Source organism: Ostrea edulis, chromosome 9 (genome assembly GCF_947568905.1).
Source record: "Ostrea edulis chromosome 9, xbOstEdul1.1, whole genome shotgun sequence".
Lineage (NCBI taxonomy): Eukaryota > Metazoa > Mollusca > Bivalvia > Ostreida > Ostreidae > Ostrea > Ostrea edulis.
The window spans coordinates 25856599-25927278 of record NC_079172.1 but is presented as its reverse complement, the minus strand read 5'-3'; the positions used below and the strand labels follow the sequence as shown (position 1 = coordinate 25927278).

At 34.5% G+C, this 70680-nt stretch overlaps 4 protein-coding genes across 5 annotated transcripts; 2 read left to right on the top strand and 2 right to left on the bottom strand.

Annotated features, from left to right (window-relative positions):
* Positions 1 to 7024: 7024 nt before the first annotated feature.
* Positions 7025 to 8247, top strand: LOC125657837 (putative tRNA (cytidine(32)/guanosine(34)-2'-O)-methyltransferase). The gene has a single exon (XM_048888665.2). The coding sequence runs from the start codon at positions 7110 to 7112 to the stop codon at positions 8121 to 8123; it is 1014 nt and encodes a 337-aa protein (XP_048744622.2). The 5' UTR covers positions 7025 to 7109; the 3' UTR covers positions 8124 to 8247.
* A 2102-nt stretch (positions 8248 to 10349) lies between these two features.
* On the bottom strand, positions 10350 to 30829 carry LOC125657832 (elongation factor G, mitochondrial-like). Of its 2 annotated transcripts, none has more exons than XM_048888646.2 (18): positions 30785 to 30829; positions 25099 to 25152; positions 24479 to 24939; positions 23125 to 23241; positions 22611 to 22684; positions 19953 to 20029; positions 17995 to 18149; positions 17621 to 17711; positions 17272 to 17409; positions 16950 to 17051; positions 14481 to 14675; positions 13814 to 13896; positions 12777 to 12846; positions 12571 to 12663; positions 12293 to 12368; positions 11242 to 11310; positions 11003 to 11160; positions 10350 to 10696 (listed from the first exon to the last, which is right to left on the bottom strand). In XM_048888646.2, exons 1-18 carry the CDS (start codon positions 30812 to 30814, stop codon positions 10511 to 10513), a joined length of 2229 nt encoding a protein of 742 aa, XP_048744603.2. In that variant the 5' UTR covers positions 30815 to 30829; the 3' UTR covers positions 10350 to 10510. The 2 variants fall into 2 exon arrangements, with proteins under 2 accessions (XP_048744603.2, XP_048744602.2); XM_048888645.2 differs by lacking the exon at positions 30785 to 30829 and adding an exon at positions 25333 to 25528.
* Positions 25503 to 37253, top strand: LOC125657836 (putative ankyrin repeat protein RF_0381). The gene is made up of 2 exons (XM_048888664.2): positions 25503 to 25534; positions 35746 to 37253. Exon 2 carries the CDS (start codon positions 35746 to 35748, stop codon positions 36934 to 36936), a length of 1191 nt encoding a protein of 396 aa, XP_048744621.1. The 5' UTR covers positions 25503 to 25534; the 3' UTR covers positions 36937 to 37253.
* LOC125657838 (uncharacterized) lies at positions 31800 to 53786 on the bottom strand. The gene is made up of 6 exons (XM_048888666.2): positions 53287 to 53786; positions 51372 to 52972; positions 47316 to 47420; positions 44908 to 45103; positions 40942 to 41150; positions 31800 to 32090 (listed from the first exon to the last, which is right to left on the bottom strand). The coding sequence occupies exons 2-6, from the start codon at positions 51648 to 51650 to the stop codon at positions 31959 to 31961; spliced, it is 921 nt and encodes a 306-aa protein (XP_048744623.2). The 5' UTR covers positions 51651 to 52972; positions 53287 to 53786; the 3' UTR covers positions 31800 to 31958.
* Positions 53787 to 70680: the final 16894 nt, after the last annotated feature.

Sequence of the window (70680 nt, the reverse complement as noted above, 5' to 3'; positions counted from 1 at the left end):
TTTTTTTTTTTTTTTTTTTGGTTTTTTTCCCCTATTTTACACATCTTTTTCCCCCCAAAATCTCAAAGCAAACGAAAAATTATAGCAAAAATAGGTTACATAACCAGTGCGAGTTATAATCGGTTTTTCTCAAACTCGAGTATTTTTTATATATCCAAAAGGCAGAGTTTGTCTTGAAAATAAATAATAAAAAAATAAGTAAAAGGTAAGAGAATTTATAAAAAAAAAAATCAAAGGTTACTAACGAGTACATGTTATGGTTCCTTTTTCTTCCATTATACATTTCCAGGGTTAATTTTTTTTTTTTTTTTTTTTTTTTTTTTTTTTTGGTTTTTTTCAAAAAACGTTTTTCCTTCATCTGATGTCAACTATATCTATATGCAATGGATAGATCTGTCAAAATATACAAGGAAGAAGTTGGAAGATTAAAAACTTTTTAAAAAAAAAACCAAACAAACAAAAAAAACACCCCCCCCCCCCCCCAAAACAGCCAATCAGAATCGTACCAGGTATTTCATAAGAACTGTGCCGGAGTGATAAAACAGCTGATAATGGAAGAAAAAAGTGGGAAATTATAGACTGCAAATGAAAGATTATTATGTAATACAAATGAAAATTTAAACAATACAATACAAATAGAATTTTATACACATTTGGAAATAAAGAAAATATATACAATATAGATAAAACAAGTCACAACACTATTAAAAAAACCCATATGTAATACAAACGGCAAATTGCGCAATAGAAAGTATAAAATACATATGAAAAATTCAACAATAAAAATATGAAATATTGTCATGTTTGACAAAATGAAAAACATGTACTGCTTTAGTGAAATCTCAAATAATAGTTCTCACGGTTGAATTTTATACAAATTAATAAAAAGGAATATTTTATAGTAAATGTAATTTTCTGTTCGAGTCTTGTCTTCTCATATAATAGATCTTTGCAACATATCTTCCTTGTAATTATAAAATATTTAACCACTGTATTACAAAATCATTACTCGGTTATGATAATAACCACCGCATGTGGGCATTCTAAACGTTTCACAGCAATTTATCGTGCAAAGAATGGTGCACAATACACGTATATGTACACTGCATTCGAGAATGACATTACGTATTGAAATGCTTTCTTTAAAGCAACACAGATTTGTTAATAGAGTTTTAAATCAATATAACTTTGAAAATATGAGCAAATAGCAAGCCTGTTATGAGGTCAACTTTAATGTTGGTTTTTCCAAGTTTGATTTTGGAATTTCCCAGATTAGTCTTGCTTTTTCCAAATTTTAAGTTGGATTTTCAAATTCTAATCTTAGCTTTGTCTCTTTTACTTTTGCTTTCTAATCTTAGTGCCTGTCATTTTGGTTCTAGTTCAACATGGAGCAGTTCCTCCGTAAGAGAGGTTCATAATCAGATACATGTAAACATAAAGACCAAAAGGTAAGCGTATGCAGTTTCCCAAATCAATAACATCAAAGCCTACGACTTTTCAACACTTTACACGACCATTCCTCACGATAACTTAACGCGACTAGACTTTTTGACATCATAGACAGTTGCCTCTTCAACAAAAATGGAAAACGGAAATAGTCGTATCTAGTGATCAGTCATTCAAAAAATTGCTTAGTTAAACACCACTCTGATTCCACGCACAAGTACTCTGAAGTTGAAATTAAAAAAAATATGCTAGAGTTCCTCATTGACAATATCTTCGTGGTCTTTGGTGATCAGGTCATCCAACAGTCTGTTGAAATTCCCATGGACACGAATTGTGCTCTTTTGTTAGCTGACCTGTTTCTATATTCATATGAAGCAGAATTTATTCAAAAACTTCTACGTGAGAAGAAAAATTCTCTTGCTGTGGTCTTCAATTCAACATTTAGATATATCGACGACGTTTTGTCTATTAACAATAATAACTCTCATTCATATGTCGATTCGATATACATGTATTCATTTGAGCTCGAAATAAAAGACACCACAGAGTCGTCCACTTCTGCTTCATATTTATATATTTCATTGAAAGTAGACATTAACGGCAAACTGACAACTCAACTGTATGACAAACGGGATGATTTCAGCTTCTCCGTCGTCAACTTCCCATGCATATCTATGTACATGTAGCAATATTCCATTATTACCTGCATATAGTGTTTATATCTCAACTGATTCGATACGCAAGAGCTTGTGCTGCATATGGTCAGTTTTTAAATCGAGTCAAGCTACTGACAAACAAGTTGGTGGTACAGGGGTGTCAACCGTCTCGATTGAAGTCAGCATTTCGCAAATTCTATGGTCGTTATAACGATCTAGTTCGTCAATATAACCTATCATTGGGTCAAATGCTGTTTGACGTGTTTCATACCGATTGTTAGACCGTTCTCGGCACACTGATTTTGACTACGTACGGATAATTCCGTTTACCTGATCAGGATATAGGGCTCACGGCGGATGTGACTGGTCGACAGAGGATGCTTACTCCTCCTAGGCACCTGATCCCACCTCTGGTGTGTCCAGAGGTCCGTGTTTGCCAACCTATCTATTTTGTATTCCTTATAGACGTTATGAGATTGATCACTGTTCGTTATCTTCACCTTTCATGATATACCAGTATACCAAGTTACATGTCTGTCAAGCAAAGGGTTCTCAAGATATAGAGCGAACAACATCTTCCTATGTTCAGTTTGATCTTTGACCTCGTGATCACAAAATTAATAGGGGTCATCTACTCTTTAACGTGTGCCAGTATATCACGTTTGATGTCTGTCAAGCAACGGGTTCTCAAGATAGTGAGCGGACAGTATCTTCATACGTCTAGTCTGACCCTTGACCATGTGACCTCAAGATCATTAAGGACTTCTACTCCTTAGAATGTACCAGTGTACCAAGTTTGATGTCTGTCAAGCAGCGGGTTCTCAAGATATTGAGAGGGCAATATCTTCCTATGTCAAGAGTGGATTGACCCTTAGACCTGAAAATCAATAGGTGTCCTTTTCTACTCATAACCAGTATGGAGCGCCAAATTAACATAAACTAAAATAATTGAAAATATCCTCAATTCAATTGTTGCTCTCTTTAATTGAATTAATGCGCGCATTAAATCAATTATTGCTCTCATCAAATGAATTAATGCGCGCTTCAATTCAATTATTGCTCTCATCAATTGAATTAATGCGCGCATCAATTGAATTAATGAGAGCAATAATTGAATTAATGAGAGCAATAATTGAATTAATGCGCGCATTAATTCAATTATTGCTCTCTTCAATTCAATTGATGCGCGCATTAATTCAATTAATGAGAGCAATAATAGATTTGATGCGCGCATTAATTCAAGTATTGCTCTCTTCAATTCATTTGATGAGAGCATCAATTTAGTAGAAATATTGCTCGCAATAATTAATTTAGAGCTCGGTTAAAATGATATGATGATCTCTTTAATTCAAATGAAGATATATTTAAATCATTTACAATGCTTTTGTATAAGGAATTAATATGCGCATCAATTCTTTTAAAGAGAGTAACAATAATTAATTAAATTGTGGATATGTTGAATTGAAGATATCTTTAATTATATAGTTGCTCTCTCTAAAAGAATTATTGCTCTCTTCAAATGGATTAAAGATATCATTAATTCAATTGAAGAGAGCAATAATTGAATTAATGCGCGCATTAAATCAATCATTGCTCTCATCAAATGAATTAATGCGCGCATCAATTCAATTATTGCTCTCATCAATTGATTTAATGCGCGCATTATATCAATTATTGCTCTCTTCAATTGAATTGTAGCGCGCATCAATTCAATTGTTGATATCATTAATTCATTTGAAGAGATCATTAATTCAATTAAAGCGCGCATCAATTCAGCTGAAGAATTAATGCTATCATCAATTCAATTAATGCGCACAATAATTCAGAATTGAAGATATCATTAATTATTTAAAGAGATCTTTAATTCAATTGTTGCGCGCATCAAATGAATTGATGATATCTTCAAATAATTGAAGATATCTTCAATTATTTGAGTTTATGTTAATTTGGCGCTCCATAAACCAGCCCACATATGAAATATCATTATGATCAAGTGAATGATTCTCAAGATCATGTGGTCTACCAACGACAGGTGCAAAGCAATATACCCCTCTTCTTTGAAGGGGACATAAAAAGCAAGCCTCATGGATAGATTACGTGAGATACTGAAGAGCAAGTCGAAGAACTTCATACTAAGAGTAAACTAACTGAAACTAATGCAAACAAGATGGCGTGGGATGGTACCACTACAACAATACACGAAACATATATGTACAATTCAGACAAAAAGTAGGGGGAGGGACAAAAGAACAGTTTTACTCAACAAGGAAATGGACAAAAACTCCATTATTAAGGATTTTTTCCTGAAGGTGAAAGCCAGCATGGTTCTTTGACAGATTTGGTTGTAGATTTAACGGAGATTTGAATGAAACCCATGGAAGACGACGGAACAACTTTAGGTGACATGATTGATAAAGCAAAACTACAGAAAAATATGTTTTTAACAGCAAGATGAAGACGAAGATGAGAGGAATCATCAGGACGGACATCAGGCTCATCCCGACGTTTGTGTATACACCCAATATTTGTGGGGGAGTCGGCGTATACACAAACGTCGGGATGATCCAGACTATAAAACAGTCGGCACACCAGAAGGACATCCTAATGGTCCAGCGGAACAGGAAACTTTCTCTAACAAAAGGGATATCCCAAATATGCATGTTCAGACCATTAAACTACAAAAACCAACCGCAAGTAGATTAGATGTCAAAGTTCAAGCATGATTTTGAGGCCCCAGATTGGAAAGCAGTGGTGAGGATCCTTGCCATGGAATGGATTCTACAAAAAGTACTGCCCATACACTTGGCACCGAGTTTTTTAAATTCATATTTATTTGGAATGTCCAGCGATTATCCTAGGGAGTAATTCCGACAGTTCACTCCATAGTGAGAGTAAACTTATAATACCCGATGCTCCTGTAGTGTCGACCAGGAAGAACTCCTTGAGACACTATAGACTCATGAATCATGCACCAAACATAACTTGGGAACCGTTATTGATCGAATTGCACATATGAAAATGAAAATGGTTCAAGATCCTGTCTATGCCAAAGAATTTGTTTTGGGTTTTTTTCTCTCTCAAAAGTTTGATTTATTAGACATTTAAATGTAGAAGATGAGTTACAGATGATTACTCAAAAAATACATTCGTGAAATCGATACCGATATAAAGGTGCTGTGTGATCCCTTACAGCAAGCCACCTTCTGGTTTACTCGGAGGGCAACTATGACAATAGGTTACAGTCAAAATAGTTGAATTAAAGCGTGACATGGACGAATTTGGCTCCACTTTTTTGGCACGCTGTTTTTGGCTATATTTAGCTCTAAAATTTCATAGTTATTTCGGATTTCAAACATTTCAGTTGAGCATCACTGAAGAGACATTATTTGTCGAAATGCGCATCTGGTGCATCAAAATTGGTACCGTATAAGTTTTACATGGAGAACAGTAGCTGACAAAGCCAGAACCTTCATTAATTTGGCAATATGCAGGTGAAAGAAAACGATTATCAATTCATAATTATACCTAGAATTTAAGTGTCCTATTCTCTCTCTCTCAAAAAAAATAAAATAAAAAATACAGCATCGGCGGAGGGGAACTTCTCTTGCGGAAGAAGATAGAGGGATGAAATTTCTCAAGTTAAAACTTTACTTCTAATTTAGCAGATATATGTTTCCGTAGATAAAGGCATCATCAATATGCCAAAGCTGAAGAGATACGCAAAGCATAGAACTTATCACCATTCAAGGGAGGGGACAAACACATCAGGGGAAAACCCCAACTTTATACATGTATAATGACAACAAAACGTATAAGATATCTTAAATACTATATAAGATATCTCATAAACTTCATAAGATATCTTGGATATTCAGTAAACAAAATATCTCATAAAGTTTGAGATATCTGATTAAAAAATAGACGATATCTTATAAATTTGTTTTCATAATATATCTTTTAAAAATACAAGATATCTTGTAAGATTTATAAAATATCTCGATCATAATTAAACTTTATACGATGTCTTATATATTTCATAAACTTTATGAGATATCATATAATACATAAAGATATCTAATATATTTTATAAGATATCGTATAAAAATAAATTCATATGATACTTTATAAAGTCTAAATAAGATATCTTCAATTATGAATAAGATATCTTACAAAGTTTATGACATATTTTATAAAGTTTAAAATATATCTTATATACCATATAAGATATCTCATGTAATGAGATATCTGATAAAGAAAAAATATTAGATATCTCATATGCAAGGTGAAGATAACGAACAGTGATCAATCTCATAACTCCTATAAGCAATACAAAATAGATAGTTGGGCAAACACGGACCTCCTGGACACACCAGAGGTGGGATCAGGTGCCTAGGAGGAGTAAGCATCCCCTGTTGACCGGTCACACCCTGAAAAAATATCTTTAAAAGGATGTAAGATATCTCATAAACATAAAAAAGATCTTTTAAGAATAAATGTAAAAACGGTGTGCCATAAAAACGGGTCATTTTAAAGATATCATATAACTGAAATAATTCGGAAAGTAGAAGAGGGGGAGGGGGGGGGGGGTCGGCAACAGGGTTGTGGTCCACTTGAAAGTGGATGTGCACAGGTGACTGGCACTACTGTTCCCCCTTTCCTCCTCCTACGCCCTTGCACAAATAATAAACCACGAAAATGCAGTAACATTTTCTAGGCAAAATATCCTAAAATATTGTAAAATATATCTTGCATATCTACATACATGTTATTTATTGTATGACTATATGCAATTGTATTGTTGGGTCAATAAATTATCTAATTAAATTAATTGGTGCGATTTCGATCATTCTTCTTGTTTATGTCATTAGGTTTATCTCTTATAGGTCTTTCATGCGCTTTACTTAAACGTTGGTTTTGAATATATTCGAAGATCACCAGTGATAGTGATTGATTTCACATTTTTGGCGAGCATTTTATATTTTTAACTGCAAGGGGTAGAATACTACTATGGGAAAGTCAAGTAAAGATAAACGGGATGTTTATTACAGATTGGCTAAAGAGGAAGGATGGAGGGCAAGAAGTGCGTTCAAACTTTTGCAGATAAACGAAGATTTTAACTTGTTTGAAGGAGTGAAAAAAGTTGTAGATTTGTGTGCAGCTCCTGGGAGTTGGAGTCAAGTGCTAGCAAGAAAGTTAAGAGGAGGTGACAGCAAAAATGATGATACAAAGATAGTTGCTGTTGACTTACAAGCAATGGCTCCGATCCCAGGGGTGATCCAACTGCAAGGTGATATAACGAAGAAATCAACTGCACAGGAGATAATTTCTCACTTCGAAGGCGAGAAGGCGGATCTAGTGGTGTGTGATGGGGCACCTGATGTGACAGGTTTACACGACATTGATGAATACATTCAAGCTCAGTTACTGCTAGCTGCTTTGAACATAACCACACATGTGCTACGCACTGGTGGGACATTTGTCGCAAAAATATTCCGAGGAAAAGACGTCACTCTGTTGTATTCTCAGCTTAGAATATTTTTCCCACTTGTTTCCATATTCAAGCCCCGTAGTAGCAGGAACTCGAGCATTGAGGCATTTGTTGTGTGTCAAAATTTTTCTCCACCAGAAGGATATATTCCCAATATGTCAAATCCTTTACTTGATCACAAATATGATACTGATTACAACAACCTTGAAGGACCCAATCGAGTAATCGTTCCTTTTCTTGCATGTGGAGATTTGAGTGGATTTGATTCAGACCGAACTTATCCTCTGAATCTAGAGCCAGGAAAGGACTATGTGTACCATCCTCCTACTCAAACGCCAATCAGGCCCCCATATGAAGAGGCTTGTCAACTTCGGAAGACAGATCAACTGGCTAAAGTTTCAGAACAAAAAGAGGAATTGTGTACTACCACTAAATCTCCTGCAGACTTGCTACCAGATTGTTTCGATGAAGGTGTTGACACTGATCAATCTGAACAAGTTCTAGAAGATTTAACAGAACTCACAATTGGATAATTATTATTGTATAACATGCAGGTCACAGCATGTTCCAGACTCTATGAAGAAAAAATATACTGAAATACATCTGTAAAATATTTTTTGAGCCAAATTTTTCATATTTCATTAAAGGTCATCTTAGGCATGGTGTGTGTGTTGACATATATTCATATAATATCTAAACCCACATACACATGTAGAGTTATATAGATGCATATACAGTACCAATCTAATTAAAATTAGACTTGTAGACCCGCTCCTCTACGATACGCATCTGTATTGAATCATATCATAGAGGAGCGGATCTACAAGTCTAATTTCAATTAGATTGATGCAGTAGTATCCAAAAATAATTATTACTGGTATTAGATGGAAATACTGTACATATGGATATAATTGTTCATTTGAATGCTTTTCAAAGAGTACATATTAGCATCAGCAGAGAAATCACCCCTATGCCAAAATAGTAGTCCGGGTTTTGACAAATAGTGCACAACATGAAGGAGTAATGAACAGTGTTCTTGCTTAGCAAGCGAGCTGCCTTGGGTTCGAATCTGTAAATAATAACATTTTTCTGAATAACTGGAGTTATACGTGAAAAGTAAAGTTGTACAAAAGAGATAGCGATAGTGTACATATATTCGAGCTCTGGTGTGAAAGTAGGGTATCAAATATATAGAAACAAACTTTTAAGAAGCATAATTTGAAATGCCTTACAAAGCATAGTCCATAATACTGTTTTGATCCTTGTTTAGGAATTCATATTGCTGATTGTACCATCACACATTTAACCAAGCTGGAAAACTGGTTCATGAGTTCACATTTCTTCTTCAGTGTATATGATTGACACACATGATGTACATTGTATCCAAGCAAGGCAAGATACATGTACAATAGGCCAATTTTTACTTGTGGAAAAATTGTATTACGACTTTATATGATAAGGACGTTATTTTCCCATCAAACTCTGGTTATGCTCGTTTCAAAATACGGGCATTTTATTGGTGCAAGAACCATGATGTGGTAGTGTTAGATATATGCACGGGCTAAGCCTGTTTGGGCACAAACTCTGCGATACCATAGCCCCTGTGGATATATGGCCTTACTAGCTTTAGCTAATATGTCGATCTTTTAGCTCCATTTGTTGCAACAATGTCCCAGTTTCATTCCTCATCAGAGGCTTCTACACAACTCCAGTACGTCAGATTACCCATGTCCTAGCATGGGCGCCAAATGCAACAGAGACAACTATATGCCTCTGCTGAGGATGGGACCTGGCACGACAGTCCAGTGCTCTACCAATTGAGCCAAACGGTTAATCCTCTCGGATCAGCCCTTAGCAGAGGCATAAACGTCTCTCTGTTGCACTGCTCTGCAATTTATGACCATTGTAAAATTTTGGCAAAATTAAATCTCGTGATTCTTGGACCAAATTTCCAAAGAACATATACATTGTAACAAACAGTTGTTTTTCCAAACTTGCTTTCACTCAGCTGTCGCATGCTGCTACTCCTTTTGTTAACATTGGAATTTAGAGAATTAGCATACTCGATTCCGATAAAATCCAGCTGAATCAAACTGCACTGGGTATACCCGGCGATGCACCAAGAATCATACAACCCAGCTACAGTACAGTAATGAAAATGTCGACCTTCTATTGTATAAACATTATTCGGAATACAAATGACCAACATATTTACAAATCATGTTTATTTCATCAGTGTAAAAATTCAAAATATTATGTCTTTGAATAAGCCACTCTCGATACTTGCAGCCACCTTTGCCTATCAAAATTTTCCAGCTCAATCGCCTTGCCCAGCAGGATACATGCACAATTCCGGCTCACAATCAAGTGCATCGCTGGATAACCAGAGTACGCTGGATTGTTAGAATCAAGTATGCTAAATATGTCAAATGATTTCCTCAGTACTGTAGATACATTTCTAACTTTGAAAAGTATAAATTTCTTTTGCATAACCAGCAAAGCAGAAATTGCTCCATTCTTTATATTTTGCAATAAAAATTTTCACTATGTAAATGTAGGCTCTCTCTTAAAGTTGAATATTTTAGATATGCAGTAGGTTTCAGCATTATGTGGCAGAGTCAGAAAATCAAACGATGTTTTCTGCCTTACTGGTCACAAAACCGAGCACTGACAACTTAAAATCTTTTGAAGACAAATCAGAAGAATCGAAGATCAAGGTAATTAATCTCTAATCACCACTGAAATCCACAACAACTAAATGACTTTTCCATTTTATTGCAAGTATAACTCCCTCATGTTCTCAAACTCAACAACCTCATTTTCATTTGCTTTCATTCAGGCACACATTCGATATCGCAACTTTCACACAAAAAGTTCACATAAATAATTTATAAACATAAAAGGCCTATGAAAACAGTTATTAATTTTTCTTTCTCTTTTTCTCTTGTGTTCCTTTGTTGGCCTCCTGTTCCAGACTCTCCGTGAGCAGTCTGACGGTGTCCTCGGCCGCGGGGCAGTATTTGCTGTACTCCATGGTAAACTCTCCCTGTCCCTGGGTCATCGTTCGCAATTCCGTGGAATAGCCAAACATCATGTTGAGTGGTACCTATACAAACATATGCAGTCAATATATCAGTCAATATATCATTTAAAAAGTCAACAACATAGCAGTTTTTAAATGAGTAGCAGTATTTACTGACCAGCAAATCCAGACACAATGGCAAAAAATATAGGTACACGGCAAAGGTGTACAGTGTTGTACAAATGATAAAACAAAAAAATGTGTAGCACTAATATATTCATGTTCCATCATCATCAATGAAGAACGTTTCATTATTCCTTGCATCATTGCTCTAAATGTATATAAAACATGGCTGTATATTAATGACTGATGGTACTATGGACTCCCTACCTCACAATAGGAGGTGAAGTATCCTTCATTAGAATCAGTCCCCAGAAATATAGCATTCCTTTTGGTAAGTCCTGCTAAGACAGAACCTTGGTACTCCTGAGGGGCGTTAACTTCTACCGTCATGATTGGCTCCAACATGGCCCAGTCGTAAGTGTAGGCTGGAAAAAGGGAAACAACTCTTACAACTGTATTGGGCAAGAAAATGTAGAATGGACACAGAACAGAAATCTATAGCTTACTGTCCAGGCCTGCTTGAACCGCAGCTTGTTCAAATGCCCAGTCACTACTGTCAACAGCATGGGCATCACCTGAAAAATGTAGACACAATGTAACATACCCATGGTCATGTAAATACATGAAATGGTATTTCAACTTCAATTTATGCCTGAATGATATAGGGAACATAGATTTACCCCAAAACACCCAAGAATACCCCAAAACACCCAAAAATAGCATAGAACAGCACAGTAAACAACCAATATCGTTCATATATTAAAGAAAAATTGAATTTTTTAGTAAATATTTTAACCAATAAATAATTTAACCAATAGCATTTGGTGTAAAACAAACAATATGAATATTTCGTTAAATGATCAAAACAGTAAATTATTTGATGCCGCCGATTGCACAATCATGAGTCTTCTTTACTTTCGAATTATGTTTATTTTACAATCTACTCATATCTGCTTTGCGATGGTCTCCAGTAATTAAAGTTTAATTGCTTTCCTTTGATGTAATAATTCAGCCTATAATATCGATCATTGATTAAATATAAATTTTCATTTATTTTTTTTTTTAAATATCAGTTAAAATCTAATTTTTTTTTCTCCTTTTGTTTTTTTTTTTATAGATTTTATTTAAATATAAAATATAAATTTATATGTCATGTGACTCCGATGAGCAGGGAAAATTAACCGAGTTATTGATCTTGAAATAACTCTTTTATGTATATTGATACCATTTCAAATAATATACGGCGAAATTGTTCAGTTTTCAGCGTAAATAACATAGTTTTAACCAATATTTTATTTTAAATTGTGTTTTTGGGTCTTTTCATTGTGTTTTTGGGTGTTCTTGGGTATTTTTGGGTGTTTTGGGGTAAATCTACGAGCCGAATGATATATGCTAGTATGCTACATGTTCAATTCAATATCTGCTTTAGGTATACTCCTATCATTCCAGTTAAATATATGATGTGGAACACGGGTACCACTGACTGGGATATGCGTTGTGTTCTGAGCCTCAAAAATGCAGAAATAACTAAGTCAGAGGATCATCTCCACAGCTTACCATCTTTTAACTTGATTAGAACTCCAGATACTTTTTGTTCCGCTAAAGGTCCTTTTTCATAACACTTTCTGAAACCCTGTTATAAAATCATTTAAGTTTAGTGAGTAAAGATCTACATTTACAGATATATAAAACTTGTTTGTGATAATATACACAGGTATAGATATATTCTTATTTTATGATAATATACACAGGTACAGATATATTCTTATTTTATGATAATATACACAGGTACAGATATATTCTTATTTTATGATACTACATGAAAATTTGCCTACCCTTTCAATGGCTGGGATGTAGCTTTTTGGAATATTTGTTCCTGTCGTGTAGTCCTTAAATACCAGTTTTGTGTTTTCATCTGGAGGTAAAGGCTGAGGGAAGAAATAAGATACATAATTCTCCTTAACTCAGAACAGAGATTCATAATTTTCAACTTTAAATGGAATGAATTAATAAAAGTGATCTAATTTAAAGGTTACACTACCTCGACTGTACCAATAACACGGGCATATTCTCCTCTGCCACCTGATTGCTTTTTATGCCAATAATCAAACCTGTGATGAGAAAAAAAAATCAGACACTTGGATACTGCTTCATGAATCCACTGTCGTTTGAACAAAGTTTTCTCATACATGAAATCTGTATCATCAAGAACAGAGACAATATCAAAATTTATATGACAAATACAGAAAACTAAAATGTATAATACAGCTTTGTCGACCCTAACTCTTATTTGATGTATACTGGAGTTCTCTTCATGTTCACACAATAAATGAGCTATACAAACTTTTGTTGCAAATATCAATGTGTCCTAGAAATCGTAGGCATATGACCATTTAGAAAATTACAACACACAGTGGGAATTGGTGTAAATGCACTTTTAAAGATTATAGAATTCTGATAATGTAAAACAATCACATATTGCCTTGGTTCCTGCTTGTTCTAGTTTGTCCTGAAATAGTCAGAGATGACCTATTGGGGTTTGAATGTTGCATGTTGGTTGAAATACTCCCTAACCATTCAATCTTGATGCCATTTGATGAGACATGTTTTCCAATGTGCAATGGAAATATTTGCATTACCCATTAACACATCTTATCTGTGTGAATGGGAGAGAAAGATTCTCAAGCTACAAATTTTTAAAAATTTAATGCAAACGTAAGTTTTTGGGGAGTGGGTTATCTTCATTTGATTTCATGAGATACTTCTTTTTTTCACTAGATAATAGAAAACATAATATTGTGTTTGATGATATCAAATATTTTCTAAATATAGTTTAGATGAATATGCATATATTTTCTTTATTCTGGTAAGCAGAAATTTGAGTTATTTCCCTTCTCAACATATGGATAAATTGAGCAATGTAGTATTAAACTCTTACATTTATACAGCATGAACTACAAGTTAGTTGTCAGTGAAACGTAACTAACTTTTGTGCAACTGGGTCCTGATCAACATCTATAGGCAACTTTAAAGCAAATGATTCAAAGTAAGAAAACACAACACAAAGAAAAGACTTACTCGCAAGGTTGCAAGAGTGTTTCTCTGAATGAAACCTTAGGTTTTCCCAGAATGCACTTTGTTTTGTACTCTCTTTCAAGTCTCTGCAAAAGAACATGGAAAATTATTTAAACCTCATAACAAACACAAAATTAAAAGAAAAAGAAAGCAGAATACATATGAACAAAAGATCTGGTCAAGGGTGAACAAGGTTCATGAACATCAGTAAAAGTCACCATTTGCAATATCTGAGCAAAAGTGAAGCATTCAAATACTGTAAGACAAGACAGCATTCTTTATACAGTATTTTGGAAAACAAGAGACTTCTTTGAGGTAAACTTAACATTTCAACCAGTTAATTTACCACTTCCTTGCTGTTGTAAAGAACAATACAAGATCTCGGACACAAAATGTGTTTGTGTAACATGCACCATGCAAATATTGACCTTGATAAATGACATGATCTTTGCCAGTAACATGGATTTGACCTTGACCTTTCAGTTCATCAAGTCTCTCTCCTGTACAGTTGACAAGTTATGACCCAGGTTAAAGGTGCAGACAGACAATGAGACAGACTCACCAAAATTAACCCTCACCCTCCCAATCTTCAATCTCAAGGGGTAGAAAAATGCTTTAATCCAAACATTAAGATATCTTTATTCAAATAAGCACAAAACAAATTTCTTACCTGAGCATAAATATCCAGGTGTAACTCTCCCATCCCAGTTGCAATGGTTTCTCCCAACTCTGGGTCAAATGCCACTTTAAATGTGGGATCCTCCTTCGTAAATCTTGAGATCCCTTTAGAAAAGTTTTCTTGGTCTTGTTTGTTAGCTAGTTTGATGGACATGGATATTACAGGGTCCGGCACGTACATGGATTCCTGCAGAAATAAAGGATCACTCGTTATCAAAACATTTCACACAATCAGATTTATAGTATGAAATTCATTACCTGTCATTTTGTCACCAAAAATTGAATTCAATGAAAATTGCTCTATATTATATAATTCAGTAATAACACCAGTATTTGATTATTTCAAACACTTTTTAACCTAAAAGCTGGCACATGAATACATGTATGTAATTTTGGTGATTAAGTAATTGTTGTCTTACAAGACAATAATCCTTCCTTACATATATACATTTAAACGTTTATCTAATGTAGTTTTATTAGGTTTCTCTTGCTTTAGTACAAAATAAATGTTTTTATTAGTCATTAATATATATTCTTATGCCATTGAGAGATTGGGGGGGGGGGGGGGGGGGAAGTTGCCATCACTTTCACAGCTAATACACCTTTTAAATATACTATATTTTTACTTACTCTTACTCTAGCATATTTAAATTTTGGCATAATTGGATTCGATTGCAATATTGGAATCATGAAAAATTTAGCTCTTTTTAAAATATATACATGAAAATTTTATAATTTTGTGAATTAGTAGTTGTGCTTCACATTAGATCCCACTAAATTAAGTGTACAGTAAATAAACACTAAATGTTCTAGTAACACACACACACATATATATGTCCTGGTGTGGCAATATTGAAAAGTGTGAACTTTAGAGTTAGAATGTCTGTAATGGTAGAGAATATTGGGGATACCCGTGTACCAAGTTTAAAGCCTATCCAGAAAAGGATTCACAAGATATTGAGTGGACAATATTTTTTATGTCCAGAGTAATTTGATGCATGACTGTGTGACCTCAATTCCATAGTGGTAATTTACTCCTTAGGGGGTAGGTACCAAGCTTAAAGTATATCCAGCAATATATATATTTTCTTGGTATATCCAGAATATCTGACCTTGTAACATCAAAATCAATGGAGGTCAAGTACTCCTATGACAGTACTGGTGTACCAAGGTGAAAGTCTATTCAGTAGTGGGTTCTTGGAATATATAGTGGACAGTATATCTTATGTCTGCAGTAGTTTGACACCTGACCTTCAAATCAATAGGGGTCACCTATTCTTTTTTACTAGTATAAGTTTGATGTTTGTCAAGCAAATGGTTTTTAAGATATTGAGTGAGCAATACTTGATCGAACAACTGACATGTGCAAACCAATATGCCTCCTCTTTTTCAAGGAAGGGGGGGGGGGGGGGGGGCATAAAAAAGTACATAAAACTTATCTTCTAGGCATTCTATGTAAACATGAATGAACATTCCCAAACTTTGTATCAGACATGACTGATTTCACATCAGGATTTTAAGAAGATCAATCCACCTTATCTTTTTGTCCATAAAATTTCCTTCAGTTAATCATTTATATATATATATACAAAGCACTAAAATGACCAACGACACGAACAACGAGATTGTCAAATTTTCGGGACGACCCGTCCCTTCTTCAGGACAAACGAAAACAATTACATAATGTGGTCAATATCAACAGAGCATAATAACAAAAACTACATATAAATACATCTAGCACTACAACTACACTAATCTACAAACGTATTTACAACGCAGACTACATGTTTTTGGTCTTTAGCTGGATCAGCTCTTTGGACGAATAAGGCATGTCCTAATTCGCTCCACTTTTAACATTGATTGGCAAGCCTAAAGACCAAAAACATGTAGTCTGCGTTGTAAATACGTTTGTAGATTAGTGTAGTTGTAGTGCTAGATGTATTTATATGTAGTTTTTGTTATTATGCTCTGTTGATATTGACCACATTATGTAATTGTTTTCGTTTGTCCTGAAGAAGGGACGGGTCGTCCCGAAAATTTGACAATCTCGTTGTTCGTGTCGTTGGTCATTTTAGAGCTTTGTATAATTTTTTGTATTTAACTTGTATCCATGTTGTGGATCTGACACTTTGAGGTATCGGGTGTTGTTGGAACTTTAGTGCTTTTATATATATATATATATATATATATATATATACACACACACACACACACACAATGTATATAAACCAAAGCAAGTGTGGGTCCTTGAATTGATCATTTACATATTAACTACTTAACTAGTTAAGTGTTTCCTTGAATTGATAATATAAATAGAAATTTCCTTAAATTGATCATACACAAATCAATGGAAATTACATGTATGTGTATCTTTTAATTGGTGATATACAAACCTATGAGAGTTACATGCTATATAAACATGCGAGAGTTGTGTGTTTCTTTAATTTGATCAAATACAAACCAATGAGAGTTGTGTGCTGCCTTTGTTGACAAAAGTATCTCCCCCAGCACAGTCCACTCCAAACAATGCACAGATGTCCCCCGCATAGGCTTCTGTTATGTCCTACAACAAACAAAAACCACCATTCCCACAGTAAATTCATTTCAACATTTGACAGCATGCAATGCAGAATTATCACATACAGCCTGACTTTTCACTTCAATATGAAGCTTTAATGTCAAGCCCATTTGCGTATTTTCCTATCAATTAAACATGGGCCTCTTTAATGAGTTTACAAGACGTTGTAAAGTAGAATCTTTATTTCTGTGAATTTGCAACTTACCTCCATTTCGTCTGCGTTCATTCGAACCAGTCTGGACACCCGTACTTTTTTGTTGTTCCTGGTGTTGATGATAGTGTCCCCTTTCTTCATTCCCCCCTGGTAAACTCTCATATAAGTTAGCTGACCAAACTTCCCAGCCTGAACGAAGAACAATTCCAATTTATTCAAAGCAACTATTACCCCAACAAATTTTGTACACTTCCTGCACATGAACTTCAAAATTTTCATCTATAATTTACCTCCCAGAAATAACTCATTTACACTCCATGAAATATTTGCACATGACAACAATATAACCTACATGCACTGTCTGCTTTATACAGCTACATTTTGAATAATAACTCTTTACCTCTAGTTTGAAAGCCAGTCCAACAAACGGTTTATCTGTTGTTCGTTCTGAGCTGAGAATTATTTTTGAAGGACTCCCATTTTCATCCAATCTGTCATAAATAGCATGACAACACACATTTATTGGATACCATGAAGAACAACAAACTTACTTTTATTTTAGAACTGATACTTCTCAGCATGATTTTACACGATGTTTTTACCATATAAATTGATTAAAAATAAGGTAATTAGTGCAAGCCATACAAAGCGTTTATGAAGTGTCAATCTAATTTTATTAGCATTTACTTTTAAATACAAACAATTTTTCAATATGCATGGCTAATTACCGATCAATAAATGCGATTAAAAAGAACACTTTTTTAAACAGCTTACTCTGCGTTGTTCAGACACTCGTTCTGGACTTCTGTGGGGGTAGGCAGGTAGTCTATCACCCCATCTAATAATGGCTGTATCCCCTTGTTTTTCAGAGCTGTGCCCATGAACACTGGGGTGAAAGCCCGCTTAATACAAGACCTCCGGATAGCTGCCTTGATTTGAAATAACGGAAAAGCTTATAAAAATTCACATGTAGGATTTTATATCAAATGACAAGTTCAAGGAAGAGTATATCTTAAACCTTGCATTTTATTGAAGAATGACTTATTCCCAACACCAGGCCCTTGGATCACGTAACAAACTTGGACTTAAGTCAAAATTTCAATCACCTGTAAGATGTTCACTACTTTTGAACTGAAACTCTTAATTTGCAGACACTAGGAATTTTATTAAACAATATTGAGTGACAATTTTATTTTGGAATGATTGACTTCTCAATTATTCCATTGCGATATTCAGATTTTGACTTGAGCTTATCAATAAGATGCTTCATGATCCTGGGGCCAGAGGAGTAAGTAATGCAGTTCAGTATACAGTCAGACTTCATTTATCCAGACGCTAACGATCCAGCCACTTCACCTATCTGCCACCACAGCCTTCAGCTGTCTGCCACCACAGCCTTCAGCTGTCTACCACTCTGAACTTTCAGCTGTCTGCCACTGTAGTCTTCAGCTGTCTACCATTGTGACCTTCAGCTGTCTGCCATTCTGAACTTTCAGCTGTCAGCCACTTTAACCATCAGCTATCTACCACTGCAGCCTTCAGCTGTCTGCCACTCTGAACTTTCAGCTGTCTGCCACTGCAGCCCTCAACCACTGTAGACATTAGCTGTCTGCCACTGCAGTCTTTAGCTGTCTGCCAGCGCAGCCTTTAGCTGTCTGCCACTGCAGCCCTCAACCACTGTAGCCATTAGCTGTCTGCCACTGCAGTCTTCAGCTGTCTGCCAATGCAGCCTACAGCTGTCTGCCAACGCAGCCTTCAGCTGTCTGCCACTGCAGCCTTCAGCTGTCTGCCACTGCAGCCCTCAACCACTGTAGCCATTAGCTGTCTGCCACTGCAGTCTTCAGCTGTCTGCCAACGCAGCCTTCAGCTGTCTGTCACTGCAGCCCTCAACCACTGTAGCCATTAGCTGTCTGCCACTGCAGTCTTCAGCTGTCTGCCAATGCAGCCTTCAGCTGTCTGCCAACGCAGCCTTCAGCTGTCTACCACTGTAGCCATTAGCTGTCTGCCACTGCAGTCTTCAGCTGTCTGCCATTGTGACCTTCAGCTGTCTGACACTGCAATCTTCAGCTGTCTGCCACTTCATCCATCAGCTGTCTGCCACTGCTGCCTTCAGCTGTCTACCAATGCAGTCTTCAGCTGTCTGACACTGCTGCCTTCAGCTGTCTGCCAAAGCAGTCTTCAGCTGTCTGACGCTGCAGCCTTCAGCTGTCTGCCACTGCTGCTTTCAGCTGTCTGCCATTGTGACCTTCAGCTGTCTAACACTGCTGCCTTCAGCTGTCTACCACTGTAGCCTTCAGCTGTCTGCCACTGCAGTCTTTAGCTTCATGCCACTGTAGCCTTCAGCTGTCTGCCACTGTAGCCTTCAGCTGTCTGCCAACGCAGCCTTCAGCTATCTGCCACTGCAGCCTTCAGCTGTCTGCCAACGCAGTCTTCAGCTGTCTTCCACTGCAGCTTTCAACTGTCTGCCATTGTGACCTTCAGCTGTCTGCCACTGCAGTCTTCAGCTGTCTGCCACTGTAGCCTTCAGCTACCTGCCACTGTATCCTCTGGATAACATTTATAGCTCAGTAACCAATGTTTTTAAGTGTATTTCTCTAATAGATGCACTTCAATAATCTGAATGCTCCATGTACCCAGACATCCAGATTAATGAGGTCCAACTGTAATACAGTACAACTTCAAAGGAATATTGACAATCTACATACAGTTACTTTACCATGCATATACCATACCTTGATATCATCATTAGTGGGTTCTTTCTCTTCAAGGAACATTTCCCCCAATACATCATCAACATTACACACTGCCTCTGCAATCACACAATAGAATACCATATGTATAAAGTTCATCAGTTTAAAGTCAGAATGTAAACAGGCCATATTTCCATGCAATAGTTTGACTTGTAATTTTATTTAACGACATTCTGATATATTTCAGCAGTCAGTTTGGAGAATACATTTCATTTTCATTAAAACTGCCACTCTTTTGCTATTTAGAAAAATGTGGTGGTGTGAGAAATCTGGCAATGAAATGAATAATTATAGAGACTATATCAATGGATATAGTTTGATCATAAAGTCATGTTTAATATTTATTTTCCACTCCTTTATTAAACACCTTAAAATACATTTATGATATGCATATTCACTTTATGTAAAATTTGCTTTACAATAAAATGCATCTGCTACTGAATAAAAAATATCACCAATACAATTTATAAAAACACGTCTTTTAACTATTTCATTTCTTTAACAAGGGTATTTAAAATAACGATGTCTTGTGGATCAAATGTTGTTACATGTACTTCTTGAATCCCACAGTTTCCAAGCATATTTTTCATAATTGAATAGACATGCATGCATTCATTTGTTTTCTCTGAAACTGAAAGCATCCACTTTTTAGATGATTTATAACGGATTCAGAAATTCATAGTTTTCTCCAAACAGAAAACAACACCTTGTTTGTTAAAGACTGATCACATTTTTAGAATTACCTGCACTATTAGATCTACTTTTGACATTTTAACAGTGATTTAGGGTGATGACTAATTATCAGTTCATTGATTACATGCCTTTGGTAGTATGTCGAGACATTTTGTTACCCTAATAAGGATGTTTGGTGGTGGATAGCAGCCTGCAGATTTGGAGTTATTACCGGAGATTTATATAACAGAAAAAACGTTCCCAGTGAAATGTGGCAGTATTCAAATTGAGCAAAATCATTTTCGAAAAACCTTATCAAAGGCATAACTAATATATTGGTATTAAACATTTGTAGGTATACATAGACATTTCTTCATGGGATTAAATCCCTTAAAGTCTGAAGGACTGCATGTTTGGCTTAATGCTATGTGGCGTCGGTGGCCTAGTGGTTAGGCTGTTAGACTCGACCGAAAGGTCGTAGGTTCGAGTCCTGGCCGTGGCAGGGCCGAAGTGTCCTTGGGAAAGGCACTTTACATGAATTTCCTCACTCCACCCAAGTGTAAAAGGGGTACCTGGCTATAGACAGTGAAAGATATTGTTAGAATGTTAGTGCTCTAGCGCCTGTAACGGCAGCTTGCACTGTATGCTTCCCAGGAAGCTGAGAAAGTTCTAGATTGACATAAGGTCTGCCGGGATAATAATGTATTGTAAAGCGCTTTGAGCAGCATACGCTGGAAAAAGCGCTATATAAAACCAATCATTATTAATCACAAAAGCAAAAGTATTTAATTCCTCAATGGCCCATAAATGTGTCTATGAAACAATATCCTTTACTATATCAGTGTAGTTTTTACATGTTTAATATAAAAATAAAATTTCATTGCAAAGTAAATGCATGTTACTGGACAATAACATATGTTGGTGTAGATTATACTGATAAATTGTGAAGCAGGTTATAATAAGGTAGAGAGCTAGGATACATAAATGCCCATCTGGAGTTACATGTACATAAAACATATCTATGTTAAAGTATGTTTCCATACTCAAAAGACCTATCAGCAGACCAAGTTCAATGGAGCTCGGCCTTACAGCGTGCATGATATGATACAGTTTGATACGTACAGCCATAAAATTCCAAAATGAGGCAACAGTGTCCTACTTTTGGGTCCAGACACCTCCCCCCCCCCCCCCCCCCCCCCCCCCCCCCCCCCCCCCCCCAATAAGTATAAACTGACCAAGATTGATGGCGCTAGGCCTCATAGTGCTAAAGATATGATCCGGACACAATTAAAAAATGTAGAGCCATAAAAAAAAAAAAGAGGCCTGTGACCTGCTTTTAGGTCACAACACCCTTCCTCCGAGGTGACTGACCAAGTTTGATGGTACTAAGCTTCACAGTGTGCAAGATATGATCCAGACACAATTTAAGTATGTGAAGCCATAGAATTCCAGAAAGAGGTCACAATGATCTATGATCTATTTTTTGATTATGACCCCCCCCCCCCCTCTCCCGAAGATGCATCAGCTGAAAAGTTTGATAATCCTAGGTTTCACACTGTGAAACATAAAAAAGCTAACAGTCGGATGGACTGCAATGCACCAAGACATGCCATCATCTATTAACATACTATTTCATAAAATTTATTCCTTATAACTTATCACTTGAAATATATGCTTTTGTTACTGGAAAATAAAGTATTGTTAGTGGGACAATCAGATCGTATGTTACAAACATGTTTTCATAAATATCAAGTTATGAAGTAATAATTGCATTATGTAGCCATAATATAACACCAAAGAATGCATCTATGCAGAGTATTAGTACATACACATAACTCAGTTAAATAGTGTGATGTACAGGAATACATTTGGAACCAATGAAAACACTATCGGAGAGAGAAAAGGTCTACTTGAAGTTCATGCAGTGCCTATTTTATATAATATAAAAGCACATACATGCAGATTTACCTATTAGTCTTTGTCTTCTCTCTTTGGCTTCCGTTCTTAAATGAGCTGGGATTTCATCTTCAATAATGTTTAGGCTAAAACAAAAATTAATATCATGAAAAAGACACATCATATATAAAATTTTCAACTGAACAAGAACCCTCAACAAATAAAATATTACCTTCATGTATTATGCAAAATTCATGGCATAAATTACATTACAGAATACTGTAGGTTGATATTACAGCTGTGATTTAAAAACAATATTTTAGTTAGATCCACTGTGTTCAAGAGTGAGAGGTCCCTCAAATTTAAAATTATTGCACTTGCAAACTACTGGTACAGCAAAACTAGCTTTTAAACAATTCCTGATGGCATTTTTTCCCTCCAAAAAACCATAGTACTATTCCTTAAATATGTGTATCCATATGTTATGGATGTGAATAAATTTTCCATTTTATATTTAAACCTAGATTCCTGTATATCTGAGGTTTTTTATAAGCTAGTTAAACTGTATACATTTTACAATACAAACCCAGAAGGCTCTCCAAAATACAAGGCCTTCATTTCAATGAGATCTACGATTCCCTCTTGATCTTTTTCCAGTCCTATAGGTAACTGTATGAACTCGGCATTGTGATTCAGTTTGGACCTACAAAATATGTGAAGATGCTGTAATATCTGTTACAAAAATAAATACATGTACAATAAAACTATTTATTTCATTGGATTAAATACTGTACACAGATTTCAGGAAAATGAGCAATTTTGTTGTTGTGATTTTGTGCATGGTTAAATAAACAGGCCCTCCAAGATGTACTTTTCATCCATTGTGAAACATCCATTAAACAAGAGTTGTCAAAAGACAGCGTAGCTAACCAGGAAGAGTGGCTCTACTTACCCTATTGACCTTGATTCAAAAGATATATCTAGCCAAGGTCAAAGTTTTTGACAAGTAGATCAAAGTCCATGGTCCATAAATCAAATCTTATAACCAAATGAAAGACCTGGTCATGAGAAATCTATATGTGAAATATCAAGACCCCATCCCCCTTGGTTCAAAACATATAGCAAGAGCCCAAGGTTAATGTTTTTCCCTTAATGTGCGACACTGATATCTTGGTCACGACATTATCTCTCCGACATTCGTCCCAGCTACTAAAAAGCAATATGATAAATCACAAAGATGTTTATACACAACCACCAATTGAAAAGTACTGTACAGCTGAGAAAAAGGGTTGTTTTCTCTATTGAACTATTTTAATTTTGACACATAAGACTTTTTACTTGAGGCAAGTTTCTCAATTTCAAAATGTTATACATGAAGATTTTAGGATACATTTATAAATATATGAAATAACAGAGTGCTCAGCAGTCCCAATCAAATTTTTAGTAAAATAGATACAATGTACATCGATTTTTAAATTGATTCTCGAATACATCTTAAGATGTATTTGAAAATTTTTCTCAAAATTTGGTGACAATATAGAAAAGTTCAATATACATGATATATATGCAAGTTGAAAGATACAGAATGCAGTGTAAAATGTCCTTATTTCTTTCTTTTTTTTAATCGCTGAACATTGGGTATCCTAGCTGTAATAGGAGTTACTAGCCTTTGTCTATGATACATACATGTATATCATTATATCAAGGATATCCAGATGTTTGGAGGGCCTGTGGTTGAATACTAATAATATGCTATTTTTCATTGCAGTTCAGTCTCTCTTGCAGCAGTTGCTCATAGTATCTAAATTTGAATGTGTCACCGAGTTCTTTCCACAATTTAAACAAACTTCAAATCCTACAAAAATTTACAATTTTTACAGCTTATTAATTGAAGACTTTCAAAGACCATGCATATTTAAGAAACCATGGTACAAGCTTACTTCAGCTGTGTTAAGACTCTGACAGGATTGGATCCCATTCTATCCAGTTTATTGATGAAGGCCAAGCATGGTACATTGTACCTCTTCATCTGTCTGTTCACAGTAATGGACTGACTTTGCACTCCTCCAACTGCACAAAGCACAAGCACAGCACCATCGAGAACACGGAGAGCACGCTCCACCTCTACCGTGAAATCCACATGTCCAGGCGTGTCAATAATGTTAATGTTTGTACCTTTCCAGTTTACATAAGTTGCCGCTGATTGAATAGTGATTCCTCGCTGTCGTTCCAATTCCATGAAGTCCATTTTTGCTCCTACATTATCTTTACCTCGAACTTCGTGCATTTCTGCAAGTTTCCCAGTGTAGTAAAGAAGGCGTTCTGTGAGGGTGGTTTTACCAGAATCTATGTGTGCTGAGATTCCAATGTTTCTAATCATTGAAGAATCCAAGGTTACATCCTGTAAATTAAATAGACTATGTTTTATCGTTAAAATGATTGTCAGGCCTGGCTAAACAAGCCTATATTAATGTCCTACCCAGAGACACAGTTAGGTCATTACCACTAAAAGATTTCCTTTAAAGTTCGGGAGTGGTATGAAGATAACATTTGAACTCACCCCCATTTTCCGTGTTGAGTAAGTCTTAACTGTACAGGCTGCACATGGAGTGAACTAAAACGGAAAAAAGGTTTTTTAAAAGGTTCAAAGTCTGAAATGTCTGCAAGTAACATTTAATCTTTAGATTGAAGCAAGTTACGTAAATGCCACTCTGAGGAAATTCTGGCTGAACGGTTGCATGAAGACATTATATAAAGACACAGACTGGATGTGTTTTCGACATTATCTACAAACCTTTTGTAACATGATACCATTTTTAAATGAAAGGTGTAAAACACTTGAAAATCTTTTAAGGATCGTCATTTTCTTATGTTATAAAACAAAACATGGACATAGAACAAAGTTGACATTCAGTGGATCCATGTGCGTAAAATGGAATTGCGCAAGCGCAAACCCACACAGGAACTCATACTTTCATTTCGAAGTGCAGAGGAAGGTACACATTGATTTAATCGTTTTCAGTTTATCTTACAGGTGGTTTGAGTAGATCCACATTTAATATTACGTTACTTTACAAGAGTTCTTAGAGAGATGTAGCACGTGCAAGCCCTAGTATGGTAACAGTAGTGTTAGCTACCCAAGCATATGGCAACATTATGCATCACAATTAAAAACAAAAGCGTAATATTAAATCGACATGAATTATACACATATTTAGTGTAGAGACATGTATACTTATTATTTATCTTCGTGTAATGAGCTTGTACATGTATGTTTTACTGATATGGAAACATCGATACAAATTTATGGGAGGGGGTGTACATATGTAAAACTTTCAACCCCATTTTAAAAAGGCTTTTCTATTTCTGTATACTGTGCATGCTAATCCGAGATTCCTCTGACTCAGATCTTACCCCCGCTTTTGTATTTTAATGTCCCAATATAAAAGCGGGGGTAAGAGTCAGTGGAATCTCGGATTATGTGTATGCTTGCCCCCCAACCCATGAGCAATTAATGCTTTCTAGACGTTCCGTCCCATAATCAATCCGTCCCTTAGTCGATTCGTCCCATTACCAATCCGTCCCTAGACTATCCGTCCCTTAGTTAATACGTCCCCTAGTCGATCCGGCCCAGAAAAAAATAATATTTTTCAAGTGCTATTTACAGTACTGAATTGATTTAATTCATCTGCGTATTTCATCTTCATGGTGTGTGTGCCGCTGATATCTTCTGTCATCAGGTAGTCATCCTTTAATATGCTCTATGGTATTTATGGCTTGATTGCAGACTAATTAACCTTGATCACACGTAATGTATATTAATCTTCTTGAGACTGTTTATCATAACAAATGTCTCTTCTTTTCAAAACAAGAAAAACATACTTTGCCAAAGCATTTAAGGTATTTGTTCCTCCATATTGAAATAAGCTTTCAGCATTTCCCAAAAAGAAGAGATGTTTTGATATTTGACAGCTTTTTCTAAAATCATTATACACATCACAATATTCGATAAAGTGGGCTTAATTTTCAATACAAAGAATACCTTTTGTTTTTAAACAAAATTTATATACTCTGTCATTTCTTGAAATATTTCTATACCTGTCACATTCTATTTCCAAATCATCAGCAATTCTTTGAACTTCTGGAGTTAAAAAAAACAACAACCAAAAACTTCTAATAGTTAGGTTACTGTAAGCTCGTAATTAATGATCAAAGGTTGCACAACAATGCAGTATAAAAACTGTTTTCACTAAGGTGTTTTCACAATGATCAGTGGACATGGGACACACATTTACATTGATTGCTATACATATATATAGTTGAATAACGATGTTTTTACAATAATTAATGAGCACACATTTTTATAACCATCACACTTTAAACAAAAATTATAAATCCTAGTTAAGGGTTGTATAAACAATTTTATTCACACGTCTAACTTCGGCAGTTATCTAATTTTGATAACTATAACTGCAATATATATGCAAAAACTTCCCTTTTTCTTAAGTAATAATCATTTATTATATCTTTGATTAAAAAAAAAATGGAGGGGCCGGATCGACTAAGCAAATTGGGCCGAATCAACCATGGGACGTCTAGGGACGGATCGACTAGGGACGGACCGACTGGGGGACGGAACGACCTGCTACCGCAATTAATTGGTACTAAAGGTATTTTTATGTTACATGTGTAAGAGGAAGGGAGAAAATGCAACGGACCAAACCGGGATTCGAACCCGGGCCCCCTGAATCTCTAGTCAGGTGCTCTACCAACTGAGCTAACTGGCCACCGGCGATCGAACCCGGCTGACCGCTACATTCCTCCCTCCTTAAATGTCTTCACACCTGAAGACGTCAATTTCACCTATCAGTTCCAGGGGTGGTCTACGGCACCAAATGTAACAGGAAGGGAGAAAATGCAATGGACCATACCGGGATTCGAACCCGGGCCCCCTGAATCTCTAGTCAGATGCTCTACCAACTGAGCTAACTGGCCACCGGCGATCGAACACGGCTGACCGCTACACATGTATATGTACAGCATGTATAATAGTGAAGATAATCTGTATATATGGGTCCCTTCATCAACACAACCTGGTCCATTAGAATTCGATAGGGATTGGTTTGTCCAAATACCTGTGCTGCATTCAAGATTTTAGCAGAGCTCTACATGTACATAATGCTAGTAGTGAGCATCTAGGCTAGCCCTACTTAGGGATAACAACTGTCAATCTATACAGTGCATTTACCGGTAACAGACTAATTAGATATATCTAGCTGAACTAGTAGACCAGGCTAGCTGCTACGATGTTTAATACAGCCCTGTGAAACCTATTAGCTACCGACATTGTCTGCCATCATCCTCTTCAAATCACCAAACATCATGGTATATGTTGCATTTATATTATCAGGGACCCATTAAATTTATCATATAGTTTATTGCAAAGAATAAAATCAAGTACATTATTCAACCAATTTGGGCCCATACATTGATTGATTGTATCTTGTTTAACGTCCCTCTCAAGAATTTTTCACTCATATGGAGATGTCACCAAGACAGATGAAGGGCTTCAAATTTAGGCTTATGCTCGGCACTTATGGCCATTGAGCAGTGAGGGTTCTTTAGCATGCCACACCTACTGTGACACAGGACATACGTTTTTAAGGTCATCTCTGAGGATCCATGACATTCACACCTGATGCCGAACATGAATTTGGCGATGGAACTCTCACTAGTCACTACCTGTTTTAACGACTTAGGTCTGTCATATTTACATGGTCAAATTTGTCGTCATTGTTAGATCATGTGTGTTGATGTCTAAAATTAGGCCAAAATAAAATATGTGTGTTTTTGGTTTTTCGACCGAACCCTACCTACATTTTTGCTGCAGACCCTAAATATTAAAATAAAATGAAGATATGGAATTTTCAAACCCGAATGTTTTTCATTTTGTGTTCGAGTTTCTTTGATTAACATTTTGACTACTATTGTTCTTCATAATGTTTGAAGGTATTTTTAATATAGATAGGCCTGTATTTAAAGCATATCAAAAACTAAGATTTCAAATAAAATGTTTTACTTATACCTACCCTACATAATTTTTTGGGGAAGTGAAATAGGAAATATGTACATACATTTTCATTTTGGCCTTACCGGTTAGGCCAAATAAAAAATGTGTGGTTCCGGTTACTTGACTGTCCCTAGTTTTTACCCTCGACCCTCAACTTTTAAAAACTATTTCCAAAATCATTTACGGTACCGTATCTTGCCGAATATAATGCACACATTTTTTCAAGATTTTCTTTTATGAGAAGGGGTGCATAAATTAATACATACCACTATACATATAGGTTTTTGAACTGTTTTCCTTCAGGTGAAGCTTGACTGTAAGTTCATTCATAGCCAATATATAGATACCGCTAAAATGCTAAGCTGTGAACACTTGCTACAGGCCAACTAACATTAGACAGAAAGTGACTTAGAACTAAAGAGTGCTTACATGAACAATAGTGCTTCAGGTTGTTTGTCAATGAATATACTGAGCGATTACCCTCCTTATTTTTGAAAAAGTTGGATAGATTTAAAAACTTGGAAGGGCTCTGGTTGAAATATCATTTCCTACTTTCATGTTCAAAAACATGATTTTGGCAAATGCACTGATTTTTTTTTCTTTCTATATCTATTTTTTATTTGAAATATATAAATAAGAATTGTCAAAACTAGGGTGATCCCTACCAATTTTGATAGGTATATATCACATCATATTATGAATAGTATATGCAAAGAAGTGAAAGTAAAAGAAAATTGTGTTTCCATCTAAAATATCATTAATAAAATAAAATGTCTACCTACCCTATTTTTCAAGGGAGTGTAACCGGAATCACACATATTATTTTATTTGGCCTTACATATAAAATTTCTCAACTGAATGTTGACACAATATTTAGATATTAAAAGCAGGATCTCCATTCGACATCATCAATATAAATAGGTCAGCATTTTTAGTAGGACTAGATTTGGGTAGGTCTTAAAAATAGTATTTACCTCCTCTCTTCAATTTTTATACAGTGAACATTTTAAAGGAAGTGTTTTTCATCTTCTCTTGAATTTGAAGTACAAAACTGACAACCTCTTTCACATCTAGGAAGTCTCAGCTAATAACCATGGCTATATTGATTTTTCTTTCATATTGACCTGTTTCTACATGCAGGAAGAGATGGAATATTCTAAATTTTGTAACAATTGCCTGATTATCCTTGGTTTTTTCATTAATCCAGATCCCTGCGAGAAGTGGATACATGTTTCTTCCCAATAATTTAGGAAACTATTCTGGAATTGTTATTTTAATATAGAAATTTTAATTTGTTTTCACTTAAGGTGGCTCACTACACACTGCAGTTTAGTTTCTCAAATCAGTACGAATTGATTTAATCATAAAAGATATGATGATATATAATAAGTAATATAATATTAAAGTATATATGCCAAAAAGGCAGAAAATATGCAAATTTGGATAAAAACCTGATTTTCGGGGGAAGAAATTATTTCAATACATATGAAAAAAAACACTCTGGCGGATTTGAACTCGAGATCTGCAGTTTACCAGACCAATGCTTTAACCAACGAGCTACGATGATAGACAAACGAATCAATCGATACAAATAATTTCACAAAACATTTAAATCGCCATCTTGTGACGTAGTGTCATAAAGAGTATAAGCTTTAGTGTAGTGAGAGCTCTACCTTAATGTTTTGCAATGAGACAAATTTATTTGAAGTTTTTTACAACATAATAGTAAACTAGAGTACCATGAATCACTGTTATTCTTAAGACATACATTATTTATAAGCTGCCTGAAGTAGGTACTGTAAAACATCTTGCAGCACAATCACTATGTGTGAACTTTATTCTGTCTGTTTGCATAGTACAATGATAAACAAGTATAGTTGGTAAACTCTCAACAAGATATATTGTAGAACAAATTCCTCTAATAAATTTAGATTTTACATATTGATCGTTTTGTCTGTCATTCTTCTACTACTTGGGTTTTCGGGGAGAAAATGATTACCTAGGTTTAGGAAACGATTAAAAGTAGGACATATCAAATTTACGATACCCTGTTATTTTTATCAGTTACGACTTATATCCACTATTTTGAAAATCTTTAATTCTTGTTTTTATTTTGTTCTGCTGGAGACAAGTTTCATTTTTTTCAAACGAGGAAATAAAATGATTGATATTTTACCGTGTTTGATTGGCCGAAAGTAAGTTTCATATAATTCAAGTTCCCAGCCTCATTTTAGTGTTCAATGTTACAACTATAAGTAAGGAGTAATTTAACTCCATGATCCACATGGTTCAACTAAAAAAAAACTAGAGCATGTTGTTATGAAAAACAAATGTCTCCCCAAATTGGTAGTGCTCAAAATGAAACCTCCTTCCCTTAATGTACTGCATGGTATGGAGAAGAAAGCATGAGCAGGAACATAGACATTATGAACTCCGATAAGCCACATAGGAGAAGTGTTCACAAACTATTTTACACACTCCACCCCTCAAATCCACTGTAACTATAAGGAAAACAATTGAATCCTCCTGCCCCTACAATATGCGCATCTGCAAGTGACATTGAAGTATTGTACAAAGTTTCAAATCTATCCGATAAGCAATATAGGAGAAGTGTTTGCAGGCTATTTTACATCCTCCACCCCTCTTGGATCCACTATAACTTTTAGGTAAATAATTGGATCCTCCTGTCCCTTCAATATGCACATCTACAAATGGCAATGAAGCATTGTACAGAGTTTCAAGTTTATCCAATGAGCCATATAGGAGGAGAAGCGTTCACAAGATTTTGTGACAGACAGACAGACAACCAAAAAATACAAAAACAGTATGTCTTCCCTTGAAAGAGGGGAGACATAAATACTTGCACATATCATCTGAATTGTCCGAGTGACGACATGAATTCATCTTAAGCCTCTTCTCCCTCCCACCTTCACTAGTGCATGTATGTAGCAAGTGTGGTATTCTCTTTACTAGTGTATATCCATTGCATTATTATATTCAGTTACATTACTGGCTGCGACAATGACTGTTCGGCTGAAAAAACATCTTTCTTTTCCCTCATGTCATCTCTATAACATTCTTACATCCAGTCACTGTATGTGACCTTGACATATCTCCTGAATTATTAATACATTTTGACCCAGTAAATAATGTGTGAATCTACATCTTTTCACAAAGAAATACTAGTGGTACAGATTTGATGATGCAATATTTTATTATAATAATGGTTATACACTGAGAATACAACATTTAATATCATAATCAATTGTAAGAAAATAATTATGGCCATTTTATAGTTATTAGGTGTGAATTGCACAGTTAAAGCCATGGTATTTCCATGGGGTCTCCCATTAGAACAGGTTGATGGTGTTGATCGCTGGGAGGGCCAGCCCCCTGGGCTGAGAGGTCATGGTCTTTGTGTTGGAGGTCAAACTGTTCCAGCCTCTTTTCACATTCTCTGCTGAGGGATGTTTTATTGTGCTCTGCAAGTATAAATTTCGATACACATTTAAAATCTAACTTCCAGGCTGAGAGTCACAAATTGAAATTAATTAACACATAATCAATTACCGGTACTATTAATTGTCCTTTTAATAATTCAAAAAGTCGCAACCTTGTATAATCTTCAACCCCAGGTCCTTAATATTACAAGAGTATGAAACTAGCTCACCCTAAATTAAAAAAACAACAACCTTGGTTTCTTTGAATAATTTTTAAAAGAAATTATTAATGTATATCCTGATCAATAACTGGGATTTATACGAGTATCATGCACAGACTTCAGATGATGTATAAACATTTTTTTTTTCCCCCGTGTGAGAGTCACGATGTTTAATGTTAGAATTTTTTTTTCTCAATCTTATTGAAATAATGTCTGATGTTATTCACGAACATGTCACAATGATACAAAAACACCATTGTACGTGGATGGATCAAGTAATGCAAACCCACATTAATGACATATACCACTGACAAATCATGAAGCAGTAATTAGTACTTTGTTATCACATTCCTAGAGCTTATATCACTTCTAATGATGCGTAGCCATTTATATGGTATATTTCTGTATAATCTGAGCTGAGTGTAACATCCTTGTAATCTTGGGAGTAAATATTACTTGTAGGTAAATTATTGTTACTACACATTTTATTCAGCATTTTAGACCTAATGTATTTGTATGTGACTAGATGTTTCATGATTTTTTAATACAGAGATCTAAATTTTCAATTTAAATAAGAATCTGATTTAATCATGTGGAAAAATTGATTTCATGTCGAAAAATCTAAATTAATTTTTTTTTTCAATAGATTTCATTCCTGTTCATACCTGTAAATACTTATAAGCAGTAATCCATGTGTGTCTATAATAATCTTGATTATGATTAGATAATCAATCTCTTCAATGTTAATCAAGGAAACAAAACTTCAATTTTGTAATGAATCGAACTGTGATCAAAATGTTTTTATAGATATAGTAACAGCAGTTATAGTGATAGCAAATCGAATTATCTGGCTTATGTTAGTACAGTGAAGTTGAATATTAATTCCCACAAAAGACCTATGTACAATGGTGACTATACACAAATCACATTTTTAGATAGCATTATAAAATTGTCAAATAAAACGTAGGAACTACCATGTTGTTACAAAACAGTACAAAGAGTTGTCAGAAGACAACAGAGCTGCCCGGGAGGCGTGACTCTACTTACTCTATATCCCCTTGGTTCAAAAGTTGGAAAAGTAAGACATTTAAAGAGGTTTGCACCTGAGATTTGGAGAAACGTCAATTTCTTGGGAAGTGTATTTTTGATTTCTACATTGAATGAGAATAAGGAAATTGAAAAGAAAAAATGGGATCGCGATGCTTGTTATTGAGCTAGTGTTCTAAACATGACCTTTTTGCACTTAAAAATTTATTCAATTATCAATTAAACTTGATTTCAAGTCTGTTGGTGTCAACACGACATAAGCAACACAAATCAATCATTACATGAAATAGATACATAATCTTGTCTACTAATGATACAGATAAAAAAAAAAAGTTTAATACTAGTAATTTAAATAAATAATGACCTTTTTGCACTTGATATACGAAAAAATTCATGATATCAAATTTATGAGTTTAAAAATGAAATATAAGGAGTAATGTAAATTTCTAAAATTTCTCATGATTTTGAAGGTCTTTAAATGTCTTCAAAAATCTAAAATGGAACTTTAAAAAGTGGGGGTTATAGACCAAATCTTTTAATTATTGGTGAAAATTAATACTGAATTTTTAAACAAAATTTCGAGCAAATCAATTTAAACTTTTTTAAGAATTGGTGTTTTGTTTGGAAAAATTTATCAACCAAATTATTAAATAACATTTGAACTAGTTCCAAAATCTCAACTACTTGTATCATGAATTATAAAACTGAAATACGTATATAATAGTATAAAAATAGAAGATATGAAACAGAAACTGTAATATCACACAGATTTAGAACTTTTTGATTAATCAATCCTTCCTCCACAAAATATAGTCCCTGCAAAACCCTTTCAAAATTTGAATTGACACAATTTTTTTAACTGGATAGGGTTCAGTAATAGATATGTAATATGTTTGCACCAATGGGATCAGTATTGAACCAGTAAATATTTAGTTGTAGCGTCCTGCGCAGTTGTGCTCAAAAGCTCAGGAGCTAACTTCCTTAAGTCCAAAGTCACAATGTGCAAGTCTTGGTACCAAATAAGGCCTGGTCATGGGACATTTATTTGTGAAATATCAAAGCCCTATATCCCTCTCAATTCAAAAGAAATAGCCTTTTGAAAATATGAGCATGCAAGCCCAAAAAAAAGCACTAGATTACAAGTCTTGGTACATGTACCAATTAAATGAAAACCCTGCTCATGAGGTATCTATATGTACATGTTTACCAGTATCAGTTATATTAGGGGGAAAACACTGATTACTTCTACAGTAAACACGATTAAAGAGGTTCGCACCTGACATTTGGAGTAATGTCAATTTTTTGGGAAGTGTATTTTTGATTTCTACATAGGAGAATTAAGAAATTAAAAAGAAAAACTGGGGTCGCAATGCTTGTTATTGAGCTTTAGTGTTCTAAATATGACCTTTTTGCACTTAAAATTTATTCAATTAAACTTGATTTTTCTCTTAGTGTCAACACAAATCAATCATTACATAAAATAGATACATAATCATGTCCTCTAACACTACAGATCAAAAAAGAAATTAATACTCATAAAGGAAATAAATGACCTTTTTGCACTTAATTAATATACGGAAAAACTTCATGATATCAAAATTGAGAGTTTAAAAGGACATATTAGGAGTAATGTCAATTTCTAAAATTTTACATAATTTTCAAGGTCTGGTAATCCAATTTAAAATGCTACTTTAAAAAGTGGGGGTTGGAGATCAAATTTTTGAATTATTGGCAAAAATATTGAATTTTTATACAAAATTTCGAGTAAATTAATAAAACTCTTTGAAGGATCGGTGTTCTGTTTGGAAAAATATATCAACCAAGTTAATAAATTACAACATTTGAACTTGTTCCAAGTCTTAACCACCTGTATCATGAATTATAAAACTGAAATACACGTATAGGAGTATAAAAATAGACGATACATTGGATGAAACAAAAACTGTAATATCATGCAGAATTAGAACTTTTTGATTAGTGAATAATTCCACCACAAAATATAGTCCCTGTCAAACCCTTTCAAAATTTGAATGGACACAAAAAATTTCAACTGGATAGGGTTCAGCAATAGATGTATAATATATTTGCACCAATAGGATCAGTATTGAACTAGTAAATACTTAGTTATATCATCCTGTACAGTTGTACACAAAAGCTCAGATACTAACTTCTTTAAAGCAAAGTGCTGGAGTCAAACAATTTTGATTCGTTATAAACGTAATTCGTTATATCCAAGAAGTTCATAATAGGTTTTTAAAATTACAGGGAATGAAAATTACTTTGTTGTAGGCATGAATTCCTTATAAGTGTGTTCATTGTAATCATGTTTTACTGTGTAAACCACAGATACTGATTGACCTCGTGTGAAATGAACTTATAAAGTCTTTACGATGCACTTTTAAATGAAATATTTGTCCTTGTCTTTTTAGATGGGAGCCCTCTTCTCCACCATGAACCGTGGGGCAGACACAAACGAATGCAATGAACAATACGAGGCTGTGGAATCCATTCGTACTGATGATTTCCGATGGTTCAAGGCTATATTTAGCCGCAATAGTCGAAATGTAGACAGTGAAATTTTAGTCAGTTTGATCTCCCTCATCATGCAACATGGACGGGTGAAATTTCTGAAGTTTCTCATTGAAGAGGAGAAGTGTAATGTACATGTTAAAGAAAACGGGAGCCAGGATTCCCTCTTACACTTGTGTTCGATTTCAAAGACAACAAACAATACAATTGAATGCTGCAAGATTTTACTGGCCAACAAAATTGACATCAACGTAAAAAATGTCTGGGGTAGAACGCCCCTTATTGCAGCTCTTGTGGCTTTTAGGTACAACTTGGCAAAAGTCCTGATTGCTCAGAATGCTGATGTCAACCTCTGCGACTCCAATGGGCTCTCTCCCGTGATAATTTGCTGCAGCTATGGGAACATTGAGCTGCTAAATTTGCTGGTCCAAAATGGTGCAAACATCAACCAAACAAATTCCTCAGGAAAGTCTGCTCTTCATTATGCTATTGTCGGGAATCATACTGATATCATTGACTTTCTCCTGAAAAGAGGCTGCAATATCAACACTGTGGACAAATACGGAATTACGCCTTTACATGTTGCCTTAAGCAAGTTTAATGTTCAGGCCACTCGGCGACTCATCATGTGTGGAAAATCGATGGAAAATGCAGCATTTTCCACACCCTATGTGGAATTATGTCTAAAAATTGTGTGGAGTACAGGAATCAGAGCCACAATCTCTGAACAAATTCTTGAACAGGCTTTGAACAGTTTGATCTGTATGAAGATGGTAGTGAGAGCATATGGCTTCAGGTTGAAGCCCACAGTATTGGAGAAACTCAAACGACTGGAATCAAATAACCAGAATTCAGGAAACCTAAATTCCCAGGAATTCAAAAAACTCATGTCAGATTTACAAAAACTCATCTCATATGTTGAAAGAGTCACCTTAGAAAAACGTCAAATGAACTGTCCTTACTCGCTACAGACAATATGCATTCACAAATGTCGAGAACTCTGTCTAGAAGGAGGCACGAACGTTCTCTTTGTGTGCAACAGGTTGGACCTTCCCCGCTACACGGCAGATATGCTTACAATGGCTCTATGACCTTTACCATTGAAAATGCTGACCAAAGCCCACAGAAATCCAGCAGAACGCTGAAACATTGGATGTATTCTTACAAACACATTCCTTCTCTATTGTGAGAAATACTTAAGTTTGTCATGATCTCATTTGTATCCAAGATTCAAAGTGAAAACATATGTGCATGTATTTCCGCCCAGTAAAACTTTTGATATATTTTAAAGTAAATAGCATGAAAGGGGGAAGTTAAATTTTCTCTACTGCTGTGATAACTTCATTATTTACATATCCAATTTTTACATTTACCATGTTTTGTCTGTACTAAACCTTTGCTGTTTCATTTTTTTTCCTTTCTCAATAAAGGACTTGTGACATGCAACTGCATGCAGGAGACTTTTCAATTTGACATAAAAGCGTTAATTAATACTTGTATACATGTTAAGTCTTAACGCAAAATATAATTACAATGATTAAAGAAAAAATATGTATTTGCTTTTATTATGGAGGATAAAAAAGCAATAGAAGTGTGGGATAATTTCTGGATAATCAGCTATACAGATTATGCTAATTATCTCATATCACATTAACATGTACCAACAAGGCAGACATTTATTTCTAAAGGCAACTCCACCTTGCGTTTTGCAAAATCTTTGTGCATGATAGAAATACATTTTTTGAAGAAACTATACTCACTGGGCACAATAAAATATCTGGTAAACTATTGGATACTGAAATGTTTTAAAAGTGATGTCAAGGGCAATAACTCATATGTTGGCATTTTCTCATTGAATGTCTATAATACAATGATTTTCCCAATATCCACAAATAATTCATATATATTTACTAAAATAGCAGGTTTTTGTATAGGATTGAAATTAAAATTTTGTCAATTTTAACCACATTTTAATATGTACTTTTATTGTGCTGTTTAATGAAAATGTGTTTTTCTTGTTGATAATGGGAGTAAAGTTTCAGTTTTCAGTTTTACTTGATTCACTCACACCATATATGGTACATGAGGTACAATATTTACAAATAGAATATATTATATGCAAGGTACACGTGAAAAAAGCAGGGAGTTGTTTTAGATACATAAAATGAGTTAAGGAGGACAGAATTGGTAAAGAAACAGTGCTATTTTCTAGTTGTGATAAGATGTCAATTAAAGTTGTCATGCTTTTTCAATCATGCCATTCATATCGATTTTTAATATATGAAAATTGTTGTGACGTTGTTGTCTGATTACTACAAAATTTTATTGTGTTATGATCTACAAAGTAGATTTGAATGTATTTATATATGTCATAATCAGAAAATGAAGTATTCATTATCGAATATTTACATTTCCAATGTTCTTGCCTTTGTGTATAATGAACACCATTTCCTCATGAATGCACTGCAGTTGTGAACAATGTGCGTATGAATCTTGATAAATATAGTTCGTCAATTTTGATGGCTGGGAATTCCAACAGAAATGAAAGGTGAATGTAAATATAAAAAAATTAATTTTTCATTTTGGAAAATACATGAGGATATGAACTGGAACACTTCATGTTGACATACTTTTCATGGCATTCTGACACGTACACTTCATGTTGACATACTTTCCATGACATTCTGACACGTACACATGAAGTATGCCGACATGAAGCGTCACAGTTCATACCCTCATGTATTTTCAATGTCTCTTATGTTTTGAAATTTGCACAAAGATACCTAACTCAGCTGTACTTGAATGGCATATATAAGAGTTACTCCCCTTGTACGTATCAATGTTGTAATATAACTGCAGTTGTTAAATTTTGCCTGAAAATTTAATAAAGAGTGAAAAATGAAGCTTGGCATATTGTCTCAATATATTGATACACACGCATAAAATAATGCAATATACTTATATGATTTCAAAATGCACATGTATTAACTATTTTTTTATTCAAGAAAACAATTGAATTTTCTATAGACTTACCTTCTGTCAAAATTTTATTTAGAGTTAATTGTATGTTTACAGTGTTCGAAATTAACCATAGACCGAGTCTATGTCAAATGGCACTGGTCTATGCCAACCGTAATTGAGATCGACCAAATTGTCTATGCCAATTTTCTAGATTTAAAGCAATAGAGTTATCCCCAAGGACCTTGCATGGTCAGTCAACGTCTGATAAGCATTATGAAGAAAGGAGGATATTGTGGAAATGGAAAGAAAATATGCTTTCTAAGTATATTAGAAGTGAATGAAAATGTTTTAAATTTGTGTTATTTTGTTTACAATGTTGCGGTCTATGCCAATTCGATGAGGTCTATGTCATCTTGTTTTGGCATAGACCCACATCTTGTTTTGGCACAGACCCATGGTCTATACCAAGTTTTAAACCAATTTCGAACACTGTGTTTAGAGGAAGTAACTTAAGTTTCAATTCATTATTTCAGTAGGTCAATAACATTAACACAAATGGGACATATTGAGGCTTAAACAGAAAAGATTCTCAAATAAATTTCCAAATTCTGAAATAACAATTTAATGATATTAAACGGATATATTCAAGCAAAGTAAATGAAAAATGCCAGACTACCAGAAATCTCGTAAATTTTCAAATTGTATAACTGTGAACCTGAGCTAACAAACTGTCATCTACACTTCAATGACACCTGTGAATTTGATATTAAGTAATACAAGTCTTTGGTCATCTTACTTAGTACACAACGTCTGCTTTTGCAACAATTTATGTCGACTTTATGAACATAAATTTACTCTTTTTAATAGACTACATTTGTCTTAATTTTGGATATACTCCGGTAAATAGGGTTGTTGAGTTTGAGGTCAATGAATCTAACCTAACGATGTTGTGATCAATAATTTTGAAGGTTTGAATATGTTGCAAGAAAGATTTTTGTTTTTGGTAGGTAAGGCAATTGCTAATTCTGACATATATATTTCTTTTGAATTTTTTTAACGAACTACCTAAAATCAAGTTTTTTAAGGTGGCTCACTATATCATGAAAAAAAATTTCAAATCGGAACAAAATAATTTGATACTGAAAGATATGATGAATCAGTATATATGTCAAAAAGGCAGACATGCAATTTTGGATTTTAAAAAACATGATTTTCAAAAATTTAATTCAATAAATGTTAACAAAATACTTCAGAAGATTTGAATTCGAAACTGCTGTTCACTAACCCAATATTTTATCCACTGCACTACGATTATAGAAAAACAAATTGGTCGATACAAATAATATTGCACAAAATATTTAATTGGCATCTTTGTGATGTAGTGTCATAAAAAGTATAAGTCTTGGTATAACGAGCTACCATAATAATTTATGAACTTGGAAGTGAGAAGGCATAATAAAAATATGTTTTAATACATGTAAAGTGTATATTTTAGCTACCTTTTTTCAAAATCATTTAACTGCAATGTCCTGCAGAATTTAGGGATGTCTCGTAGATTTTGAAATTATTTGACAATTTACAGGACAGTCTGGTGGATTTTTAGTATCTTTCACCATCTCTGTTCAAGAAATTTAATTCTACCAGTACAAGTATTAAATTAGGAATGACTATGACTGATATTCCAATCAGTAGGCCTAATTTTTTTTTTTAAATGTCTCTTACTCCCTCTTATAATGCTAGTACCAATCATTATAATTCATTGTTTGAAATCTGACAAATGCACAAGAATCTGGTTATAAAGAAATCTCATTTATAACGAAATGAAAATTAGTCCCCACTATTAAAGCAGTTTCCAAAGGACAAACACGACATCAGTTGTAGCACTGTATCTGTTTAGATGTAATTCAAATAAAGTCCCAATCAAAGTCGCCAGTCATTAATAATCTAATGAGAGACTTAGATCAAATATCCACAGTTAAGGGAATTGCCATAACAAGCACAGTCAAGGAACAAAAATGTCAACATTCTTGCACTTCAATTGGAGGATTTCATAAACAAAGAGCTATCATCCACACCTGTACTTTAATAATTAAACTACAATACAAGTTGTCTCCCTTAGTGCTGAATATACTTACAGTGAGTTCATTGATGTTGCGATGCAGATCTCCCAGTGTGTAGTTTTCTATTTGCATTTCTAAATCGTGTTTTTCCTTTTCCTCTGCCAAATGAAGACTGCCAATGTTCACCTGATTCATGATGTCTTTACGCCGGATCAGCATTTTCCTTTGCTTTTCATACTTCTGCTGCCTTCTCTGTTGCTCCCGCACTGCTTCCATGGGTGAAACTACATAAATTCAAATGATAAAACATTGTTTTTATCTTTGTGCAAATTCAATATTGTTTTTATACTGGTGTAAATAAACAGCAAAATAAAATACTTGAAGGATTTAATCATCATTTAGTACATGTTCAATGAATTGTAACTGAATTTCAACTCGGTCAAACTAGACATTCTATTTTTGAAATTGTTTGATCATTGCAAAAATTCTAACATACTCAGCCCAAAATATTAAGCACTTTATAAGCCCGATATATTAAATGCACTTCAGTTGTGACAGACTTCCCCTCATTAGGCTTCAGGGATGCTAAAATCATCACAAGCAGTTTGTTTAGCTTACGAATACTGCCTTAACTGGGACTTATTTATAAATACTGCCTTAATTAGTATTTATAACAACTTCATGAAACTGTTTCTTTACAAAAATATACAAAATGTGAAGAAAAATAAAGGAAATCTATCATATAATGGTTGGTAAAGAAATCAATGAAAACAGAGTTTCATGAAATACATGTACAATCCACACATGGAAGTACCCATAGATGAAGCCATTAGAAGCCATGATAGGCTTTTCAGGAAGGCTTGGATTCAAGCAATATGTGCTATTGAAACCCACAAAGCGTGGCATAAGTGTGGGTTCAAGCCATCCATCAAATGGATATCTCAATGATTTCCAAGTTTACACGGGAAAACAAAACAAATTTACGGAGGTCAATCTCGGAGGGAGAGTAGTCATGGATCTGATGGAACCTATCCTGGACCTTGGCCACCATGTGTACTGTGATAGCTTCTTCACATCACCGAATCTCTTTTTGAAGCTATGGGGAAAAGGAACGGTAGCCTGAGGCACTGTATCGGAAGGTGATTCCGAAGGACTTGGATAAAATAAAATTGAAAAATCAAGGAGATCATGTACAGAGACAGAAAGGAAATTTAGTTGCGACAGTGTGGAGGGATAAAAGAAACCTCACTATGTTGTCAACTAACTGCACAAAGCAAGAGGGCCAGCAGGTTACCAGAAAGCAGAAGGAAGGCTCCATGAAGAAAGTCTCATGTCCGACAGAAGTGAAACTCTACAATGCACACATGAATGGTGTTGATCATGCCGATCAGCTGAGATCAACGTACAACATTGCAAGAAAAAGTCTAAAATAGTGGAAATATTTATTCTTCTTCCTTTTTGATGTGTGCATTGTGAATGGATACATCTTGATGCGAGAGTCCCCTAACCATGTTCTCAAAACAAAGACAAACAAAATCAGGCAAAGAAACCAGCTTGAATTTAGAATGAATTTAGCACACCAGTTGATAGATACATTCACCTCAAAAAGAAAGAGAAAATCTGATTTTAATCCTGAACAGTCGAAAGATCATCACTGGCCACGTACCATGCCCAAGAAGAGGAGGTGCAAGAATTGTGCAAGTCAAGGGATCAAACGGGTGTAGTGACTGTTTTAAGCCATACCACTTGCAACAGTTTAAAGCTATTTATGGACAGTAAAAAGTTACTTTGCTTGTGTTTGTAGTGTATGTATATAGTGGAAATATTAAAATACTGTGTTGAGAAAAGTTTATATTTTATTTTATAGTCAAAGTTTAATGCTTTTATATCAATATAATAAGATAATTTTTATATCATTAGAATCTTTAATTTTTCTTCTTTATAACCTGAAAATATAAGAAACATGTGTTCATAAATAAAGAATTAATGAGCCTTTATCTAAGGTGTCTTGATAACTCATCAGCAGCAGGGAGTCAGATAAGAATTTGTCTGGGGCTCAGGCAGCAAAACACTGCTGAGGCTTATCTTAGATAAGGCAGCTGGGGCTGAACGAGTTAAGGAAGTTGGCTCTTGAGCTTTTGAGCACAACTGCACAGGATGCTACAACTAAGTATTTACTAGCTGGTTCAATACTGATCCCATTGGTGCAAACATTTTACACATTTATTGCTGAACCCTATCCTGTTGAAAATTTTTGTGTCAATTGAAATTTTGAAGGGATTTGGCAGGGACTATATTTTGTGGCAGAAGGATTCATTAATCAAAAAGTTCTAAATCTGCATATTACAGTTTCTGTTTCATCCAATGTATCGTCTATTTTTATACTCTTATACGTGTATTTCAGTTTTACAATTTATGATACAGGTAGTTGAGACTTGGAACTAGTTCAAATGTTGTAATTCATTAACTTGGTTGATATATTTTTCCAAAAAGAACACCGATTCTTAAAAAAGTTTTCATTAATTTATAAATTACTTGAAATTTTGTATAAAAATTCAGTATTTTTGCCAATAATTCAAATTTTTTATCTCCAACCCCCATTTTTTTCTATTTCCATTTTAAATTGTAAGCTTAAGACCAGACCTTAAAAATTAAGTAAAATTTTAGAAATTAACATCACTCCTAATATGTCATTTTAAACTCTCAATTTTGATAGTATATAATTCCAATGTTATTTATTACCATTGTTTTGATTGGACAAAAATAAAGCTGAACAAGAGTTTATATATCAATAAATCCGAAAACACGATGTATTCATACACACCTGAAAACAAATAACAGTGCGGGGAAACTATTCAAATTTTTGCAATCGTTAATAAAGTGAATGAATTGGAATTATAAGAATCAAACATTCTTTTAGAAGTACATATGTATTCATCCATGTGTAAACTCCAGACATTTTACTCACAAACTTAACATAAAAGTCTTCACACTTTTATTCAGTTTGTGAGTAAAATGTCTGGAGTTTACACATCGATAAATTCTTCAAAAAGAATGTTTAATTCTATAATAAAAGTTCTTCATATCTCAAGTGCAAAAAGGTCATTATTTATTTCCATTACTAGTATTAATTTTTTTTTATCTGTATAGTGTTAGAAGACACTTTTTCTTTTTAATTTCCTAATTCTCCTTCAATGTAGAAATCAAAAGTACATTTCCCACAAAACTGACATTACTTCAAATCTAAGGTGCGAATTTCTTTAACAAGATATTTTACAATAACTACATGTATATGAAAAGACTCCAAGAAAATTTATGTTCCTATCATTCATAAATATAAATGATTTTACGAAACCTTGTGATTTCACATGAGAGTGGAATTACTATAACTGTAGCAGCAACCACCACTAGACCACTGAGTGAAACAATCATTATAACATACTGTAGCAGCAACCACCACTAGACTACTGAGTGAAACATTGAAACAATCATTATAGCATACTGTAGCAGCAACCACCACTAGACTACTGAGTGAAACAATCATTATAACATACTGTAGCAGCAACCACCACTAGACTACTGAGTGAAACAATCATTATAACATACTGTAGCAGCAACCACCACTAGACTACTGAGTAAAACAATCATTATAACATACTGTAGCAGCAACCACCACTAGACTACTGAGTGAAACAATCATTATAACATACTGTAGCAGCAACCACCACTAGACTACTGAGTAAAACAATCATTATAACATACTGTAGCAGCAACCACCACTAGACCACTGAGTGAAACAATCATTATAACATACTGCGGAATCAGTTTAATTCGTTGAGGCCAATCTTCGTGGGTAAGCAAAATTTTGCTGGTTCGTGGGGACATAAATTCGTGGGTAAGCGATACGATGTCAGTAGGCAAGATAACTCTACTTCGTTTAAAGTAATGTTCGAGGACACGTAAATTCGTGGGTAAGAATGACCCCACAAAATCCACGCACATCAATCCCCCACGAACAATGATGATTCCACAGTACTGTACCTTCTTTTCCTTTCCTCTCAAAGAGAAGAGGATCTTTGAGTTCGTTATCCAGTGCCGTCAGTTTAATGAGCCCTTTCTTTGGCACGGTTGTCTTGGCAATGCTGACTTCCTCTCGACTGACAGGCAGATGACCTAGTGCAGACTTCCGTCCCTGGGGTGCTTCTGCAGGAGTATGGGTAAGGAACACTTGAGATCTCTGTGAACAACAAAAACATCTTGTAAAATTTCAAATTTGAATTTATACAATGTAGTCGTTTTGAACATTTCCAGTGTTGACTGCAGGACAAGGCCAGTTGATCCGATCGAGGTCTCTTTGTTTGGAATATGTACAAAATGTCCGTCTATTTGGTGTCCAACTTTCATGAAAATTTAAAATGGTTGTTGCATTATAATTTTTTTCATCACATTTGGAGTTCAAGATCACGCCTGATGACAGGGTTACATGTATCACTTGTTCTCTGCAGTAAGTTTCAATTTTTTTTAAATGTTCATTAAAATTTGGTTATTCTATCAAAACTCTGAATGTATTAATTCAATGGGTGTCAGAGAATATGCAAACTAGATTATAGACGTGGCTATTTTGGCTTGGTTTTAATTTTTACTTTGTGAATTAAAATATTTGCGGGTTACCTGAACAACAACGCTAAATGCCAGTATACTTTTAATGAAGTGCTAATACGCTTCTGAAGTAAGCTGGTATATAAAGCATCACAGTTCGGCCCTCGCTCATATATTTTACAAATTTAGTATATTTCTATTTCAGTGTTTTGTTTCATACTAGTGTCTTGTTTAATTTGCATTGTACCTACTGCAGTAATTTGTATTCTCTGGGACCAAGCTACATGCATGTACACTTTTTCAAACTTCGATTTACAAGAGTTCCAGTGAAGTGGTATTTACGATCTTGTGCATTGTAAAGAGATGTCACTTTCACAATATTCCATTTTGATCAAACTGAAAATTTTCTCTTAACCCGATTGGCTACATCAGCTACATACTAATTAAATTCAGGTTCTTGTGAGAAATGTCAGCTGCACCATTCTAAATGAGAGTTGTTGCATTTCTCACTATTGTTGAGTACACAATTATACATATAAACGGGGAAACACACTAATCAATGGTTTCCATTCATGATAAAATTGTCATAGTGACATCTTTTAATTCATCCATTTGTAACTGTGACGTCATTCAAGTACGGCAATTCCTTTCACCATTGTCACATATTGTGCCATGTCTCCCAAATAATACTTTTAACATTGTTTCAAATCAACAAAGTAAAAACTACACTACATCAGGATACTAAAGTAATAAATTTCTCGTACTTCATGAAAAGTGTACCTGTGAGTGTGAAGAGTTGCAGTTCATGCCCTCGTGTATTTTCAAAAATGACATTCATATCCTAGATTTACATTCCACTGTCCGAATTCCCAGTTGTTAAAAGATGTTATAAATTATCAACATTCATACACATATTGTTCACAACTGCATAAGGAAATGCCAATCATTATAAATTATTTGTAACAACATTTTGAAATTATTTACATTCCCAATGTTTTTGCCTAGCTTTTACATCTTTACAAATCTTAATGATAGCAATTTCCTCATGAATGTGTAAGACACAGTTGTGTACACATCGTGTATAAATAAATAAATATTTATTCGGTATATACATACATACAATTACACAAACATAAATACCAAAGATTTATATAAATTTCGTGGATATATATTTGTAAGAAGGATAACTCTGGAATGTCTTTATTCGTTGAGGATGTAAATTTGTGGGTGAGAAGTACCCACGAATTCCACGAAAATTGAGCCACCATGAATTCTAATGATTCCATAGTACATGTTTGCTGGCATGAAGCATTGCAGTTCTGCTTCACAACCTCATGTAGTTTCAAAAATGAATTTTATTTCTTAAATTAATATGAAAATTTGTACCCTTGTCATTCTTGAGAAGATTTTCAAGAGTTTTGCTATATATAACCAATGATGAACTTTGAACCCATTGTGGATCCGTCCTGGCTCAGGGGGTTGTGGTATGAACAAATCTTTTAAAAAAATACACAATCTGATGATGCTTGTATAGCAATTTGACAATCAAGCTGCTTCATTGTGGTTGTTGATTAGTTAATGTACAACTTTGAATACCTATTGTGGCCCTACCCCTGCCCTGGGGGGCAATAGTATCTCAATTCCCTCCATTATCTCTCTCATAACGCAACTGTGGGTGGGCGAATTTAAAATGGGGCGAAACTGTCAACAAGTGTAGAAAGGCAAAAATAACACACTGGGCAATAATAACCTTGTATACAGCGTATACCCCAAATCTTCGATTCCAGAGGCATCAAATTTCACTTGTGAATGTACTGTTAGAGTTAGCTACCCATTGTTAGTGTCCTTACCTCCCTAAGGAATTGTGTAGTAAAAGATTCTGAGGAAACATTGCTGTGGACATCCATTTCAGACTTTGATCTGTGAAATCCATACAATAAAACATTCTGCTGACCCTAAAAAATAACAGTTCTTAGTATATATGTGAATTATATATAACAGATGCATGATTACTCAAAGACTTAAAATAGCACATCTTTATCATCTCCATACCTGGAGACAAAATTTTACAAACAAGCATTTGTCCATTCTCTTTTGAATTTGACTAGAATTACTGACATTTTCATTTCAAAACAACTACAATAAATTGATAAATACAAAGAAAGAATTTAATCCTAGACTCAGATTTCAATGGCATATTGTTCCACAATATATAGTGAAATTTGTAAAGTTACTATAACTGGTGTAAATAATTAGCAAGATTTTAGTGAAGATTTGAGAAACCAAAATTTATTATAAACATTTCTAAATACCATAGATTGATTGATTGATGTTTTTCCAACACACTCCATAATTTTTCAGTCATCTGGTGGCACCCAGTTTTTATTGGTGGAAGAGAGAACCCAGATACAATGTACCTGGGAAGAGACCACCGACCTTCCGAAAGTAAACTGGGAAACTTTCTCACATACCGGCGCGAGCGGGATTTGAACCCGCGCCAACCAGAGGTGAGAAACCATGTGATATTGAGCAAGATGCTCTAACCACTTGGCCACGGAGGCCCCCTTTCTGAATACTAAAATAAACACACAGATAATACTTCTGAAGAATAGAAATGAATGCATATCAATATTGCCTTTTTTTCTGAATGCATAAGTTTAAGGTGCTCACTACACCCAGAAATGGTGTCTCTAATTAGTATGAATTGATTTAATCATAAAAGATATGATGATATATAATAAGCATATCTGCCAAAAAAGGCAGAAAATAAGCAATGTACCCAAAAAAATGATTTTCAAAATAATTATTTCAACACATATGAACAAAAGACTCTAGCAGATTTGAACATGAGATTTGTGGTTCACCACTGAGCTGCATACGTTGTTAGACAAACAAATCGATCGCTACAAATTAATACTTTCACAAAACATTTAAATTGCCATCTTGTGACGTAGTGTCACAAAGAGTATAAGCTTTAGTGTAGTGAGCTACCTTAAACATAAAAGATACTTTTTTTTAAAACTTGCATCTTATAGAAGCCTTGCATTGTTGGGCATTTCTGAAGGTGATTGTATGATTGATTGTATATTGCTTAATGTCTCACTCGAGAATTTTTCACTCATATGGAGACGTCAACATGACCGGTGAAGGGCTTCAAATTTAGGCCTATGCTCGGCGCTTACGGCCATAAATGCAACTGACCAAGAAACACAAAGTCAAAATTTCATACCTTCTCTCTAATTGCTTACTCACGGATCAAATTTGTTTATAGTGCTCAGTAAGCAATTTAAACGTTTCATTAGTTTTTTAAATGCACATCACATGATATGCACTGTTTGGAAACTATAGTTCAAACCTTTCATTTCTTAAAATTGTATGTGTCAATTTCTGAACAGTTACAAAGATATTCAAGTAATTATTTAGAGTAATGAAAATCTGTCATAATTGTTTTTAAATAATATTGCATAAAACACAAATAAAAACACATACGTTGACTTTGTACACACCATTTACCTTGACTGGTTTGACCTACATCAAAGTCACTGCAGAAAGGGCCACGGTCAAATGAATGTGAAATGTATAGTATTGTCTAAAAGATATGGTCAGTACACAATTTTTAAACTTTTTACTCAGTGACCTTAACCTTATACCCAAATGACCTTGGGCCAGTCATAATGCATCCAAAGGTCATAAGCAACATTTGTGTCAAGTATGAACACCTGGCTAGAATAGCTTTGTTACAAAGTTAAAGGGGCATGAACACAATTAGAGCTAAAAACTCTCAAATTTTATTTTTCCTTTTTTAATGTTTACAATGCTTAACTGAGGTATTTCTAATGGTCAGCAAAAAATGTCAGTCGTCGAGTTACAAGAGAGATACAGAGCTCACAGTGCTTTGTAAAGTCAACAAGGCTGGTGTCATATTTTTGTTTACATAGGTTAAACATACTATATGTAGTAAAAATTTTGTTTAAAGCAGATTTTTATCAATTTATAAACTCATTCTGAACACAATTACAGTTTCTAGTGTTTGTTACATTTCATTGATATTTTTTATTAAGCAATCTATATTAAACAATGACATGGCACTAGCCTTGTTTACATAACAAAAAAATTGTGAGTGCCGTATCTCATTTGTAACTCAACAACTAATATCCACATTTCTGCTGACCATTAGAAATACTTTAGTTATAAGCAACTGTAAACATTATAAATGGGAAAATGATATTTAAAAAATTTCAGTTCAAATCGTGTCCATGCCCCTTTAACATAGTTCCACAATCCTGTGACGTCATAAGATTTTGCAAAGTCAATAATTTAATGACTGGAACATAAATTTTGTTGGAGTCTTTTTCAATAGTTATTGTAAAAAAAATTGTTAGCCATAAAATATTTAAAAAGTCTTAGTTATATTTGAATAGTCAATTATGTGTTTCAAAATATTGAATCCAAGGACAATAACTCTGTTTTCATTAAATTATTTATTAAGTCCATTATGCAATAGATTTCCTATATTTTTCACAAACATATTACCAAGGTGATAAGGAATTATTATCTGTGTCTTTTCATGAAATTACATAAAATTTTAATCCATGAGTGGTTTTGAATAGCTCAGCTGTATGGTGCCAGACTTAGGTTTTTTATGGGGTTATACATACTCTGGAAGCTATAGATTTGAAATTATTGAGGAAAGGTATGGATTTTCCCCATAAATAACTACAACAGATGTACATCTACTAATATAAACAGAAAAAATGATATGTAAACCATGCTATAAGGAAATTGTGTCTATATTTGTTTGTTTTTTAACATTTTGGAGAATAAGGTTAATTCAATAATTTTGCACTTATTATACTAAAACTTGATGGACATATTGAAAATGACATGTGTTTTAGTTATTGACATGTTTCCTGATAAATAAATGCAATTTAAATTATTTTTTTTTTGGTTTTTATTTTAAAATAACAACAGATAACTGTTTCCAATGAATTTCATAAAAATCTACATAGGGGTACACTACTTCAGTAGTGTCTGTAATGAAAATAAATATGGAAATCCTTAACCAATTTGCCTTTTCTCATTACTCTGAATGTTAATCTATTGATTCCAAACAAAAAAATGCTACCTAAACCACAAAAATCCAGGACTAAGGACCCACCTTAAGGCCGTAGTGAACAATATAATTTAAGCTATTTTTTTTTAAAAACTGGATTCCATCACATCTCAAGATGATTAAGCAAAACAGGTACTTGTGTAACAGGTGAAGCCTAATATGTGTTAAAGTTAGGGACCAGACACACCTACACAGACAGACATATGGAAACAGACATATGAAAATCATTATAGTTTATTATTCATATATTGGTATAATACTGATACTGTCCATCTACTTGTATATATACATGATTAGTAATTCATATATGAATGTACTTGTTTCCCCAACATGCTGCATCCACACGCAGTTTGCAGTCTCTGTAACCTGTAGTTAATGTTGTAAACTTTCTTTCTTTTTTGAATTTCCTTCTTTATAAAATGTCTTACTGTTATGCCCTCTGGGCCCAAAATTGGAATAAACTTATCTTATCTTATGGATGGAGAGACAGGGTGATTCCTTTCCCTAACCCTGATCATCAGCAGAGAGCATAAAATAATCCACTTGTCCACTTTGCTTAAACATCTCAAATAAAAACAGATCAAATGAATATTATCAGGGAATAATAATACCACTACTTGTTGGGGGGGATATCATTCATCGTAATAAGATTGTTTGATTGATTATGAAAATGACCGACCAAAGAATTTTTTTCAATATATATTTGATATCGAAATATTAAGTACACGTATCAAATTTGACTATCCATTCTGGAGGCTAGAATTTTTCAATCAAAATACAAATGCATCTCTACCTCCATATCTTGTTCAATCTGTTTCACATCGTGGTATGCACAAGCCTGACATGATTTCCGAGATCGCTTGGGTCTCTCAACAGCCGTGAAACAACGCCTGCTGGGGAAAGATCTGCGGCTCAGACATGCGGAACTTATGGCACTCTTGTTTCTGGAGAGCATTTCCTTTTTCCGAGTTTCCATACAGCCGTCCACAGAGTCCTCGCCCTCGGTCATATTTTGTATATTTATAGGAATCACATGTAATTCCACTTTAACAGGTTTCTTCAACTCCTCCATATTTCACAAAACACTGGTATCAACACCGACTAATACAATTACAGCAATAGAATTAATCCTGATATTGGTAATCAATTTCACTATATTTTTTTGTATAAAATTTGAAGTTTGTTTTGGATAATTCCTGCAATCCTCAATTATTTATAAAATCCATTCAACCTATAAATATATCAATCCTTTGTTTTTCAATACTGGTGATGTCACAGATACTTGTATATTGTCCTGTATCTAGTAACTTTAGAAGTTCAATATAATGAGAATTCCCCCTAAACAGTTTGCCTATAGCCTACGATGCCTGTTTGGCACCCTTTTAAACCAAATAAAAAAAACTTTCTAATTTGACCTATCAAAGTTTCATGAGGTGCCAGTAGCCCAATCAATATCACAATGTACCTCTTGCGAACCAGATCAGAAAACACACTTCATTAATATTGCATAAGTGTAGAAATCGCTTCACTATGAGTCTTTGAACTTTTGACATCACTGACAATACTTTTTACTTCCATTCTCAGTCCTTTAAAGTGTTACTCCATATTTCTTGGGATTCAGATCATATCTCACATCAATATAAAACCATGATTAATTCATAGAACATATAAATTTTCCTCTGCGTACCTGAGACAAGAGTACCTTTCACTTTAATGTTTTTTGTTTTTCTTTTTATGGAAATGTCCAGTTCAAATGGTATTCAATCATGGAAAAAGCACAATTTTCGTCTTCTTATGTTCACTAATGATGGCAATTCCCTGAGGATAGCATCATTTAATTCACTTCAATTATTGTTTTTTTTTAAGCTCAATGCTTTCTGATTGTTTCCGGGATTTGGTGATTCAATACTGAGGGAGCAATACAATATCAAACAAAAGTTGTAGCTATAAGCCTCTTAACATACATTCACTGCTATTTGTAAAACAGTTCGTTGTAAATATTGATTTTACCTCTAAAAACTATTTACTCGGCCATCAATTGCCTTAACTGTCAAAGTCGCACAGAACCAAAAATCCACAAGAGGAGAGAAAATTGTTTTGTTTCTAACTTAGCGACAAAACAAGGGTGCAGCATGTTTGGTGCAAAAGTTGGCACAACGTACCGAAAACCATTCTTTTCTTGATTTCTAAAATCCTGCTGCCAAAGCAAAGACCCGAATTAATCATGTGATTATACCTCTCCGTTACAGCACTTACATAGAGAGTAAATAAATTGTTGATTAAATTCGGCAATGATCAGCTGTGTTAATCCCTTGTTGTCTATAAAGAATGTTTAAAATCCAAGTCAGCTTATTCACATAATAATTAAAGTGCTGCTTGATTCCCGTTGACACCCTGAAATAAAACCCAAAGGATGCAGGTCACATGTAAATATTTAAAATCGGTGTCAATCTGCTTTAATCAGAGATGATAAGTATTATGCATTTGACAATGCGGAATTTTATAATCATACATCTTAGCGCGAGTGTGAAATTAATGAAAGTTTTTTTTTCAATCATCAAAAGGAACTGGACATTATTCAAGTTGTCATATGACAGAACCACTTCTCTGATTATGTTGATAAAATGTTACAAATATTTATTAGAAAGAAACCAAAGAAAATGAATATATTATCTTTTCTTTTATCTTTTTTTTAAAATCTCACTTACCTCGGCATATATTAAAATTTTATACACCTTAAATTATCCCCCAAAATTCACATTTGAATTATAAGGCAGACATCATCAGCTAATATATTCTGTCGACTTTTAATAAGATGCTAAATCTCCTCTCACAATAGAAGCCCATAACGACAGTCCACATGGGATGTTTATCGTCCACATAAGAATTCTATTAAAAACACAATCCAAATATCCCTATATATACCCAAAGCTTGTGTTCCTCAATTCAAAAACAAGCATTGTCATTTCGGGAAACTGAATCCCCTATTGAGATATACACATAATGTACCACTATTAAACACACACACAATGCAAAGGAAATACTCAATGGTTATTAATCCTCTCGTGAAATCAATTGGAGAATAGCCCAGTCAGTGTCCCCTCTTTAACGTTGTCAATAAGAATTACGAAAATACATCTTTACTTCAGACATCTTTGAAGTTACTAATCAAAACCACCCAGACCCACACCGGGGTATTGCAAGAAAGACTACATGCCAAAATTTTTTTTAATGATCGACGTCATTAAGATTAATTTCCTTTTTGAATTTCATTTGTCGACTGTTATTTCATTGATTGAAATGAATGTTTAAATATGCATGTAATTACAAGAGACTCATTATATCAAATAAATCTCTTCTCTTTGTTAAATGCATGTACAGTATTTACTTATCACATAATCTGTGGGTAGTTCAAACTGAAATCTAGAATATCAACTTACTTAATGAGAAGATCTTGTATTGAAATCTCAGTACATGTACACATATATAATAGATATAGATATACTTTTTTGTCTTCTGAGTAATCCTATCTTAATTCTTTTGGTGATATTTTCACCATGAAATTCATTCCGAGTAGAGGCAATGATTGCCATTTAAAGAAAAATCTACAAAAAATGAAAAAGCCAATAAAGCATAGGGTTATATCATTATTTAAAGGGACTTATTTCAGTAAGAATATCCAGTGTCTAAAGATCTCAACAGTTTGAAGTTTTCCTACCTTAATTTAGTCTTAAAAAATTCCTCCTTTAATTATGACGGTTCTTGTCATTTAAAGGACAACATGTTAAAACAAATTTGTAAACCTTTATATGTTCCTCATTTCATGAAAAATAGCAATTTTAAAGTAAAAATATCATTGACAAAAAATAGAAAACCTATTATGATTTGTGTGCAGGTCTGCAGCTTTGTACCTTATACATCAAGTGTATAGGACAAGGAACATCAATATCCCTGTATTTGTGATACTGATATTCAAAACGTTTTGATAATGTGGCAATGCTTATTATGAAGTTAAATTTATTATAGCTTTAATATATCATACACAATTTGTAAATCATAATTTCGAATTCACCCAGTTTAGCTGCATGCATTCAAATCACAACAATTACTAGAGATAGTTTTTGGTAAATATGTCATAATCAAAGAACATTCGAGAGAGAGGGAGATTATAATGTTCATCCATCATTGGGGACTATTTTTTATTAACAAGCGATAAGTTATGCATCAATCTATGAGCACTTATATCACAATAAAAAACACGAGATCAAGAGAGAGATCAAGAGAGAGAGAGAGAGATCAAGAGAGAGAGAGAGAGAGAGAGAGAGAGAGAGAGAGAGAGAGAGAGAGAGAGGGGGGGGGGAGTTTTTAATTTCTAGAGATAATTTAGCTATGCATTAACTTATGAGCACTGCATGAACATTACATTTCCTTGAATTACAGTCTGTCTAAAATTAAAAGCTAGGATACAATTGAAAAGTAAAGCCATCTGAACAGTATAGTTTCAGTTTGCATGAGAACAGTACAGCAAACTGCAATCTGTTGCACTGGGACTCCATGAACCATTAAATGTTTGGTCATTAAGTGCCAGCGACTGAGATTATATGCTGCTATAAAGATTATAAATAATGCAGGGCACAGTACTTAATGTGATCTGGGAAACCTTCAAAATTTGGTTAGTACATACAATTAAAGGTTGTCTGTACTTAAGGATTCTTTCAATGCCTGTAATAGTTTGAATTCCTATTTCTAGGTGGTTCTGTGTAGTAAAGTTGTTTTATCAAATTTAGGTCTATGCTTGGAGATTACGGCCTTTGAGCAGGGAGGGATCTTTACCGTGCCACACCTGCTGTGACACGGGGACTCAGTTTTTGCAGTCTCATCCTAAGGACATCCCCCTACCCTGATTTAGTGTTGTCTCTTACAACAAGTAAGGGGTCACTGGGGACCTGTTCTAACCTTGATCCCCACATGATACTTGTCACAAGGAATACTCTGGTGAAATATGAAAGCCCTATAACTCACAATTTAAAAGTTATGGCCTAGCTAGGTTAAAGTTTGTCAATTTACATAAGTTGATCTCCCAGGTCAAGGTCATGAGGTAAAAGAATTTGTTACCTGAAGAAAAGTTTTGTCAAAGGGAATACACATGTAAAATACATGTAGGAAAGTCCTATCACTAACCATTCAAAAAACATAGTCTATGTTAAAGTTTTTCAAAAGTAAGTCAAACTCCAAGGTGAAGGTCACAAGATCAAAACTTTAGTACCAAAAGAGAGGTGTGACATCACAAGGAATACACACGTGAAATATGAAAGCCCTACCAACATCCATTAAAAAGTTATGCACAAGGGTAAAGTTTTTTCTGACAAACACACAGACAGATGAACAGATCAAAAACTTGTACCCCAAATCTCTGATTACAGGGTCTAAATATGCAATGTTCTCTCTCTCTCCATCTCTATCTCTCTCCATCTCTCTCTCAATCTCTCCAACACATACAGTGACACATACAGACTGTATTGTTACATGTGCTTGATTTCAGTGTCATTAGACAGTTCAGTCACTATTAGATGGACTTGTATAAATTTCCCTTGTCACAGTGACTCAGTTTTTGACTACACATCAACAAACAATAAAATTCATCTGGATGGGAAACACAGAAACATTTATTGTGCAAATTTGTTTTCATATTTTAGAATTTTAGTTTCCATACATAAATATTGAGCATCATTCATAGGCCTATAAAAAAATAATCTGTGAATTGATTTAATAAAACCTTTGTAAACAATCATATATATGAAGACCACACAGAACGTTTGGATGATCTTGATTGTAATTAGTTGCATCTACTACAAATTCAGATTCTCTTGTATCAGTTTCAAAATTTCTTCATCTATAACAACAAATACTATCAATATTATTCGAAGCACGCTTAAAAGTTTAAAATGCATGCTGAGAATTTAAAAATCGCCAGCATTGTGTTCATGCTTTAATCCAGCCTGAGATCAACAGCAGATGATAAAGTTCCACCACGCACAAAGTTCAGATTTTAAAATTCTTCAAGGGGATGACAAGAAGGGGATCTTAAGTATTGTTCGAGTGCATTTCCATATATCTTAATTGATTGCCAATACCACATTCAACAGTCGTAATAGATACCTGTATCGCGTTTCCTGGCAGACGACAGAAGGACCCTTATCTTAAGATTTATGTGATGCTAGACCTGTTGCCAAATTGTCCAAATATAGTAAAAATGTTTGACGTTTTCTGTCAGATTGCAGCGGGCCTAACATGTTACACTTCAAGTGCAAATATTGACCCAAATGTACAGAGCTACATAATGCATTAAATGTGTATCTCACAGTTCTCTCTCAATATTCAAACACAGTTCAATGTTAAATGCATACCTAACAGTACATTTCATTAATCAGATGATAACAGGGCTTTGAACGCCATTAATTTTCCTATTTCAATACAAACTTTGCTAAATATTTACACCTGTTTACGTCTAAAGCTTATCAACAACATCTATTAAAGTCATTAATGGTGATCCTTATGACTACATGATAATTATCAGTGTGGTGAAATATGACTCATGTAAGTTTGGACACAATGTGCTAGTTCAACCTATACCTCCTATTAATTTTCAATACACAACAATGTCAGTGGAGAAACCTTGCATTCAACTTTCTAATACACAACAATATTTGTGGAAACACCTCCCATTCAACTATATCTAATACACACCAATATTTGTGGGAAACAATCGATTTAACTTTCTAATACACATAGATAAAGATCACAGTATATGTCGATCTGTACATCAATTTCATTGGCATGGAAGATAACTATGTATATATTCACATTTCCAATGTTTTTACCCGAAATATCTTCTGAATCACCAATTGAAATGATATCAACGTGAAAAATCATATAAATCTTGATAAATATAGTACAACTATTTAAACAGCTAGGAATATTCCAAAAGAAATGAAGTAAAATGTATAGACCGGTATAAACAATTTCATTTTTGAGACTTATGAACAGCAACACTTCACACAAGCCTATGTTTCATGAAGCGCTAAAGCCCATTATTAAGTATGCTGGCATAAAACATTGCAGTTCATACCCTCACGTATTTTCAAAAATAAAATTTATTTCTTAAGAGGTTCACGACCACCTATGAAAATTAGTCAAAGTAAACAACTTATTTGTTGGTTCACTCACCAATATTTCTCATCTTCAGTGCAATATTTTCCATTGGCAATTCACAAACAGAATAATGAAGAATATAAATTTGTACTTGACTTTGCATGAATGCATACAATTGTTCAACTATTGTAATGTTTATAAGATTTTTTCCAATGAAAATTTTTCACTCCATGCAAATTGTGGCCCCAACAGGTCACAACATACCTGAACATGAATTCACACCTGGAGAAGCCTCAACATCAACATGAATAAAAATGACCTTGCTGTTTTTGGAAAAGTGTTATGAAATGAAAGATCTTGCCATAAGAAAATCTATAAACAAAATGTGATTAAGCTCTACCTCAACTCATTCAGGAGATATTCATTAGGTTAGGTTTTCTTAAATGTAGGTCAAACTCCAAGGTCAAGGTCACAAAGTCAAAACCTTTGGTACCACAAGAAAGGTCTTGTCACAAGGAATACACATATGAAATTGAAAGCCCTATCACTGAGCAAGGTTCCAAGTTTAAGAAAGACATACAGACAGAACACACACATATACATATACAAACCTGATGTTAGTTACTTTGATAATCATGGCCCCATGTCAATCTGCACTACCTGGGGATGCTTGCATATAAATATAAGTATCCATGGCTCTGCTGTTCCTGAAAAGAAGATTTTAAAGATTAAATCTTATATTTACCCATGTAAACCTTTGATCTCCTGTTGTGACCCCTACCTACTCTAGTGGATCACAATTAACACATACTAAACTGCACTACCTGGGGATGCTTGCATATTAATATGAGTAATCATGGCTCTGTTGTTCTTGAGAAGAAGATTTTAAAAGATTTTTTCCCTTTAATCCTCTATTGTGTCCCCATCCTATTCCAGGGGGGCAAGATTTGAACAAAATTGAGTCTACACTGCATGTATCAGGAAGCTTTCATGTAGATTTGAACTTTTCTGACCCAGTGGTTCTTGAGAAGATTCCTAAATGGTTCTACTCTATATTTACATTTTCTTGATTATTTCCCCCTTTGGAAGGAGCATGACCCTTCATTAGAACAAACTTCAATCCCCTTTATCCAAGGATGATTTGTGCCAAGTTTGATTGAAATTGGCCAATTTGTTCTGGAGAATAAGATGAAAATGTGAAAAGTAAACGACAACAGACCATAACAAATTTTGATCAGATAAGCTAGCTCACTTGCAACTCTGGCTCTGGTGAGCTAAAAATATCTCAATCTACAGGACTCAAAACTAAGAACTTGATCTGAAAGTCATCAGTATAAATCAGAATTAGCACTGCAGAAAAAGGGTCTGGGACACTAACTACAATAGAATGCTGAACAGAAAGGGGTAACACTGATACACAGTGTATATGCCCCAAGTCATTTACACTTTAACACTTTAATAGTAAACACTTTAAAAGTAACACTTTAAGGGGCATAAAAACCTTGAAATGTACGTATTATGGAGGTATAAAAGCAGTTGAAGCAGGAAGCCAATTAGCAGAATGAAGGTATATGTTTTCACCATTTATCAGCCCTGAAAACTAAGACATCCTCAAACTTCATCAGACTGGTACAAATAAATGTTATATATACATGTGTATAATTGACAAATCAAACAAGAGTACCACAAACAGTGCATAATACGCCCGTCACTAGCTTACATGTACAGTGTATAAAGGAAGTTTTTCTTTAGCCATGAGTTCTAAAACTTCACTTTAAGTAATACCAGCCATCATCAAGCTGTGGCATATTCTTTCTTTTGCATCATATGAATAAAAAATCCTAGCTTGAGAACTGTGACAGATGGTAGAGACAAACCAAGAGTTCTATATATATAAAATATTCCCCCAAATTTGACCAACTTTAACAGTCTGCAAATATTTTAAACATAAAAGAAAATTAAAAATTGTTGAGAATCAAAATCCTTGCACTACGTACCTCTTCTAATCATTTCCAAAGACCCTAGCTTCGAAACTGTGAGAGAATTGAAAAGGACACACCATGCATGTCCTTTATCTGATATAATAATTCCTCAAACTGGACTAAGTTCAACATCCCGTAATTTTCTCAAAAATTGAAGAAACTCCTTGCCACATGCAGATCTTCCATATCCATGCAAATACTCCATGAAATAAGGTCCTCACCAGAACATTGTGGAAGGACAGACAGACAAATCATGTACTATCATGCACATGTACTATCTATGTAATATTTCATAAAAATGAACTTAGTCATTTGACTAAGTTCAACAGCCTGTGATTTTCTCAAAATTTGAAGAAAATCAAAATCTTTGCCACATACATTGTACACACCTTGAATACCAATACAAATGCTCTGTAAAATACGAAGATTCCCATTCGAAAACTGGAGTCAAGACAGACAAATTATGTACACTCATGTATTATTTCCTCAAAACTGACAAAGTTCAACGACCTGTAACAATAACCTGTAATTTTCTCAAAAATTGAAGAAATTAAATCAAAATCCTTGCCTATTTACAAATACTCTGTAAAACAAGAAGTTGTGGAAGGAGTTCTCGATCCAGACAAATGATGTACCCTCCATATAACAAATTTTTCAAATCAAAATCAAAATTGCAACATATGATCTAGAGTGGCCTACAAAAAAGCTACATAGCAAGTTTCGGCTTGGTATGTGACAAAGGAATGAAAATAGAAACAGAAAACCTTGAATGGATAGTCAGAAGGGTGGACATACATGTATATACAGACATCGCTGTACCATAATACACCTTATGATGAGCGTATAAAAATATAACAAAGTCTCTTTTGCAGACATATGATGTCATCAACAGGTAGCAGTGTGACATTTCATGAAAAATCAATGAAAATGACCACATTCCCCTCATCAATGAAAATGACCACATTACCCTCATCAATAAAAATGACCACTTTCCCCTCATCAATGAAAATGACCACTTTTCCCTCAGTATGTTGCCAACATCTGCTGCATGCCCATGCTAATGTTGCAGCATTCTAAGATTCTATGATACATGAGTTTGGTTATGGGCAATGCATGTGCTCTATATTTTTTTCAAGCTGAAATGTTTTTAAACTAGTCTTCTGCTAGTTTCTTTAAAAAGTGGGGAAATGCACCTGTCTGATAGCGGAGATTCTGTTCGATAATAGTGTGCAGCTTCCCACTTCTCTTAAACATAAAACAATACCATGCTTCTTTTTTAACTATGAGTCCCTGCTTCTTAACTCATACTACAGTGGAACCCCGTTATTACGTTCCCCCTTTATTACGTTCCCCCTTTATTACGTTAGTCCGCATATTACGTTGGAATTTCAAAGCACAAAACCATTTCTTAACAAACCTATATAAAATAGACCTCGTTATTACGTTGTCCTAAAATGCCGGGACTCGGTATTACGTTGTAAATATTCCGACAAAAACATAATAAACCCCTAATTATTCAATAGTGATTCTCAAAATAATAAGTCATTCACACCTTGACTGCCTGAGGCAGTCACCATGTAAATTTCCTGGTCTGTTTGGGGATTAGAGACGGTTGACTGATCACGCTTCGATAGATCTAGGGACATCAATACAGGTGAATACCCAGTATAGAAGCCAGTGATAAACAATTAAATAATGTTTATTTAGAAATTGTACTCTATGAAATTTACTTCATTTTTCATATTTTGATAATCAAAGAAATAATTTCTCAACCACCTGCGTGTTCAGCATAGTGTGATTACCTTCGCTATTAAAACTCTATTCACGGACAGCTTTGGTACCAAACAAGAAAGACAAAAATTTATCGTAGCAATGTTACAACCGCTTGGGTAACTGCTTGGACATAGGTGACTAAAGGTGTTCAATTAAAAAAATTGTTCGTTGTTTGGACATGCAGCTTGGGTGTTCGTAAATCTCGTCCATACATACACCAATCTATCGGCCGATTTGTGCACGGCATTTACCTCAGTGAATATTTTAAAATCCCTTGATGCGCACGTGATTTTAGTGCCATCATTTAGCGTTATAAATGAAATCTTCGTGCATCATTATTTTTTTTTTTATGTGGATTGCGCTTAAATTGTTCTCCGTGCATGTTTATCGTTGGTGAGAAGTGTGCAAGTGTTGGGTATCGTGTGCGTTTTGTGTCTATAGTTTTGTTGTTTTTCGGGTGGGATTTTTTTTATTGTGATGTGTATTGTGTAATTAGAGAACTTAATAAAAACGATGTTTTGTTATTTTTTAATACCAATGTTGAATACGAACCGGAAAGAGTTATTGAGAGAAATTTACATGAACGCATTGTTTTAAAGTTGAACAAAATGGCGGTCCAAACGAATGCAGAAAAAGCAACGTTTATCAAAACATCCTTATGTATCCTACACCGAAATAAAGAAAAGGGATAAGAACATGAAGAATTACCAACATTAAAGATAAGATGTAAATAAAACAAAGTATCATAGTCTTTTAAACAAAGAAACAGTAAAGATATATTCACACAACCCTTCATGGAGTACCAACAGACGATATACAATTTCCAAATGATATTTATAATGGATTTAACTGGGAACGTTTAGTACGTTGCCCCCGGTATTACGTTATTTTATCGTGACAAAATGGAAAACGTAATAACGGGGTTCCACTGTACCATTGTTTTTGTATCTCCCATAATGCAATGAACTTCTGATACTGTACAATGTATATCTCAATCTAATTAAAATTAGATCCTTTGATCTGCTCACGTATTGCGTGTAGCGATATACGTGAGCGGATCAAAGATCTAATTTTAATTAGATTGTGTATATCTACACTGTATATCAAGTAATTCAACTTGTTTATAAATATCAAATAGAAGAGTTAGTGCTTTTATCAAGAAATCGAATTCAGGATTTATGATCACTGAAAAAACAAGTACATAAATTTCCAGATTAACAAGGAAATTTATCTTGTAAAAATTTGGTTCCAACAAATAAATGTCCATAAGTAGAATTGTCCAGACAGTTGGTGCCCAGATGAACGAGGCCCCACTGTATGTAAATGTATAAAGTATCCTCTTCTCTCCAAAAGCAACAGTCCTGTAGGTATAAACCCACTCTGTTGTACATCGGGACAGTGAATGTGGTATATGTCCCCTTCCCTTCCAACCATTCAACCTCATGTTAACACTCGAGAACTTAATCTGTCCCTATCATCACTGTTACAGTGGTGGTCTTTGCACTTTAATGAATGCATTGTACTGTACATAATGAAGACATTTAATTGACCCAAACCTAAGCTAAAATTAAAATCTTACAGATGACATCCAGTATTGTTCCACTACCCCGTCTTAAGAATATCAGGTCTGAAACTTGCATGATGATTAATTACGGGTCTTATAAAATCATCTTGTCAGTTTCACAAAGGGGAGCAATCAATTGTTCATTGATGTGCTTTGATTTAAACATGAGGACTAAATTTCTGCTTCATTTAATTAGCTAGTCATCTCCTATTGAAATATCATACTAATCATTCTTGTACCTTATGAAAAGCTTTTTGTAATTACTGAGAAATATATCAAACTTTTAAACAATCAGTCCACAACACTGCTATCAGGCATCGACCTATAAATTATTGAATACATGTATGATATTGTACATGTAGATATAAACTATTCCACAGTCGTGAGATTTGGAAATACTCGCTAAGTCACAAACATATAAAACGTAAAGTTCAAAATGAAAATGAAGGGAAGGAATTTTTTTAACAATACATCAGCGACACTAGTAGCTGTCAGCTTAACTCACAGAATACTGAATATATTACTCTCTGTAACACTAGTAACTGTCAGCTTACTCTCTGTAATACTAGTAACTGTCCGCTTACTCTCTGTAACACTAGTAACTGTCAGCTTACTCTCTGTAACACTAGTAACTGTCAGCTTACTCTCTGTAACACTAGTACCTCTGTCAGCTTACTCTCTGTAACACTAGTAACTGTCAGCTTACTCTCTGTAACACTAGTAACTCTGTCAGCTTACTCTCTGTAACACTAGTAACAGTCAGCTTACTCTCTGTAACACTAGTAACTGTCAGCTTACTCTCTGTAACACTAGTAACTGTCAGCTTACTCTCTGTAACACTAGTAACTCTGTCAGCTTACTCTCTGTAACACTAGTAACTGTCAGCTTACTCTCTGTAACACTAGTACCTCTGTCAGCTTACTCTCTGTAATACTAGTAACTGTCAGCTTACTCTCTGTAACACTAGTACCTCTGTCAGCTTACTCACACAATACTGAATAGGTTACTCTCTGTAACACTAGTACCTATGTCAGCTTACTCTCTGTAACACTAGTACCTATGTCAGCTTACTCTCTGTAACACTAGTAACTGTCAGCTTACTCTCTGTAATACTAGTAACTGTCAGCTTACTCTCTGTAACACTAGTAACTCTGTCAGCTTACTCTCTGTAACACTAGTAACTCTGTCAGCTTACTCTCTGTAACACTAGTAACTCTGTCAGCTTACTCTCTGTAATACTAGTAACTGTCAGCTTACTCCCTGTAACACTAGTACCTCTGTCAGCTTACTCACACAATACTGAATAGGTTACTCTCTGTAACACTAGTACCTATGTCAGCTTACTCTCTGTAACACTAGTACCTATGTCAGCTTACTTTCTGTAACACTAGTAACTGTCAGCTTACTCTCTGTAACACTAGTAACTCTGTCAGCTTACTCTCTGTAACACTAGTAACTCTGTCAACTTACTCTCTGTAACACTAGTAACTGTCAGCTTACTCTCTGTAACACTAGTAACTGTCAGCTTACTCTCTGTAATACTAGTAACTGTCAGCTTACTCTCTGTAACACTAGTAACTCTGTCAGCTTACTCACTGTAACACTAGTAACTCTTTCAGCTTACTCTCTGTAACACTAGTAATTCTGTCAGATTACTCTCTGTAACACTAGTAATTCTGTCAGATTACTCTCTGTAACACTAGTAATTCTGTCAGATTACTTTCTGTAACACTAGTAACTGTCAGCTTACTCTCTGTAATACTAGTAACTGTCAGCTTACTCTCTGTAACACTAGTAACTGTCAGCTTACTCTCTGTAATACTAGTAACTCTGTCAGCTTACTCTCTGTAACACTAGTACCTATGTCAGCTTACTCTCTGTAACACTAGTACCTATGCAGACCTGTTTACCCCGTCCGACTGATGTCAGTATTCTAGAACCAAGTTGTCAGTATTTTGAGCACTTTGTCAGTATAAAAGTTGAATATAGCAAAAAATGCTACATGGGTTGTTAAACCCTTTTTTATATGAACAACTCCTTGTTGTCATATAAATAGGATGTTGCTGTTTACTGTTGCTTTTGTATTTTACATTTGTAGCAATGTGTAATTATCATGGTTTTCCATCATTCTTTAAATTGTCATATTTTATAAAATACCACAGCATTTTGATAAAATATTTTTTATATAGTCCACGAGGTTCTCTCCTTGCAGAAGGTTGCCGGTTGTATTAATTTTGACTTTGCTCTTTGTTCAATAAATTTCGTTTAAATTATATTCTCTACAACCATACCATTTATCCCTTAATTTTAAAACAATTTGAACTTGATAAAATATGGAACGAAAATAAATACTCCATATTGAATTAAACAAACATTTACTTTACTAGACCTAGTTATTGCACGCTGGCGGTTTAAGTTCAGAGCTATCAGAAATATCCATGAATCTTGTCATTGACTTATTAGACACTTTCAGCTTCGATAGGTCTTTATGTTGTTTACTCTGAACGTGTCTGTAGCAGTCATTTATGCTTCCGTGACCGCAACTGAAGTCCATGATGCACACACTACAAAACACCATGTGATCTTTCTTCGATAGTTGGAGGCACTCTGTAAATTTAGGGCAAAATTTGTTTTCATGTTTTGAACCTCTGAATGGGTTTGGATGTTTCGTTTGCATTCTTGTTAATCTAACATTTGCCATCCATGCTTTCTTAAAAGTTTGACATAAATCAGTATCCATGGTGCGCTTTAAACAATGGTAACTTTAATTGACTAAACTGGTTCCCTATTGATCTCGCTTCTCTCCTCCCACCAATCATGCAGCGAGGAACCAGTTAAATTCAAGGGTTTATCATACCGATCGGCAAATTTCCAAAACTGATTTTTTTACAGGTTCGTGGAAAATCGTATATTTTTAACGTGAATCTGTAGAGCGTATTTTGACTTTAAAATCCGTGGAAAATACGGACAATCCGTACAAGTAAACAGCTCTGCCTATGTCAGTTTACTCTCTGTAACACTAGTAACTGTCAAATTACTCTCTGTAACACTAGTAACTCTGTCTACTTACTCTCTGTAACACTAGTAACTCTGTCAGCTTACTCTCTGTAATACTAGTAACTGTCAGCTTACTCTCTGTAACACTAGTAACTGTCAGCTTACTCTCTGTAATACTAGTAACTCTGTCAGATTACTCTCTGTAACACTAGTAACTGTCAGCTTACTCTCTGTAACACTAGTACCTATGTCAGCTTACTCTCTGTAACACTAGTAACTGTCAGCTTACTCTCTGTAATACTAGTAACTGTCAGCTTACTCTCTGTAACACTAGTAACTCTGTCAGCTTACTCTCTGTAACACTAGTAACTGTCAGCTTACTCTCTATAACACTAGTAACTGTCAGCTTACTCTCTGTAACACTAGTAACTCTGTCAGCTTACTCTCTGTAACACTAGTAACTCTGTCAGCTTACTCTCTGTAACACTAGTAACTCTGTCAGCTTACTCTCTGTAACACTAGTACCTATGTCAGCTTACTCTCTGTAACACTAGTAACTGTCAGCTTACTCTCTTTAATACTAGTAACTGTCAGCTTACTCTCTGTAACACTAGTAACTCTGTCAGCTTACTCTCTGTAACACTAGTAACTCTGTCAGCTTACTCTCTGTAACACTAGTAACTGTCAGCTTACTCTCTGTAATACTAGTAACTCTGTCAGCTTACTCTCTGTAACACTAGTAACTCTGTCAGCTTACTCTCTGTAATACTAGTAACTGTCAGCTTACTCTCTGTAACACTAGTAACTCTGTTAGCTTACTCTCTGTAATACTAGTAACTCTGTCAGCTTACTCTCTGTAACACTAGTAACTCTGTCAGCTTACTCTCTGTAACACTAGTAACTCTGTCAGCTTACTCTCTGTAACACTAGTAACTGTCAGCTTACTCTCTGTAATACTAGTAACTGTCAGCTTATTCTCTGTAACACTAGTAACTGTCAGCTTACTCTCTATAACACTAGTAACTCTGTCAGCTTACTCACACAATACTGAATAGGTTACTCTCTGCCATGTTCTCCACGTTCTCTCGATTAAGTGAAAAATCCATCCTCCATAGACGAAGTTATACCATGTAGTTCTATCATAGGCACTGTCAAAACAAAACAAATTCTAAAGTTAAGATTTTTGGTGGGTATAAAATTTGACAAATTTATGCAAAACAGGTACATTGATAAATTTGAGGGTTGTAAATTTGGTGGTTTCAATGATTTCTATTACATAAATATAAAGGGATTTAAATATGGCAAAATATCATTTTGGCGATTTTCTAAAGCATTCCACCAAAATAACCCATACAGTATCTGAACTGTGCACATACTGAATGGAATCACTATTATTTCTCCAAATCAACATTGGCAGGTCTGTAGGTGGTGTTGATACAGGACCATTAAACACCCCTCCCCCTGTATTGGTTGAACATTTTAAGCACAGATTACCATGTCACGCTTATGTTGTTGTAAGATCTGCAACCACCAACCACTTTTATTGAACCAAAATGTACTATCTAGGGTCACAGCCGTCTCCTCCATTGCAAATCTTCCAAATCCACCTGTGATCAACATCAAAGTATCCATATATATATTATATTCCTTCAACATAACACACACAGAGATTATATTCCCCGTCAACATAACAGACAACTTATATCCCCATCAACACAACAAAATCTCATCAACACAACAGACAACTTATATCCCCATCAACACAACAAAATCTCATCAATATGACAGACAACTTATATCCCCATCAACACAACAAAACCTCATCAACACAACAGACAACTTATATTCCCATCAACACAACAAAATCTCATCAACATGACAGTCATCTTATATCCCCATCAACACAACAAAATCTCATCAATATGACAGACAACTTATATCTCTATCAACACAACAAAATCTCATCAACACAACAGACAACTTATATCCTCAATATAACAAAATCTCATCAACACGACAATTTATATGCCTATCAACACAACAAAACCTCATCAACATAACAGACTACTTATATTGCTATCAACACAACAGACAACTTATATCTCTATCAACACAACAGACAACTTATATCTCTATCAACACAACAGACAACTTACTGTAAATGTATTACATTTGGCTGTGTATTCTATTTAGCGCCTTTGGCGGAACGCAGCTTCCGTTAAATCAAGTACATCGCTAAATGCCATCCGTAAATCTAGATGTTTAAAGTAATTCAGGAATACGCTAAATCAAATCTACGCTAACTTGTTGAAAAAACGATTTCCGCCAAATATCGTACACGTCAAATATAATACGTTTACAGTATATCCCCATCTACACAACAAAATCTCATGAACATAACAAAATCTCATCAACACAACAGACAACTTATATCCCCATCTACACAACAAAATCCCATCAACATAACAAAATCTCATCAACACAACAGACAACTTATATCCCCATCTACACAACAAAATCTCATGAACACAACAGACAACTTATATTCCCATCAACACAACAAAATCTCATCAACATGACAGTCATCTTATATCCCCATCAACACAACAAAATCTCATCCATATGACAGACAACTTATATCTCTATCAACACAACAAAATCTCATGAACATAACAGACAACTTATATTGCTATCAACACAACAGACAACTTATATCTCTATCAACACAACAATATCTCATCAACACAACAGACAACTTATATCCTCATCAACAACAAAAATCTCATCAACACAACAAACAACTTATATCGCTATCAACACAACGAAACCTCATGAACACAACAGACAACTTATATCCCCATCAACACAACAAAATCCCATCAATGTAACAGACAACTTATATCCCCACCAACACAACAAAATCTCATCAACACAACAGACAACTTATATCCCCATCAAAACAACAAAATATTATCAACATAACAGACAACTTATATCCCCATCAACACAATAAAATCTCATCAACATAAAAGACAACTTACATTGCTATCAACACAACAAAATTTCATCAACACAACAGACAACTTATATCCCCATCAACACAATAAAATCTCATCAACATAACAGACCACTTATATCCCCATTAACACAACAAAATCTCATCAACATAAAAGACAACTTATATCGCTTTCAACACGACAAAATCTCCTCATCAACACGAGACAACTTATATCCCCAATATAACAAAATCTCATCAATTTAACAGACAATTTATATCTATATCAACACAACAAAATCTCATCAATAGAAAAGATAAGTTTATTCCAATTTTCGGCCCAGAAGCACAGCAAGACAGCTTATAAAGAAAAAATTTCAGACAACAGAATTCCTGTCCCAACAACATAACAGAGTTTTTATCCCCATCAACATAACATAATTATATCCCCATCAGTTTATATATGTATCCCCATCAACATAACAAAGGTCATATCCCCATCAACATAACAGAGTTTATATCCCCATCAACATAACAAAGTTTATATCCCCATCAACATATCCCCATCAACATAACAAGAGTTCATATTCCCATCAACATAACAAAGGTCATATCCCCATCAACATAACAAATATCATATCCCCATCAACATAACAAATGTTATATCCCCATCAACATAACAAGAGTTCATATTCCCATCAACATAACAAAGGTCATATCCCCATCAACATAACAAATATCATATCCCCATCAACATAACAAATGTTATATCCCCATCAACATAACAAGAGTTCATATTCCCATCAACATAACAAAGGTCATATCCCCATCAACATAACAAAGGTCATATCCCCATCAACATAACAAAGTTTATATTCCCATCAAAATAACAAAGGTCATATCCCCATCAAAATAACAGAGGTTTTATTACGTTTTCAGCACAGAAATACTATACTTTATCCATTGAATAAAAGAGATATTTTCCCTACAATGATTGTGGCATCATGATAACTGATTGTGTATGCTGTGCATTACAATACTAGTACAATCCTTAAGATTTAAATTAAACATATTCTAAAACCATAGAAAATGTAATAAACAGAAAATTCAGTGCTCTGTACTTAGATATTGAATTCATTTCACGCGTAAGACAGGATTTTTAAAAATATATTTTCAATTGTGCTTTGCACGTGTGAAAATATTTTCAAAATACTGTCTTACACGTGAAATAAATTCCATATCCAAGTACAAAGCATTGAATATCCCTAATATATCCCCATCAACACAGTTTATATCTAGAATTCACAAAAACTCACTAGCCCAACATCCACATTTTCACTAGCCAAAGGTGATGACCCAGAGTGTTATTTCATTCCTTGTGAATAGAAAAACACCGAAGATTGTCACCATTGGCTAGTGAAGATGGACACTCAAAGTTAGTTAAAACTGGTCTGAGCTAGAGTAGGGTCTCAAAAGTAGCCCAGTGGGCTAGTGAAAAATTCCAATAATAAACTGAATAAAAATTGTACAAAATAAGCTACATTCATACCTAAACTTTTCTTTTGTTTCTCTTTTGACTTTTGTTATGTGTTTAACAGCATTTTAGCAAGTGTGCATATATGTTTGACCTCCTAAATGA

Coding starts and splice junctions, on each gene's coding strand:
- LOC125657832 (XM_048888645.2), bottom strand. CDS start 25,401: ATGACGATCCTTAAAAGATTTTCAAGTGTTTTACACCTTTCATTTAAA. Junction 23,242..24,478: donor AGAGTCTTAACACAGCTGAA/GTAAGCTTGTAC, acceptor CATATTTTGTAG/GTCCAAACTGAATCACAATG. Junction 12,664..12,776: donor GTGTTATTGGTACAGTCGAG/GTAGTGTAACCT, acceptor TTCTTCCCTCAG/CCTTTACCTCCAGATGAAAA.
- LOC125657837 (XM_048888665.2), top strand. CDS start 7,110: ATGGGAAAGTCAAGTAAAGATAAACGGGATGTTTATTACAGATTGGCT.
- LOC125657836 (XM_048888664.2), top strand. CDS start 35,746: ATGGGAGCCCTCTTCTCCACCATGAACCGTGGGGCAGACACAAACGAA.
- LOC125657838 (XM_048888666.2), bottom strand. CDS start 51,650: ATGGAGGAGTTGAAGAAACCTGTTAAAGTGGAATTACATGTGATTCCT. Junction 47,421..51,371: donor AGATTGAACAAGATATGGAG/GTAGAGATGCAT, acceptor GTTATTTTTTAG/GGTCAGCAGAATGTTTTATT. Junction 41,151..44,907: donor TGAGAGGAAAGGAAAAGAAG/GTACAGTACTGT, acceptor GAATTTATGTAG/TTTCACCCATGGAAGCAGTG.